This window comes from Galeopterus variegatus, unplaced genomic scaffold (genome assembly GCF_000696425.1).
Source record: "Galeopterus variegatus unplaced genomic scaffold, G_variegatus-3.0.2 Scaffold1033, whole genome shotgun sequence".
Lineage (NCBI taxonomy): Eukaryota > Metazoa > Chordata > Mammalia > Dermoptera > Cynocephalidae > Galeopterus > Galeopterus variegatus.
The window spans coordinates 172,792-244,880 of NW_007727144.1; the positions used below are offsets into that span (position 1 = coordinate 172,792).

At 37.9% G+C, this 72,089-nt stretch overlaps 1 protein-coding gene and 1 pseudogene across 2 annotated transcripts; both read right to left on the reverse strand.

Moving 5' to 3' along the window:
* Positions 1-5,491: 5,491 nt before the first annotated feature.
* On the reverse strand, positions 5,492-57,098 carry LOC103591810 (olfactory receptor 10A4-like). Its single transcript, XM_008574339.1, has 2 exons — positions 57,079-57,098; positions 5,492-6,431 (listed from the first exon to the last, which is right to left on the reverse strand). Exons 1-2 carry the CDS (start codon positions 57,096-57,098, stop codon positions 5,492-5,494), a joined length of 960 nt encoding a protein of 319 aa, XP_008572561.1.
* A 925-nt stretch (positions 57,099-58,023) lies between these two features.
* On the reverse strand, positions 58,024-58,488 carry LOC103591811 (annotated as a pseudogene). Its single transcript, XR_550617.1, has one exon. The product of XR_550617.1 is annotated as a 40S ribosomal protein S19 pseudogene (transcript).
* Between the last annotated feature and the right edge of the window lie 13,601 nt (positions 58,489-72,089).

Here is a 72,089-nt window from a genome sequence, read left to right on the forward strand (position 1 = left end):
GAAACATTTATTCAATCACCAAAAATGTATTAACTGAATCCCCAGTGCAAAACACTGGGGAGACAGAAGTGATATAGGCAAGATATTTTAGGAGAGGAGAGAGAGCACGTGAGTTAACATGTGCAGCAAGTGTGACAAGGATACTAATGGAGAGGTATCCTCCATACGGTGGTAGCGCCCAGGATGGATGAAGTACTCTCCTCCACTTGTGAGGTTCAGGAAAGCTTCTCATCAGAGAAACAAGTTTTGAAATGAATGTAGAAATATACTAAACTGTCCATAATATAGATATTAAAAATCCAGTGTTGTCCAAGAGGCGTTTTCCCATACAGCTGAATTTTCGGAACTTACTTTGTGCTTCCTAAAATGACATGGATTCTATGGCTGCAATGTCTGGAACCTCAGCTTTGAAAATTTTATAACTGGAGGGAACTTGACAGCTAGGAAGTGGAATCACTTAGAGACATCCGCACTCACATATCTGGCAGTTGATACTGGTTATTGTTGTCACCCTCTGTTAGAGCCTGGTCATGCTTTATTGGTCAAAGTCACCTTAACCCTTCCATACTCAAAGGTAAAGGACATAAGTCCCACTTTTCAATGGGAATAATATCAAAGAACTTGCAGATATGATATAGACCCAATAAGACCTTGTATGGATATCACTTCTATCTCCCCAGCAACTGTCAACTGAAACACCTCCATATGGCATCTCCATGTGACTTGGTTTTCACAGCATGGTGACTTCAGAGTAATCATACTTCTTACATGGTATCATCCGTGCTACAAAAGCAAGTTTACAGCAAACGAGGCAAAAGCTGCATCACTTTTCATGACCCAGCCTCAGAAGCCACTCCCTCCTTCTCAATGCTACTATTGTGCCCAGGATACCCTCTGTTGGTGCCTTTGTCACACTGTATTGGTCCATTCAGTCACTAGCCCTTTCAGGTTCAAAGAAAGAGGACATTGATCCCCACCTATTGATGAGAGGAATACCAAAAAATTTGTGGATATGTTTTAAACTCTCCTTAGCCAACCATCTATGAAATCACAACCGTTGAATACCCACCTATTGACTAACCAGGGGGTAAGAATTCCAAAGGCATTTGTTCATTCATTTATTCATCAAAAATGTATTGAGTGCTTACATTGGACTGGCACAGAAGTTCTGGAATACAGACATGAAAACCATAAATATGCAAATGATTACATAATTACTTTGCTAGGTAAATTTAGATGAGATGGCCAGGAAATGTCTATCTGACGTCAAATTTAAGTAGAGAGCAGAAGGATAGGAAGGAGCCAATTACATCAAGTTTTGGGGAAGAGTATCCTAAGCAGAGGGAATAGCATGTGCAAACATTCTAAGCCACAAACAGTTTTACAGATTTAAGAAACTGAAAGAAGGTCCAATGTGGCCAGAGCACATAGAGAGAATAATGGTACATGGTGAAGTTGGAGTGGTAGTAGGGGCCAAACTCTTCACAGTTTAGTAGGTACAGCCCCCCTTAGCCTGCCATCTAGTCCTATGAGGGTACTTCATAAAGTTTGTGGAAAAATATATATAAATATTTCTGTGAACCTTTTGGAGTACTCTCATATTAAGCATCCTCTTCGTTTACCTTCACATTACTTGTTGTCAGAAGGATCTTAGTAAGAAAAACATTGGAATTAAATAAAGAGGGAAGGAAATATGTTTTTTGCTGAAAGAGTAAGGTGGATCCAGCCTGGTCGTATTGTTTGGGCTACTGTTAAAAGCCAGGTGTTGGAAAGCAGGGTCCAAAGTTTCCACAAACTACTGGGTCAACTAACATATGGAATACCTGGTGCCCAAATTGTATTTTGTTTGTCAAAGATGATAGTAAACTGAGACCCTGGTGAAACTGAGAAGCCTCAGAGCTTGGCCTCCATCTTTCTAGTCTCTGCTTTCAGCTGTCAGACCACTTACCAGTTAGATACCTCCCTGGTTTATACTTGCTTACTATATCGAAGCAGGAAAGGGCCCAATAACATCCAGTGATGACAATGAAGATGATGATGATGTAACTACGAAAGTAATGATTAACATATATCGAATACCTCTTATGTGCCAAGAATTTTACATGCATTGTCTCTTTTAATCCTCACAACACCTTGTAAGGTAAGGTAGTAGTAGTATTTCCATTTTACACATGAGAGATTTGAAGATCAGGGAAGCTCAGTTACTTACTTGTCACAGAGCCATGACTCACAAACTCGTCTGTCTAAGGGTTAGCCCACTCTTTTATGTACTATTGAATACCGTAATTCTACCAGATAGTGACAAATACAATTAAGCACCTGGAAATTTTGCATATGCAGTAACCCTAAAGATGAATATTTACCTGATTTCCTATTTTTAATCCAGATATCTGGCTTCATATATGCCAAATTGAACTGTATCCTGTGCAAAAGTATCACAAGTAATTAAGGCGTTTCTCAAACAATTTCTTATTTGCATTCTGATTTAAGAATCAAGTTTTGAAATTTACACAAACCACCATTTTGAGCTTTGGTTATCCTTGAAGAGCATGGTATGTCATCAGCCTGCTTAAATACTTTGAATTAAGTTATATGCAGAGAACAGCTTGCCTTTTAACAGATTTCCTTACCTGGTCTCAGTGGGGCCTTGTCTCACGTATTGAAAAAAAGAAACCAAATTAGCTCTAATTTATGCTCTCCATGGACGTGTTGCCTTCTCATTGGCAGATGGCAGCTGGTGTTGTGGAAGAAGCAATGACTCTTAAATATTCCAGGTAAAGTTATCTTTCCCCTTTCTTTACCACATTTGTTTTTTCCCAGTGCGTCATGCAACACACGTATCTCCAAGACCCATAACTCTAGAGTTATGAATATGAGTATTAGAAATTGATGATCTCCTCAACAGAGGCCAGTCCTATCCCCAGAAGTTCAAGCCACTCGATCTTTTCTTGGCTTTGTTTAGTTGAACAGACATTTACTGGGTGCAGACTCTATGTCTGAGACTGTAGGTGGTCCACTGGTTACACTAGAGAGCTTTCAAGGTCAATTCACATGAACCTTATCCTTTTTGTGCCCAGAGGAGTGCTATGTACATAGAAGGTGTTTATACTTAATTTTATATTTAACATATTCATATGTTAAATGTATATTTAACAAATATGTTAAAGATGAATGAATGAATGAATGATTTAGGCTGCCTTTTCAAGAGCTCAAAGCAATGCTGATCCCTGACCCTAAGAGGAAATGCTCAAGATTCTCCACCCATCACCACAAATTCTACTGTCAAATTTGCCCCAATACAAATCTCATACTTCTAGAACGGAACTATCCTTCAGGCATTATGTAGTTCGGCCTCTACTTTAGGCAGGTGAACAACTACCCTGTAGGATCAATAGCAGCATGAATTCATTATTAAGTGGAGAGGCAGATACATATACAAACAGTTATTGTATGATGTAATCATTGCTAAAATAGAAATATGTGCAAAGTGCTTTAGTAGCACAGGAAAAAAGAGGGCCTAACTTTAGAGGGGTGGTGAAGGATCAGGGAGTGTTTTACAGAGTTTGTGACATTTGGGATTTAATATTTGAAGGATGAAAGGAGGAGTGAGGCAGAGGTAAAAGTGGAAACAGCATGTGCAAAGTGATGGAGTCACAAAGAATACGAGACCTTTATTCTCTTCCTAATTAGGGATCCTTGTGGCAGAGGCTGAGTAAACACCACAGGGATGTGCACATATTTCTGTTATAGGAAGATCACTCTGGTGATAGTGTAAGAAAGAGCCTAGGAAACCATTCTCACTTCATGCGAGCTCCTTGCTAGCCTTTATGGTTGTATTAGAACAGTGTAATGAGAAGAGCATCAGACATAAAGCTTGTACTTTTCCCCCTAATGTTTTCCATTCTAGAAATGTGAACACACCAAGTTGATGGAAATTGTTATGCTTGGTGGATGTTGAGCTACCCTATCAGGGATGATAGTAACAAGTGTTAAGTCAAACATCTATGCTATACACATTATTTTGGTATTTAGGGCACTATAGGGGAAGTACAGAAGTACTAAGTGACAAGATTTCCACTCTCAGAGAGCTTATAACTTGCCTGTGATAGAAAAGAAGCCTGCCAAGTGTCTAGAAGGGCTTTCATGCTGGTATATAAAAGTGGGCTGTCTAACATTTCCATTGCTTGCATAATTTACAATGATTTGTTTAATTCTGATGACTTTTCATAAGTAATTTGTTTACATGATTCTCATCTCAAAAGGTACACCTCCCCTCCGTTTAGTTTCTTTACCAAGAGGAAACCAATACACCCAATTCATATGGATCTTTCCAGAACAGTCTATGCATGTATAGTTAAGTATAAATATATTTCCTTTACCTTTTCTGCACAAATGGTGCCATACTATACACATCGCACTACATCTTATTCTTTTGCACGCACAGTATATCACGGAAATCTTTCCATATCAGCATATGCAGAAATGATTCTTTTTTGTTGTTTATTTTTGTTTGCTTATGGATGTATTGTAGTCCATTGGGTGGATGTGCTTTAATTTATTAAACCAGTTAGGTTGCTTTTAATCTTTTGTTGTTTTTTTTTTTTTTTTCCTTTTTGTCTTTTTTACTGACCGGTAACGGGATCGCAACCCTCGGTGTCGCGCCCGTACCAGGGACTGGCAACGGGCTCACAACCCTCGGTGTTGCGCCCGCACCGCGCTCAGCCAGTGAGCGGGAACCGGTCTCCACATGGGATCTGAACCCTCGGTGGGAGCGCCGCCGCGCTCCCAAGCGGCGCACTCTCCAGTGTGCCACCGGGCCTGCCCTAATCTTTTGTTTTTACAAATTAATCCAGAATAAAAAACTAAAACTAAATTTTAATCCCAAGACATTTTTATCTCATGCATTTTTATCAAGACTTTAGGTGTTCTGTACTGGCCAAGCACCAAAACGACGACAACAGCCACAGAACTTCAGATGGGGAAAGGAGAGAGACTAGGATTTAAGTTTGAAATTGCACTACATTACTTTTTCCCTTCTTCTCACCTCCTACCTTACCCATGCTCCCCTAAGGAAAGTCATCTGCAGTAATGTCTTCTGTAGTCTAAGAAAATTGTTTGGGCACCCTCAGACTTTGGGGTTCTCTCAGTTGGTGGAAAGACCATGGGTTTGGTGCTAGGCAAGTCTTGGGTTCAAATTCAAATTCTGGTTTAATTACTGTTTAGCTTGATGGTCTTGAGCAAGTGCATTAATCTTTGAGTCCCGGTTGTGATATCTGTAAAACGTGGACAATAACAGTAGCTACCTCACATTGTTGCTGTGAGGATGTAGCACAACAGTCTGTGCAAAGGACTTATCATAGTGCCTGGCATGGAAAACTCATCAATTTCACAGTAACTCTTACTATAGAAAGATTTCCACTTTGTTGAGGTTTTCAGAAAGTGCAAAAGCAACTAGAAAATTCAAACTTTCTTTTGACCAGGTCTACATCCCTCATTGCACCAATTTTCTCAGAGCTACCTTCACATCCTTGTTCCTTAGGGTATAAATGACAGGGTTGAGGGCAGGGGTAAGCACTGTATACAGAAGGGAAAGCAACTTTAATAAGTCTTCATACTGAGGCTCTGACGGGAAGCCATAGACAATGCCCAGTGTCACATAATAGAGACTGACCACTGTCAGGTGAGAGGAACAGGTAGAGAAGGCCCGCTGCTTCCCTGTGGCAGAAGGAATCCTCAGAATGGTGGAAATGATGTGAGTATAAGAAGCCAGGGTCAGCAGGAAAGGGCCAAGGGCAAATAAAGAAGTGCATATAAAAGAGGTCATCTCAGCTATTTGAGTATCAGTGCAGGCCAGTTTCATGATGGGCTTCAAATCACAGAAGAAGTGGTCAATCTCATTGGAGGAACAGAATGTTAAACGAAAAGTGAGAACCATGAGAAGGATGGGTGCCAGAAATCCACCCACCCAGGAGGCAGCAGCTAGTTGTAAGCAGCCCCAGTGGTCCATGATGGTGAAGTAGTGCAATGGCTTACAGATGGCTATATAGCGGTCATAAGACATTACAGCCAGGAAAAAGCATTCTGTAGCCACCAAGGAGGCAAAAAAATAAAACTGGCAAGCACAGGTTAGGAAAGAAATAGGCACATGAGCTGATAACAGTGTTCTCAGCATCATGGGCTCAATGGTAGTGGTGTAGCCAATTTCTAGGAAGGAGAAGTGCCCAAGAAAGAAATACATGGGTGTGTGAAGGGAGCGATCAATTGATACCACAGTTAGGATCACAATGTTGCCCGTAAGAGTCACTATATAGACAGCCAGAAATATCCCAAAAAGAAGAAATTGAAGGCCATGGAGATCCCCAAAACCCAAAAGGATAATTTCTGAAATTTGAGTCTTATTTTCTTCTTCAGTGATAGCCCATGATTTGGATCTAAAAATAAATAAACAAAAACTTGAAGAATACCATTGATCAAATGCTATTTTTAGAAAAAAAATCAAACTTCTTGGAGATTTCATACATACTAAGCATAATTGGCTTCTTTCTGGAAGTTCAGGATTCTTAAAGCTTAATTAATACATTTGACCACAGTCCTCCAGGGGCCATTTGGAAAGTTAATCCATGACTTCAATTATCCCATCATGTTTAGAATATATAGGCTCTTGAAATTATGACTATGACACATAAATATGCATTATTTTTCTAATTTTTTTTTTGAGGGGGAATAGGGGGAAAATGTTCAATTCTTAGAGATCTTACTCTGGTTGTTTCTACTGGTGCTGGTGGTGTTATTATCAACAATAAATATTCCTAGTCGCCTATGTGTAAATTGCATAAGATCTATAATCAAATCTGTTTCCTGTTTAATACTAATTAAATTACATGTATTGTATTTCATCATGACGAAGGATGTCTAATTCTTAAAATTTATTTGATAGTAAGTTCTCTAAACTTAAGTAGAGGAGGCATAGCAGAGCAAGGGTGAAATAGTGGTGGTGAGGAGATGGTACGGAATAGTGAAAAGAGACAAGCCTGAATTAAAATCCCAGCTCTGCCATTTACTGGTTGTATGCCTCACAGCAAGTCACATTGCTTCTCTGACAGTTTCTTCATCTACAGAATAGCACATTAATTCTGTATAACAAGTTTTATACAATTACCAGTTCACACTAGGCACTTAATACATTCATTCATCTGTTCAACAAATATTGAGTGCCTACTATGTACCAAACTCTTTGATAAGTGCTTAGAATAAAATAGTGAAAAAGGCAATTTTTTTAAAGAAAGTCAGGAATACTCCCTGTGTCTCATGGAGTTAACTTTCTAGTGGGAGGAGAAAGACAGAAAAACAAGGAAAGAGACACATAAAAGAATTTTGAGTTGTTTACTATGAATGTAACAAACAACGACTCCAAATAGGAAATATGCTGTGTGTGCGTGCACCTGGGAGTGGGGCGTATTGGTTGAGGAGGTAAAAAAAAAAAGCCTAAAAAATCGAGACCTAAAAAAATGGGAAGCAGACAGTAATGCAAAAGTTGGGAGTGGAGGTGGGGAAGGACATTCTAGGCAGAAGGAACAGGCCTTGACCAAGGAAAGATTGAGTGTTAGAAAAACTAAATTAAACTAAACAAGAGCAGTATATGGTGGACAGATAGAGACAGAGGAAGGGAGGGGAGAGAGAGAAAGAGAGAAAAAGAGAGACAGAAATAGGAAAGGGCCAGAGAATTCAGATTCTTGCAGGCCATGCTACAGAATTTAAGTTTTACTGTAGGAATCCCCTGGAGGGTGATAAGCAGCAATGTGATCAAATTTACAGCTTAAAATCACTTTTTTCTGCTGTATAATAAGTGAATTAGAGGGAGAATTTAATGGACAGTGTGAGACAGTTAAGGACTATTTCAGTGGACTAGGTGGGCGATGATAGTAAACCGAATGAGGTGGTTGCAGAAAAGATGGAGAGAAGACAGATTCAAGACACAGTTTGAAGGCAGAAATGACAGGACTTACTGACACATTAGATATAAGGAGTGATGAAAAGTGAACTATTAGAGATGACGCATGGGTTTCTGGTATGAGTAACTGGTGACATTTACTTAGATGATGAAGATTATGGGGAGAGAAAATTTCAGGGAGACATAAGTTCAATTTGTATTAAGTTTAAGATGTCTGTAAGAATTCTGGGTAGATAAGAGAAGCAGACAGCTGGATTTGAGAGGATGCAGCCCAGAAAATAGGGCTGGACTAGGATATAAATTTAAGAGTTATTGGAATATAGATAACATTTAAAGCCATAGAAATGGATCAGATGAACTACAGAGAGATTATAGATATATAAACATGCCCTACACTGCACATTAGGACCCTCTTTCTCTTAGGTCTGACAGAGGAGGAGAAGCCAGAAAAGGAGATTGAAAAGGAGGAGTCAGTGAGGTAGGAGGAAATAGAATAACAGAATTCCTGTTTCAAAAGAGTTAATTGTGTTAAAAGCTGTTGTGAGATTAAGATGAAGACATAGAATAGTCTCTTATACTTGGATACGTGGATAATAGATTCAGTGGAGTGATGGAGACTGAAGGAGAGCAGAGAAATTGGGTGGCAACTACAGAGAGATGAGCATTAACCCTACCTCTTTTTTTCTTTTTAATTAATTAATTTAGTATTATTGTTATTATTTTACATTCTAAGATGTTGCAGAGCAGTAGGGGGGAGGGGTGGAAGGGAAAGGGGAGGGACACATGGTGGGAGGAGGAGGAAGGAGGGAGGGTGGGGCATGGTCGAGGACCTTGGTACCCCTCTCATTCAGGCAGGGGAGCCCAGGGGCCTTCTGCTGGCAGCTTGGTGGTATTAGTTGGGCATGGACATGGAGGAGCATGGCTTACAACCTCGGTGCCCCTCAACCTACCTTTTGTATGCTGATGAGAAGGATCCAGCACAGAGGGGATATTGACAATGTATATGGAAATGAGAAGCTAATTTGGAGAGTGAAATCTTTTAGAAAGTGAAAGGGGATGGGATACAGAGCACACGTGGAGGGGTTAACCTTGGATAAGGGCAGGAGCACTTCCTCTTTTTAACAGGAGGAAGACCAGAGAAAATAGACACTGTTGTAGTTAAGTTGCTACATTCAATCTTAGGAAGATGACTGGGTTTGCTTCTATGGCGTCTGTTTTCTCAATGAAGTATGAGAAGAGATCAGCATGTAAGAGTCTGGGTAGGGGACGGCATGTGGATGGTTTGAGGGCAGAGGAAAAGTGCAAAATAGTCACATCTGGAAGTGAGAAGGCTATATTACTAAACAAATGCTATGTTTCCCAGGCAGTGTTAAGTGGCAATTTGATTGTTGAGATAATGAATTTAAGAAGGTGAAATCAGACTGTTTTCTTGCATGATCTTCTTTGGCAACATTTAGCTTCCAGGATGGAATAAGCAGATAGCTGGTTTAAGTCAAGTTTGAGGTTTGCCAAGTTAAAACAGTGGAAGATAAGATGGGTAAGAGAGTTGGGAATATTTGCAAAAAAAATAAAAAATAAAATAAATAAAAGTCACAATGAATGACTGCATGATACATGTTAGGTCTCTTCCACTGATTATCAAGTCATGGGATGTTGAGATGGAGAAAACTTTTAAAGTATCATTTGACCAACCCTTTAATTTTGTAACTGAAAAGATCCAGACGGGTAAAGTGTCTTTCTTAGGACACTCAGATCCAGTCAGTAAGAGTGGGAGCTAACACCCAGGACTTATATTACAGTTTTTGCCTCTGTTATTAAACACGTACTTATATTTTTTGCTCTGTTTTCATTTCCCTTCAGTTCCCCAAATAAGAATGTTAATGTATAATATGTAAGTATGCGAAGGAAGGCTTAACTTCCATTTAGTAATTTGCATGTCTAGAGCATAATGCTTTTCAAAGAACTTTGAGATCCATTATTATTTCTAATCCTCCCAAATATCTTGCAAGGTATTTGAGAGTAGGTCTTTGATTTGTCTCGTTGGATTTATAGATGAGAAAACATAATGAAGATTACTACACCAACACATTGTACTTGCATTTCAATTATAACTCTTTCTCCTGGAGATAAAAAGTTAATCTTGTGCATGTTGATGTAAATGTAAATGTGAATTTACAAGATGCTAATTATATTATGAGCCGGAAGTTTTTGTCAGGTAACTGGATAATAGGAGCCATATGGAGATTGCCATCATCTGAGCTGAACAACAAATTGAGGTAGATTTCCATGATGGAGATGTAACAAAAAACTGCTTCAGTAAAAAGGGGTTTGAAGGGCAGAAGGAAGTAAACTGTTTTAGGGCTATGGTGGGTGTTCAGCAAAATAATACCTTCTTAGAAGAAAAAAAGAAAGAAGGCATTCCAGGCAGAGAAAATAGTGTGCAAAAATGTCCAGTAACCTGAGGACCATGTTGGAAGTGATTTTGGTAAGTGTTTGAGCAAAATGAATAGGGGGCTGAGAACAGAAAAGACAGGAACACACACACATTTTTGGAGAAAGAAAGACCAGCAAAGGATTTTTTAAAAATGGGTCATAGAACCGGGAGAAACAAAGAAAGTGATGTCACAGAGTCCAAAAAAGAAGTGGAGCCGTCAGAATTATTAGTGAAGAAGATGCCACAAATTTTGAAGTGTTGGGTGGACGGGGAAGAAGGAAAACCAACAAATGTAGCTCATAATTTTGAGAAGATTGTGGGTGAAGTAAAAGAGGGAGAGAGAGCCAAAATGCGAGGGGTAGAAGAGAAGACAGAGGAGAAGTTATTTTTATTCTTTTTTCTTTTTGGTAAAGGAGAAACTTGACCAAGATTCTAAGCAAAGAGTCTAAGTCCAGAGAGAAGGCAAGATGAAATACATGTAAGGGGGATGAGGGATGGAGCAAGGAAGGTCTCCGAGCAGGTTGGAGGGAATGGGATAGGAAAATATACAAGTGGGAGCATTATCTTCAGGTGGGAAAGAAAGGTCATCCTTAAGAAAAGGGAAAGGGGGTAAAGATGGATGTGGATAGTGATTATGAAGATAATTACCTCATCTTTTTCCGTCCACTGAGTTTGGAGACTTAAGCCATGCCTAGATGGCTATGATGAGCCCATGGTAGAGATGTTCACAGAAGCAGAATCTGTCTTCTTGTTCCGTCTATATATGTGGATCCCCAAATACTTAGTGGAGACCAAAGTGGGTTGCTAAGACAGGTAAGCTGGTTTGCTTGTACCACTAGTGTGTTGTTTGACCAGGAGTAGATCCAGTAACAGCATGAACAGACACCATCCAGCAGGACCTTAAGAATCATAGCTTTCCAACCTTTCCTTTTAACTTCATAGTTATACTTTCCTCTCCAACATTCTGGGAGGCCACAAGGCTTCCATAAAAGAAGAACTAAGAGTATATTACCTAAAGGCACTTTTAATTTTCAGGTGGTTGTGACCAAAACACTTTTAGCTGCTGCAGTGACCTCCTTTGGGTTTAAAAAGAGCATAATGCTTGCCAATGTATCTATCTTTTAAACACTCCAACAACCTCCTGCAAGCAGGCACTGTAGATACAGTTCAAACAAGAAAACCAATTATCTTTAAGTTTGGCTCCCAGGGGAGCTTTGCTTTTTAATTGAGAGATCGATGACAGATTCTCATGACATCCTGAACTTCCATTCAGTGACTGCTGACTAATGGTGTGAAATTGGATATTGGAGTATCTGACATGTCACATGGGTCAGAGACAGGATCCATCTAGGCCAGTGTCCGGAGACTGCTGAAAGAAAGCACCAAGCAATAGTTTTGGGAGGTTACAACATGAGAAGTACTGAGACTAGTGACAGAAACCCTAGGTTCTAGACTTGGATCTCACACTGCCTGTGCAATCTGCTGTCATTTATCTTCATTTAGTCCCAGTTTTTCCTACTTTGAATGGGGCAATAATCCCTGCCCTGCTGACCTCACAAGATTGTTGTGGGACTCAGACGAGATGCTGTGTGGAAAACCCCTTTATTAACTACAATGCTTCATACTCAATGAGGAGCATGTGAATGATGTTGATCATAGAAGTTGAGGATAGATTTGTCTTAAAGTTCAAAGAGGCCTGGGCTTCTAAAACTGGAAATAGAATTCTTGCTTTTTTATATCATTAAATATAGCCTGAAAACATCTAAGTCCCCTTCCCTCAAAGCCTTCAGTCAACCTTAAGTGAATTCCACATTCTAATTAAAAACACAACTGTTATAGTTTGGTTTTTATAATCAAATTAAAAGTCTTCTTACACAAGCTTTCAGAGGCAGTTTTTCAAACCTTGTCATTTTTCCATCCTTGGTGGACAGATTGCATTTGACCTCCTGGGTAAGTTTGCTCGGTGCTGCTTTCCAGGCTATACAGAAGCCTGGAAAAGAGAAGTGGAACATCTCTGTACAGCACTAAGTGAGGGATCTCCCCTGTTTCTTTGTTGGCTGTGTGAGCATTGTATAAAATAGAGTACTTACAGAGATATGACCATTGTCTCTGCTATCTCAGGACATAATCATTGTCACCATTCAGTTATAAAGCTCAAAAACAAAATCGGGTTCCCCTTCTGTTTCGGGCAATACTCTCAAGCTGGGGATACAAAGGTGAGGAAAGGCTGGAAAATTCCATGACTTAGGAGCTCAAATGTCTAGTGGAAGTGACAGACATGTAAACAAAGCAATCAAATTGTCATATGATAAATGCAACAATAGGACTCTGCAGAACACAGAGATGCATCACAAAGAAGGGAATTGGGGGGTAAGTTTGTAGGGAAGCAGTAACAGTGAAGGTCTTTTTGAAGGACCTGCCATGTGATTGTTTTCATTTGTTTGTTTTTCAAAGCAATTTTCCATTTGTTATTTTATTAATCTTTACAATGCCTTGAGTTGTGAAGGATGAGTACAGGTCTGTCAAGCCAACAAGGAGATGGAAATAATTTCAGAGGGAATAGCATGTGCCATTAAGGAGAGGCAGGAAAAGAGGCTGGAGAAATAGATAGGTACCATATTATCCTAAGGAGCGTGGACTTTATCCTGAGGTCAATGAGGAGCCATTAAAAGATTTTAAATGGGGAAGTGACATAGTCATGTTTGTCTTTTAGAAAGCTATATACTTTTGGTGGCTATGCAAATAAGTTATAAGTAATGGAAGAGACCGGAGACAGGATGTCCCGTGAGTAGGCCCTCGCTTCTATCTAGGAGAGAATGGTGGCCATTGAAAAGGGAGAGGAGGCAATGGCTTCAGATGATAATAATATCATCATCATTGACACTAAGATCATTTTCTCCTTGTATCATCATTCAACTGTATCAATAGTCATTTCTGGAAGAAAGTAATTTTTCTGAGTATCCCCTAATATATAGATGCATCATAACCCTGAAGTTCATATCTGACTTGGTTATTTGATGTCAACTCACGTTTCCCACAAAAACAATAGCAGTCTCAAATCCTCAGCCATCCAGAGAAACCCATATAAAGTACAAAGTCCTTGAAAAGTATTGTTTGTAGTGAAATATGGCTGTTCTATAATAACATTTGTTATATGAATAGTGAATGAACAAATTAAGGAATAAACATATAAATATAATTTACTAACACAGGCAAGGCTCTCTACTAGGTACAGTGGGAGATGCAAGGATGTCTCAGATATAGCTATTGGCCTTGATGAAAATAAAAAACGTCTTTCAGCCAGATAGCTCACCGAAGTGACACCTCCTTCCTAATTGCCAGCTTGCCAGTTACTAAGCCTCAGCAGGAAGTTTGATTAAAAGAAAATCCAATAAATTTCACATAATCTTCCATACGCAAAGAATACTAACCTAAAGATCACACAAGGTGTCAGGTCTTGATTTTTAAATTCATGCGTTTTTCAAAAACTAAGTTTAATGAACAATACATAATTTGCACATGGTGAATTATTAAAACAGTGTAAACTAAGCCTCCCTCCAACCCCAGTCCTCCAGTCTCTCTCTCAAGAAGCAACTATAAACAATTTGTTGTGGGTGCTTTAAGAAATTTCATATGCTTATACCAGCATTTATATACATTTGTATTTTTCCACATTTACACAAAAGTGATCATAAAATACATAATAATTTTATGGAGATTTTTTATTTAATATGTCCTGGAGATCTTTCTGTTTCTGCACACATGCATCAATCTCAGTCATATTAACATTTGCATAGTGTTCTAGCATATGGATGAGTCATTATTTATTTTTTCTTCAGAGCTTGTTTTCTAAGAAATAAGACATTATAGGTACAGTAAAAATTCCATTTGTCCCCAATCCCATTTCTCTTGAGCCTCAGGGGAAACCAATACCCTAAAGTTGGTATGTGTCCTCCATGTTCATGTTTTTATTCTTCTACTACATATGAACATATACATAAATGACTGTTTTAAATTTCACACTAATGACATCATAACTTTTTGCAATTTATTTTTTTTCCAGTTCACATTTGCGTTTTCAGACCCATCCCTGTTGATACAAATAGTTCCCATGCACTCATTGTTGGTTTACTTTGCTCCTCATTATATTGAATACTGATAGTTGATTATTTTTTCTTTGTAGCTTACTTGCTAAAAATAAGGGTCCTACAATTGTAATTATTTTTCTGAGATCCTTGCATTGAGGTTGCACTGGATGGATTAATAGAAGGGTGGGAGATTCTTATAAATTGAAAGAAAAAAAATTGAAAATCTGAAAATTTGGAGGGCTAGGAAATAATAGAAATTTAAGTTAACATTTTAGCTGTTACGAGTGTTGCAATGAATATCCTTGAACATGTTTCCAGTATTTTTTAAGGTATCTAGGAGATGAATTGCTGGCTTGGAGCATACATATATTTTCAGTTTTACTAAGTATTGCCAAATTGTTCTCTAAAGTAAAATAAACTCACGTTCCCACAAGCAACATATAACAGTTTCTGTTTCCTCACATTCTTGCCGGCATGTGGTGTTAGCAGATGTTTTTATTTGGAGCGAGCTGATGGCTGTGGAATAGTATCAGTACGCTAATTTAATTTGCATTTTCCTGATTAGTAGTGAGAATAAGCATGTTTTCATCTATTAATTGGCCATTTGGTTTTTTTCTCTTCAGTGCATTGCCTATTAATATTTTCTCCATTATTAATTTGGATTGTTTGGGGTTTTTTTAATAAATATTCTGTAGTCTGTAATATTTGTCTGTTATAGATTTGTTGCAAATGTCTTCTCCAAGTCTGTCACTTGCCTATTAACTTTGTTTATTATAATATCTTGTAATATAGAAAGACAGAGGCTTTGTTCCCCTTGATGTGGTCAAATCAATTGATCATTTATAATTTGAGCTTTTTTTGTGTCTTGTTAAAGAAATCCTTTCCTACCCCAACATCATAAAGATATTATTATAAAATTATTTTAAAATTTAAAAGTTGTTTTTAACATTCAGTTATTAAACCTACCTGGACTTTATTTCTGTATATAATGTAATGTAGGAATTGAATTTTATTTGTTTTGATAGAAATAAGCAATTGTCTCCACACCATTTATTGAACGCTCCATCCTTTCCTCCGATGATTTGCAATGTCAGTTCTGTCAATATACCAAGGTTTCTTATATTCTCAGATTTGTGTCTGGGTCTCTCTTTTTCTCCCACTGATCTGTTTGCCTCTCTCTCTGCAGAAATATCATACTCTTTTAATTACTATAGTTTTCTAAGTCTTGGTATACATAGGATCTTTCACTTTCTTGGTTAAATTTATTCCTAGGTATTTTATGTTTATTTTTTGGTAGCTATTGTAAATGGTTTTGATTTCTTAATTTCTTTTTCTGCTAGTTCGTTGTTGGAGTATAAGAAAACACTACTGATTTTTGTATATTGATTTTGTATCCTGCAACTTTACTGAATTTGTTTATCAGCTCTAAGAGTTTTTTGGTAGAGTCTTTAGGTTTTTCTATATATAGGATCATGACATCTGCAAAGAGAGATAATTTGACTTTGTCTTTTCCAGTTGAAAGTTATATTTCTAATTGTTTTTGCTACTGTATAAGAAAATTACTCATTCTAAAAAAATATTTTCTTTTTTTTTTTTTGTCTTTTTGTCTTTTTTCCGTGTCCGGCAACGGATCGCAACCCTCAGTGTTGCCCCCGTACCGGACCGGGGACCGGCAACGGGATCGCAAGCCTCGGCGTTGCTCCCGCGCCTCGCTCAGCCAGTGAGCGGGAGCCGGTCTGTATGTGGGATCCGAACCCTCCGACGGGAGCGCCGCCGCGCTTCCCAAGCGGCGCACTATCCAGTGCGCCACCGGGCCGGCCCCTAAAAAAATATTTTCTATGCATCAGTATTAACTACTTTAACAGTTAAAATAGTTTGTCTAAAATTTTTCTTTAGCTTTCTATGAGGCCAATCAAATAGTCCATGAATAATGACACTTTTTTTCTTTACAATGCTTAAATCTATTTTTATTCCTTGTTCATGGCTCTAATGAGAAAGTTTCTACATTAATTACAATGCTTATTGTAGGTTTTCAGGCAGTATCCTCAGATTAAATGGTACCCTCTACTCTTGATTTGCTTAGAGGTTTTATTTTGTTTTTTTGATTTTGTTTTCATGGAGTGATGCTGAATTTTATTTATTTGTTTTTCTTTATCTCTTGAGATGAGTACATATTGTTTTCTCTTTAATCAGCTTATGTAGTGACTTGTAACGGATTTTCTAAAATTAGACTATCCTTTAATTTGTGGAATCAAGCCCGTTTGGTCATAATGCATTATTTTTTATACATTTATTGAGCTCAATTTACAATATTTTGATTAGGACTTTTGAGACCTTTTTTCAAAAGTGAGATTGGTGTATAATTATTCATCTCCCTAATAAGCTTGTCTGGTTCTAATATCAATGTTTTACTAGCCTTACAAAATGTATTGGCCAGCTTTTCCTCTTTTTCTATTCTTTGGAATATTTTATATAATATAGAGATTATCTGTTATTCGTATGTTTGATAAAACTTGCCTGCAAAACCATATACGACTGGTGCCTTTGGTTGCAGAAAGGCTTGCTACCAAGTGAATTTCTTCTGTGTTTAATGGCCTATTCGTGTTTTCAGTTTCCTCTTGAATAAACTTTGGTGATTTTATTTTTCTACTGAATTGTCCATTTCATTAAAGCTTTTATATTTATTAGCATAATGTATTTCATGGCATATTTATTAACTGAAAAATTTGAAATATTTATTTAGTAATGTCATTTTCATTGCTAATAATGGTTATTCAGGTTTTGATGCTTTTTTAGTTATTCAGTCTTATCTGAGTATTGCATATTTTGTTAAATCTTTTTAAAATGAGGTTTTGGCCATATTAAGCATTTTTTATTTATTTTTTATTATTGTTTCCTATTTCATTAGTTTCTGTTTTGATATTTATTTTCTTTCTTTTACTTTCTTCTGGTTTGCTTCATGGTTGTTCTAGACTTGAATGCATAGCACGTTAATATTCGGGGTTTCTTTTTTCATATTGCATGCATCACATTTTCTTATAAGTATCAATAGGTTACACCCACAATCCAGGATATGTCATTAAGTAATAATTAATAATAACTTCCTTTTTTTTCTTTATTCTATTTAGAAGGAGGTTTTTTGTTGTTGTTTTGTGTGAGTGTGTGTGTGTGCACTCTTGTTTGGTCATTATTACTATAATACATAATAGTAATGTTACTAAGTCCAAGCCCTGCCTTCTCAAGATGCTCTCAATATGGCATAGTTTTAGAGGGTGAGGAATATCAGCCAGAATGTAGTCCAAGCTTTCTTCAAGTCACCTAAGGGAGAATGGTTTTGGGGTGGGGGAGGGCAGTGATAGAACATGATAGGGGACAGACCCTAGAATCCTTTCTCCAGTTCAACGGGGCTCCAGTGCAATGGAGCCTTCTGAAATTGTAGAAGGGACACATGGCTACTGGTAAAACTTGAAAGATTCCAGGCACTATCACGGATCATTTTTTAAAGTATTTTTCTAGAAAAGTCTTGAGTTTCCCTATGAGATATGGTATTTTCTGAGGCATCTGAGTGAGATGAAAGGTATGGTTGGGGAAGTTCTATCTGGGCTAGTTTTAGGAGAAAGTCCTAGAAGAGCCCAGAAGGTGTGATTATCCTCCACCTCTACCTGTACATTTTCTGAATGAATGGGATGGTGGAACTTCTTAGGATGCTTTCTTTCCCTCCCTTCTCTCTTTCCTCTTTTCCTTCATTCCTACCTCCCTTTCTTTCCTTCTCTCTCTTTCTTTTCCTTCCTTCCTTCCTTTCTCTTTCTCTCTTTCTTTTCGGTTTTGGTTGCTATAGTTTCTTTGTGCCCCAGATACGTTAAGTGAGAGCTCAATCTAAACAAAATGTGTTGCTGCTGTCTTGTTCCACAGTGTTCATCTCCCAGTGCCTTGATGCCATAGTGTATAGCAGAAATCTAGGATTTAGTGAAAGCCAAATGGTCACTCCAATGCAGACTGATAAAATAGGTAAGAATGTAGGCCCTGGATTCATACTGACTTCAGTTCAAAATTCTGACTCTACCCCATACTGAAGTAACAGCTTCTCTGATCCTCTTTTTCCTTGTGTAATATCAATCAAAATAAAACAAGGTTGTTGTGGTGATTATATGAGATAATCTAAGGATGTACCATAGTGTCTGGCTTTTTTTTTTTTTTTGTCTTTTGTCTTTTTTTCCGTGTCCGGCAACGGATTGCAACCCTCAGTGTTGCCCCCGTACCGGACCGGGGACCGGCAACGGGATCGCAACCCTCGGCGCTGCTCCCGCGCCTCGCTCAGCCAGTGAGCGGGAACCGGTCTGTATGTGGGATCTGAACCCTCGGGCGGGAGCGCCGCCGCACTTCCCAAACGGCGCACTATCCAGTGCACCACCGGGCCGGCCCCGTGTCTGGCTTTTAAAAGGCCCACAATAAATGCTAGCTCTCTGTTACTTTCTCAAATCCATATCTAGTTAACTCCACCTTACTTTGAGTTACACACATACCTTAAATTTTTTCATCAACTATGCACAAAAGATATGTACTTGTTCACTCAATGGGCACTTATTCAGTACAGCTCACTGTTACTGGAAAAAACAAATATAGATGTGACTCATGTCCTTAAGGAACTTCAATCTAGTTGGGAATACAACTCATATATGTGCACACACATAGACACTGGATCAATAGAAAGCAATGGATTTGCAAATACTGAGTTATAATGTTGCCTGACAGGAGCATAGGAAAAGGTCATACTGGAACTAGATATTGGAGAGGGGACAGAATATTGAAGAAGGAAAGGGGGAGGATTAGTAAAACACCTCTGGACTTTTCAGAGAGTTCAGAAGTGATCACAAACATCCATGGCAGAGCCCAAGGATATAGTACTTGCAAAGTTGTCATTATTGCCATAAACAACATATTTTGAATTCCCAACTTGATTACAGGCACTGAGGTGGTTACATAACTCTCAGACACCCAGAACTTTCCATCCAAGGCATACAATCTAGTACAGGAGGCAAGATATGAGTGTAAGAAAGGTAGAGCAGAATAGAATAAGGCAATACAAGAATACAGGATGATTGCATGCTGCCATCATTATCCTAAAGTTCCAAGGAAGGAGTGAACAGTTTTGGTTGACTCAGGAGAAAAGCCATGATTAGAAATATGGAGAGAATTTTTCACTGATGAACAGTGAAGATATTGTGAATGGCCAACAGGCACTTGAAAAAGTGCTCAATATCACTAATCATCAGGGAAATGCAAATCAAAAATGGAAAAAACAATCCTAACATACATATGGAATAATAAAAGACCCCAAATAGCCAAAGCAATCCTGAGCAAAATAAAATAAAATAAAGCCAAAGGAATAAAACTACCTGACTTCAAATTATACTACAAAGCTATAATAACCAAAACAGCATGGTATGGCATAAAAATAGAAACTCGGACCAGTGGAGCAGAAGAGAGAACCCAGAAATCACCCCTCAGGCTTACAGCCATCTGATATTTGACAAAGGGAATGAAAACATAAATTTGGGAAAAGACTACCTATTCAATAAGTGGTGCTGGGAAAATTGGATATTCATATGCAGAAGAATGAAACTAGACATGCACCTCTCACTGTATACTAAAATCAACTCAAAATGGATTAAAGACTTAAGTATAAGACTGGAAACTGTAAAATTATTACAGAAAATATAGGTGAAACACTTCAGGAACTAGGTCTTGGGCACAGACTTTAGGAACATGAGCCCAAAAGCACAAGCAACAAAAGAAAAAATAAACAAATGGGACTATATCAAACTAAAAAGCTTCTGCACAGCAAAGGAAACAATCAACAGAGTGAAATGACAACCTACAGAGTGGGAGAAAATTTTTGCCTATTATGCATCCAACAAGAGATTAATATCTATAATATACAAGGAACTCAAGCAATTATACAGTAAAAAAACAAGTAACCCAATTTAAAAATGGGCAAAGGAACTGAATAGACATTTTTCAAAGGAAGACATACAAGTGGCCAACAGGTACATGAAAAAATGCTCACCATCACTAATCATCAGGGAAATGCAAATTAAAACCACATTGGGATATCACCTCACCCCAGTTAGACTGGCTATAATCAAAAAGACAGAGAACAACAAATGCTGACAAGGATGTGGAGAGAAGGAAGCACTCCTACACTGTTGGTAGGACCATGAATTAGAACAACCACCATGGAAAACAGTATGGAGGTTTCTCAAACAACTACAGATAGATCTTCCACATGATCCAGCAATCCCACTTCTGGGTATATACCCAAAGGAATGGGAATCATCATGTTGAAGGTATACCTGCATTCCCATGTTCATCGTACCTCAGTTCATAATAGCCAAGACATGGAACCAACCTAAATGTACATCAATGGATGATTTGATAAGGAAAATGTGGTATATATACACCATGGAATACTACTGTGCCATAAAAAAGAATGAAATTCTCCCATTTGCAACAGCATGGATGAGCTTAGAGAATGTTATGTTGAGTGAAATAAGCAAAGCACAGAGGGATAATACTGCATGTAATCACTCATAAGTGGGAGCTAAGAGAGAAGCAAGGATGGAAAGAGAGACCAGAATGGTGCATTGGACTTGGAGAGGGAGAGAACATTCCTAGGGATATAAATTGGAGTGGGGAAAGGGGGATGGGGAGGGAGGTTGGGGATAATTGGAGGGATAATTGGGTAGGGAACATGGGATATAATCACAATTTGTGGTAATAGACATGCTGCCAGTATGGATCTGGCTATCACATCTTAGGCACAAGTGGTGACAACTTGCTTTGTACCCCATGAATATTCATAACCAATATAAATAAATAAATAAACCACACTGAGATGTCATCTTACCCCAGTTAGACTGGCTATAATCAAAAAGACGGAGAATAACAAATGCTGATGAGGATGCAGAGAAAGGGGAACTCTTCTACACTGTTGGTGGGACTATAAATTAGCACAGCCACTATGGCAAACAGTATGGAGGTTTCTCAAACAGCTACAGATAGAACTGCCATACAAGCCAGCAATCCCACTAGTGGGTATATATCCAAAGGAATGGAAATCATCATGTCAAAGGGATACATGCAGTGCCATGTTTATTGCAGCTCTATTTACAATATGCAAAAGTTGGAACTAATCTTCATGTCCATCAATGGATGACTGGATAAGGAAAATGTGGCATATGTACTCAATGGAATAATACTCAGCCATAAAGAAGAATGAAATACTACCATTTGCAGCAACATGGATGAGCTTGGAGAAAATTACGTTAAGTGGAATAAGTCAGGAAGAGGGAAAAATACCGTATGCCCTCATTCATAAGTGAGAGCTAAAAGAGAAAGAAGGAAGGAAAGAAAGACCACAGTGTTGTGTTGGACTCGCTGAGGGAGAGAGCAGACCTAATGTTGGTGGGGGAGGGGGGAAGGGTAAGGGAGAGGGGGATTGGGGAGAAGTTGGGTGAGGGACACTGGGAATCATTGCAATTTGAGGTGGTGGGCATCCTGACAATATTGATCTGATCTCCACATTTTGGGCACAGGTACATGAATATGTATAATCAATAAAAATTTTAAAAATAATTAAGTGCACAGGGGAGGATATGAAGTGGAGGGAAGGGAAGAGGGGTTGTGAAAGACAAGGCTGGAATCATTAGTAGGATTTTGATTGTAGAGGTCTTTATAAGTTAAGATAAGGAATTTGGAGTTTATTCTGAGGACAATGAGGAGCCACTGAAGGATTTAAAGTAGGATGATGATGTGGTCAGACTCCTGTTTAGAATAATCATAAGGTACCAGTGTGGAGGATGGTTGAGATAGGCCTGAAGGCAATGAGACTAGTCGGGAGGCTATTGCAATAGTTAGGCAAGTGATAAAATAAAGAAAAGCCTGCTCTAGGACAGAGGGATTCCCAGTAAGGAAGTCTTCAGGAAGCAAGATGCTTCAGAAGTGGGGGTAGATGTGCCTTAGCCATCTGGGTATGGTTGTCGTTGGACTAGAAGCAACTTCACTTGGCCACTCTTGCTTAGGCCTTGCCCAAACCTACCTTGGCATGAGTTTTGAGTCAGGAAATAATTTCCTGATGGCTTCTGTGACTAAGGTTTACAATTTGCTGGTCATATGGCCAATATGAAGAGTGTGGATTGTAAATGGAGAAAAAAGTAAAGTCTTGGGTCTTGGCCTCCATAAAATGTGACTCTTGCCACAACTCTAAGCAGCCATACATTCAAAGCCATCTTGGGTCAAATTAGGGAAATCAGGGACCTATTTAGATTGTTTCCACATATAGTGGTAGGTAACTGCTTAGATGACAGTGAGGCCTATAAAGAAGATTACTGTAGATATCAACCCTACCCAACCATCTTCCCATTTCCTCAATATATTTTACTTCTAAATATGCTTTCCACCCTGCTCTACAAAAAGCAGGCCTTTATGCATTTAGATCCTTCTATCTTAGCCTTTGTTCCCCAGTTTCCCTCATTCCCTTCACTACTCATCTCTATGCCTACCACAATTCACTCTTTATAGTCTTTATTCAAACTATGTACCTCTTCCTGGGTACTCTTTTATGAACCCAGTCCATCCTGCTCCCCTTCTCTTGAGTCCAAACTCGCAGCTTACATTCCTTTGTGCTTATTGGCAGGCATCCCAGTAATCCAGAAGGTGGTACAGCAGAGTAGAAAGAACATGAGCTCTTCGGACAAACAGACCTGGATTCAAATCCCATATTCAACATTCACCAGCTATGTGACCTTGAGTGAGTTACTTAAGCTCTCTTAACCACAGCATTCTCCTCTGTAAAATGGGAGCAACAATAGTTACTACCTCACAGAATTCATGAAAGGATAAAATGAAATAACTGATTTAGCATTTAGCACATAGAAAGCACTTAATAAATATCAATTTAAATAAATCATAGTTCAGCTGTCTTCTGGGTAGGATCTTCTGTCTTTCCTAAATGGGCTGGAAGTTGCCAAAAGGTAGTAACCATAGCTTTCTTCTTCAAGATCCCTCTCCACCCCAGCATTTGATGTAGGGTCTGTATACAGTAGATGTTCAATTAATTCAGTGGCCTTATTAAGCATGATTCAAAGCCACAGGTAGGGAGTCAGCCACAGGAAGGGGAGTGGGTCTTAGGAGACTGAAGCTATTCTAAATATGAAAGACCAAATTTATCAGAAAGGGAAAAATATTGGAAACTCTGGGCTCTGAGGGTAACGAGAGAGGGTGGCATCTTGCCATATACTGAATGAGTGTAATATTGTATAAAAGGAGTTTCAGAGTCAGATAGTCCTGAAGTGAAATCCAAGTTCCACTGCAGACAAGTTGTGTGACTTTGGGCAAATCATTAAACTTCTCAGGACCTCAATATCCTCATCTGTAAAGTGAAGACGATAATCCTTCACTTCTAGAGTTGTGAAAAGGATTCAAAGCACTACTTGTTTAAAATTCCTAGAATAATGCCTGAGACATGGTTGGCAAGCAAAAATATGTCACTTACGGACTTCCAGTCAAGAAGGTGGAATAGACGGTCCCCAGAGTCACTCTCTCCCACAAATCAACCAATTTACAACTATAAAAAACAATGATAGCCAAGCTGGGGCCACTAGAGCTCAGGGGAAGAGGAGAAACCTACAGAATGCATGAAGGTGGGAGAAGCCACGATGAGAGAAAGAAAAAAACACTCTGACCATTTTGAATCTCAGCTCCTTCCAGGCTGGAGCTGCTCAGCACATGGAGCAGGAGCTGGCAAAAGCCACTGCTGTGCCCTTTGGATGAAGTTGCTTGGAAGCAACAGGAGAGAAGAGAGCCTTGGTGGCCCCCAGGCCAGCGAGACCACTAATAGGGTTCCCGTGGACCCACATAGGAGTGGGGAGCCACAGACAACAGAAAAAAAGGAGCTACTCAGAGGCTGGCTAGTCAGCACAAGGGACTGGAGCACAGCTCATCCCATGGGAAGTGTTTGGAGCACGGATGATGGGAGAGACGGGCCCACTGGGAGAACACTGGGGCATAGCAAGGACAGCTGCTCTTCCTGCACCCCAATCAGCATAGGACCACTCAGAAGAGACTGGTCAGGAATATAGAAAAGACTCAGGCCCAGACCAGAGTTTCTACACAACCCAGGTGCACTGGATTTCACTAGACCCAGAAGTACCTATAAACCCTGAGCTGCACAAAAGCCTTCTCTAGGGAATCAACAGCAAAGCAGCAATTTAGCTCAACCATACACCTCAAGTACTGGTCCCCACAGGAAGTTCCCCCATTTTAGAAGTAAGCAAAGGACAGCAAATTAGTTACAGTGCAGAGTTTAAGTGCTGGGAACAGCAAATAATCCAACACAGAACTGCGAGAATAAACGAAGCATCCACAACCAGAGACAAAGTTTGATATTAACTAGCAAAGGTCTCATTTCACCAAAGAACACCTATAACACCTAGAAGGACTGGAAGTCCCCTGAGCTACCAAGTCAGAAAGGGGGGAGGGCCTCGGACTTCGGCCACACCCCCCCGACATTTGCAACCAGCCCAGCTACAACCACTGAGCTGCTGCAGGAAGCTCTCTGGGCTCTCTCAAGCAGGGGCGGTGGTGGGTCGAGGGCCTCAGCCACGCCCCCTGACACTCATAACCAACTGATGACAACCAAGTGATGACAACCAAGCTGCAGCAAGAACGTCACCAGGTTCCCAAGCTGGGGTGGTGGGGGGCGAGGGCTTTTGCCACACCTCCCTGAAATCTGCACCCATGCCGGCAATGACCAAGGCACCTTTGGAAGTCCCCAGTCTCCCCTGTGGGAATGAGGGGGATGCCACAGGCCTCAATCCCACCCTTCCTCCTTCCTCCTTCTTCCATCACATTTCCTTCTCCTTTCCATCTCCCCCTCCCTCCCAAATGCTCTGCAACATCATAGAATGTAAAAAAAATAACAAAATTAAAATAATTTTAAAAAGCAAAACAAATCCAAAAACCCAAAACTGTGTCACTTCCCTCTCCTTCCCTTCCATTACGTTCCTTTACCGCTTTGCACATCATGGAAATCTGGGAATGGGGATGGAGAGTGATAGTGAAGGCTTCGTGAGGACACTCCCAAAGGTTTCCTTCATATCTTTCTTCCTCAGACTATACATCATGGACTTGAGCTTAGGCACGATCACTGTTTAGAACACTGAGACTAGCATGTCTCTGCCTAGTGAGTACTTAGAAGGCACAAGTAAATGAACACTGTAGTTCCACAGTACAGGTTGTTGACCACAGTCAGCTGGGAAGCACAGGTGGAGAATGCCTTTTGTTTGCCCTGGGCCGAGTGGATTCTCATGAAAATAAGGAAGACACATACCTAGGAGATCAGGATGATTGTCAGGGACATGGACACAATAAAGCTACTACAGGCAAAGATAAGAAGCTGGAGGACCCATGTGTCAGAGCAGGAGAGTTTTAAAAGGGGAGGAGATCACAGAAGTAATGAGTGGGACTTAATGGAAGATCAGATGAAAGATTGTGCTACAGAGAAGCACCATGTCCACCCAGCCCATTGCATAGCTGGCAGCCACTAGCTGAAAGCAAAGCCTGGGGACATGATAATATGATAGAACAGAATACTGCAGATGGCTATTTAGTGGTCATAGGCTATGGAGGCCAAGAAGAACTCAGTGGCAACAAAGATTTCCTTTTAAAGCCCCTTAACTTGGCCATACGACTAGAGAAGGATATGGTTTGGCAATCAGAGAAGAACCCCATCAACATTCTTGGGACTCTTACTGAAGAATAGCAGAAGTCAACAAAGGGCAAGTTGCTGGGGAAGAAAAACATGAGTTTTGAAGTCAGGGACTGACCATGTGAGAGCAAGGACTGCATAGATGAGGGCAAAGAGGGCAAAAAAGATGAGATGAAGCTGAGGATCATTGGCAAGGCCCATGAGAAAGAATCCCCTCAACTAGCTGGTGTTGCCTCCTCCCATGGGGTCACTGCACGTCTCCAGGAAGGACATACATGACAATTGTGAGACATGTAGAGCTCAAGTCCTTAAATGGAGACTTGCTACAGCTAGCTCTGGCTCCCTAGGACATGACATGCATGTGCTGACTATGGCAAATGCCTTATCCTGGCTTACTCTTCTCTTGTTACCCTTCAGCCTATTGGTTGCAAGGTTGAAAAGCATGAGGATGGAATTTGGAATCAGAAGAATGGGTCTGTTTGTTTGTTTTCTTTCTTTTGTTTTTTTGTGACTGGTAAGGGGATCGCAACCCTTGGCTTGGTGTCGCCTGCACCGCGCTCAGCCAGTGAGTGCACCGGCCATCCCTATATAGGATCTGAGCCCTCGGCGGGAGCATCACTGTGCTCCCAGTGCCGCACTCTCCCGAGTGAGCCACAGGGTCGGCCCAAGAAGAATGGGTCTGAATCTCACCTTTGCCATTTACTTTCTCTGTGACTTTGGGCTAGTGTCTTAACCTCTCTGAGTCTTCTCTGTAAACAAGGACAAAACATCTATCTTGTAAGACTGGTTCAAGGACTGGAGGTGATAATGGAGGATGTGAAATGTGTAGCACAGCAGGAAAAGAAGAGCAAGTACTCAATGAATTCTAATTTTCTTCTTCTTTCCACACCTTTCTTCTTCCCAACATTAAACCTGTCCTCAGCTAATGCCTAGCCTGAGCATAAAGTCAAGGATGTAAATCTTATGCATGGGAAGGATGCTAGAAACTTGCTAGTCCATTCATTATCAGTTGTGCGTTTTGGTGAGGGGTGGCAGAGAATAGGTGGAAGGGTAATATTAAACAGTATAATATAGAAGAAAGAGGGCAAACTCCAAAGTCAATCTTATTCAATCTTATGTGGGTTAGAATCCAACCCTGACTTACTAGCTGTGTGATCTTGGGCAAACTACTTAACCTGTCTAAGTTTCAGTTTCCTTACCTGTAAGATGAATGTGTCAGGTATTTACTTGACACTCATTAAGAGAAAGGGTAGACATGGCCTTAAGCAGAATCCCTTGACTTCATTAATTTACTGTGAAGATGAAATGAGACAATTTAAGTAAAGCACTCAGCAGTGTCTGGCACATGCTAAGCACATGGTAAATGTTAGCTATTATTATGATTAGGAATCTGCTGGTAGGTTTGTTCAAACCACGTACAAGCCCTTTTCAGATTCTGCCACTTGCCGCATGCTAAGAATACTTTTCTTATTGAGTTCCTGGTACTAATCATTTTGTTGTAAATCTCCAGTGCACTGAGGCAGTATAATGCATGAGAACTACTACTCTTGTCTAACACTGTTTTAAAAATGAAGAAACCCATAGACTGGGGCCTCAAAAGGAGAATAAAATTGTCCACAGTTTCCCAGGGATTTGGCAGAGTGCCAGAACTGGAACCCAGGTGTCCTGTCTTCCGTATTCTTCCTACTAGGGGATCAGTCCTCTGACCCCCCTCTTTTAGAAACATGGAATCCCTGTCCTCATCAGAATACGGGGTGGAGGGTGGGGGACACTGTTTCACCCATAGTTCACTGGGAAATGGCAAATGTTGTGAATTCTGCTTAAGTCCATGTCTACCCTTTCTCTTAATCAGGGAGACTGCCAATATCAACTGTACTTTATTTTAATATTCTTTTTTTCTGTTACCCGGTACAATAGTGAAGGACAAACTATAGCATCACACAGAGAATTTACATTATTGGATTTAGAGTCAGAACACCTGGGTTTGAGTTTTGATACATACTACTTGAGCTCTATAGCCTTTTGTAAATCTTTTCTGACTCATAGGACCTTCATCTGTAAAATAAGAATAATGACACTTTCGCTTCTAATCTCACAGGTTTGCTGCAAAGATTCAATGTCAGTCTCTAGAAAAATGCTTTGGAAACTATAAACATAGTCAAGGCAGATACTTAGAGATACACTGGGATGGCCAGATGAACTTTAAACAAATTATGATAATAGTTAAATAGCTGCTCCTGAACCTCTTTCTCTCTGGGTGCTCCCCTTGTACCTGCTAGTCTACCTTGGACTTCACAAAACTGACCTCCACCTTCTTGCTGACTCCAACTCAGACCCTGGAAGGGAAAACTATATTAGCCTCCAGAAACTGGGAAAGTAAATGCCTAGTACCCTCCTGTCTCTCTTAGGCTGTAGCTGCCTGCTTTTGGTTGGTGAGTCATTAAAGCCACCTTTATGTCCATCTTTGGGAACTGAAATTTCCGTGGTGTACAGTAATGATTGTTAAAAATGTAAATATTATCCTGAATATAGTCACAGCTATCATTAATAAAGTACCTAGTAGGCGATACACATTATGTTGCGTGATTTATATAAATCATTTAATTTAATCTTCTTGACAACCCTAAGAAGTAACTGCTATTATCATTTCCTCTTACACACCAAGCAACTGAAGCTTGGAGAATTCCAATGATTGCTCAAGGTCTCATAGCTGCGTGCATGGCAGACTCTACATTCAACACAGGTCTGCAATATTCTAATGCTACTGTTTTATTGACGACATCTTTTCTAAATATGGTGCCATACAATGAAGGATTATTAAAGTTTTTCAAGGAATTCACAAGTCTATCTTTTCTTTTTTATCATGTTAATCATGTTTAAAAAGCTAGGGGCCTTATCCTTGAGCCTGTATACATTCATTCATTCATTCAGCAAATATGCATTAGGCACTTTGTATATGCCAGGCAATGTGATAGGCATTAGGGGTAAAGCAGTAGACAAGACTGACAAAGTCCCTACTCTCATGGACTTTACAACCTAAAGGAAGAAATGAACAATAAATAAATAAATATTTTTAAAATAGTAATACAATTATACAGGACTAGAAAGCTTAGGGTTTGAAGGGGCAATGTCAGGTAGAGTGGCAGGGAAAGCCTCCCTGAGGAGGTGATATTAAAAATTGAAATCTGAATGGTGACGAGCCAACTTACACAACAATCTAGAGTACATACAGATGCTCAGTGACATTCAGGAATAGAACCCAGTTCTCCTGAATTCTACACAGGGCCACTGTCTCCAGTTGGAAGTATGGCTCAAATAGAGGTAGATTATGGATGACCGGATATGTGGGACATTCAAACTTTTGCCTACAAGCATTCCTGTCCTTTATCATCCACCTTCCTTCTTTGAATATCTCTAGAAGTCATGAGTATTCTCTAGCTACTTTCCTGTTGCTGTATTCATTGCAAAATGCTTCAGGACAGTGTTGGTGGTTGGATTCTTTCCAGAAGCTTCCTTGGCAGGCACAAAAAAAAAAAAAAAAAAAAAAAAAAAAAAAAAAAAAAAAAAAAAAAAAAAAAAAAAAAAAAAAAAAAAAAAAAAAAAAAAAAAAAAAAAAAAAATCATGTGCCACAACAGTAAAGCCTCTGGAACTAAGCTCCAAGTTATAATTCTCTCTATTTCCCCCTGCAGGCTTGGCCATTTCTCTGTATTTGGCAGAATCATTAGTAAAGCAAAGCTTCTGCCTTCTTGACTGTCTCCTGAGATGCCCAGAAAAGTAAGCCCAGGGCTGAGCAGCTGTGACGTCCAAAATGGCTGGAGCAGTAAGCAGAGCCATCCCCAGTGGTGTGTTTCCACTGACTCATACTGAGAGTTTGGGGACCTGTTATCATCACTGAAATGTTTTAGGGACAATTGGAAGAATAAAATTAACTATGAGATATATTGTTATAAACTTTTTATCTAAAATGCATTTTTAGTCATATTAAAAAGTCTTAGCCAAAATTAAAATACCAGTTGTTTTCCCAAACATAGGAATTCTAAAAATTATGTGCAAAATGGCCAATAGGAAGATGATAGTAAGAATACATTTCATTTTATAATCTGTCATGTCACCTTATTTACACAACCCTTTACTCTCATTATAAACTATAAACTACTTTTAAACATTAAATAATTAATTTTTGCGTGTGTGGTCAATAAAGTTTCTGAGTGCCACTCTGTGTTCTAATAAAATACTCTTATACCAGGGGTGTATGTGGTGGCCAGTTGCCTTGTATCATGCTTTTCCATTTTTTATTAAATCAGATTTAAGTTGTGGAAGACTTATTTCTATGCATTTGTTTTATTTTTTCCATTCAATAAATGTTTACTAACCATCTATTATGTACCTGTCATTGTGCTAGGAACTGGGGATACAAAATCAATAGTCAACTAATAGTATCCCCTACACATATTCCATTCCCACTCCCCAGTGCACAGGCACACACACGCAGTCTCATTTGAAAGGCAAAAGCAGCCTCAGTCTCCTTTGGTGCTGGCTCATTAATAGCTTTTGTAGAAAACATCAAGTTATTATGCATTTTAAGGGCTAACGCTTGATTTTAAAGCTAGAAAATTGTTTAAAAAGTAGATTTTATAGACATCTCCCTTGCGGACAGTTTCATTTAATTCTATTGCTTGGCTATGCAGAATTTTGTAACCATTTTAAGTAGAGAAATTATTCTTCTTTTCAAGTTAAATTGTACTACACTAGGTGATATTTGAACTAGTTTATGAGCTTCTGCTGAGGCATGATGGGCTGACTACACGTATTGAAGAACACTGTCCCCAAATTTAATTATCTTAGGGCATCACCACCACACAGGATAAAATGAGCTATTTTGTTCACTGCTTCTGCAGCCTTTGCTGAAATAGAGGTTATGGGATAACAACTTAAAGGGTAACTCATTAATGCTCAGGGATGAATGAGGTAATGTGTTAGCAGACCAAATTAGTGCCCAAATGTTTTCATCTAGAGGCCCATATCTCTTTCTCATGTTGTGGTATATTAATGGTGATGTCTTTATCCATTATCTCTGCCTGTAGACATTTGAATAACGTAGATGCAACACTTTCTGGGCACCCAGCTCCATTCGCTATCAATTTCTCAAACTCCAAATGTCCCTGAATGGCTAGAAGCAACATTTTGTGCCATAAAGTGCCTAGTTTATAAGGATTCAAACCACAGCATCAGGGCACTCCCTGCTTTTTTCTTATAGGTGTTTACTGATAAGCACTGCACCATTCCTAGCTATTCGATGGGGGCAATGGAGGAAATTAGTCCACCAAATTGTGAAGGCTGTGAATTTACGCCTGGCTGAAAGCATTCCAGTCCTCGCAATGTCGAAGCAGGTGACCTTTCTGACGTTAATTTGTTTCTCCATCTGTGCCATATATTTCAGGAGGATGTGAGGAACAGGCTTGATGATATCCAAATGGTTTCTCCTTTTTTTATATTGCTGTGCTGATGGCTTGATGGAGAAGTCACCTATACTGGGGACAGATCCTGGGGATGTCCTTTCACCAGTCTGCAGTGAATGAGGCCAGGAGATTCATCTTCATGGAGACTGCAACGTGGAGAGTTTTATTCTCCTCCTTGAAATGAGTGTCCTCCCTTAGTTATGATGTCATCCTGGCCATTTGCTGTCCCAAATTAAATTTTCTCCTACTTTTCCCTGGCTCCTGAATGTGTATTGTGTAGCTCAGAGGTTACAATTTCATGTTACATATTTTTAAAAGATTTATTGAGCCAGTCAGTACAAGGAACTGTGCTAAATTCAATCACAAGATTTTATGTTATTCTTATAACAACCCTATGAGGTAGGTATTATTTTTATTTCTATTTCACAGATGAAGAAAGTGAAAATCAGATAAAGTAAATAATTTTCCCACGATCACACGGGTGGTATGTGACTAAGCCAGCATTGTTACCGAAGTCCTGACTCTACAATCTGTGCTCTTTCTTGCTATCGCACACTGAAATCATCTTTTAGGAAAACTTATTTGCTAATCTGCCTAGCCCTTTTCTTTAAAACTAATGGTTCTCAACACTGGCTGTGCATTAAAATCAACTGGGAGCTTAAGAAAATACTGTACCCAGGTCCCATTCTCAGATCCTGGTGTAACTGGTCTGGGGTGGAGCATGGACATCCATATTTTTTTAAAAGTTTCCCATGTGACTTTAATGTACTACCAGAGTTGAAGACTGGAAATTTTGAGTTTTGTGCTAATGAGTTATTTTTACTGTTTCCTGTTCACAAGGAGCATGCTTTAACCCTAGTTGCCCAATTCCTCAGAGGGTCTGCGGAACAATTTGGAGCTTTGACTCAATTCAGGGAATGGTCTTTTTACAATGGTTAGAGACTGTTGCCTTTGGATCCTCACAAGTGCCTGCTTTTCTAAAAAATCTTGGCCATCACTGAAGTGGTGAATGGAGACCATGGACAAATCCATGGAATCTTATGAAATAAAAGGCATTTCAGGAGTGACTGTAGGCACTATCTTCATCCCTTCCCCACAAGGAGATCTAGAGAGACACATCCTCAATCACAATTTTCAAAGCTATGAGGTACCTTCATTGAGGGGTACTCTTTCTGTTTCTTTTATACAACAAACTTTTATTGTTCCAGGTACTATTAGTATATATATATATACACACACTAATTAGTATATATGGCACACATATATGTGCCAGGCACTATTAGTGGTTCTCAACTGAGGTGATGCTTACCCTACAAAGGGTGTTCGGAATTGCATGGAAGTTTTTTTGATTGCCAAAATGACTGGGAAGAACTGTAAGTCATAGGTGGTCAGGGATGCTAAATGTTCTATAATGCTCAAGACTATCTTGAACAATTTTTATGACAAGAATTGGTTCACTCCAAATGCCAATAACATCTTTATTGAGAAATGATAATATACTGTAAAATCCAAGTCTGGGATTCATCATCTTGCCCCTTCAAAGATGGTGGCTATGATCACCATCATTCTGCTCCTGCTGAGGCTTTTTGAAGGACTTTTCAGTCAGTCAATCAGTTTGTCAGTCAGCAACTATCATGTCCTTACTTTACGTTGAAGCCTTAACAGGCACTATATCAAAAAAAAAAAAAAAGTACATTCTTTAACTTCAAAGAGCTTACAATCTAATTGGAGACATAAATATATATACTTGTGAATAATATTTAATGTCTTTCCCAAACCACATGCCAACTAGTACACATATCAAGCCAAAAGTAGGGTGGCATAATGAAAAGAGCCTAATCTTCAGAGTCTGGCACAACTCAGTTCAAATATTGGCCTCAAAATTTTATTTTTGTCTAATTTTGGGCCTGGTACTCAACATCTCTGAGTGTCACTTTTCTAATCCATAAAATGGGACATTTACCTTGTAGGGTTTAAATACGTATTACAAATAATTCATGTAATCATCTCATACAGCACTGGTAACATAGAAAGTGCTCAGTAAACAGCAATTGTTGTGGTCAAGAATATAATATAATATAAACTACTTGACTGAACAGATCATCAGCTAACGGGAACTAATTGACATGTATAGAACACTCCATCCAACAATAGCAGAATACATTTACCAAGATAGACTATATCTTGGGTCAGACACCAAACCATAAAACTTTTGAACAAAAGAATTAAAATTGTATTGAAATTGTCTGACCATAATTGACTTAAACTAAAAAGCAATAACAGAAAGATAGCAAGAAAATTTGCAATCACTTGGAAATTAAACATACTAATGAATAATTCATGAATTAAAAAGGAGGTCTCAAAGGAAATCAGAAAATATTTGAAATAAAATGAAAAAGAAAACATAGCATATCAAGAAACAAAAGATAAGAATTGGCAAAGATGTGGAGAAACTGGAACATGTATATGCTGTTGGTGGGAATGTTCAGCCACTATAGAAAACAGTATGGACATTCCTCACAGAATTAAAAATAGAATTCCCATATGATCCAACAATCCCACTTCTGGGGATATATCTAAAGGAAATGAAATCAGTATGTCAAAGAGATATCTGCAGTCCCATGTTCATTGAAGCACTGTTCACAATAGCCAAGCTATGGAAACAACCCAAGTGTTCATCAACAGATGAATGGATAATGAAAATGTGGTATAGTCATACAAGGGAATATTATTCAACCTTAAATCAGAAGGAAATCCTGCCATTTGCTACAACATGGATAAACCTGGAGGACATTATGCTTAGTGAAATAAGCCAGTCACAGAAGGACAAATGTTACATGACTCCACTTACATGAGGTATATAAAATAGCCAAACTTACAGAAACAGAGAAATACAATAGTGGTTGCCAGAGAAAAATGCAAGTAGTTGCTTAATAGGTATAAAGTTTCAGTTTTACTAGATGAGTAAGTTCTAGAGATCTGTGGTACAATGTAGTGCCTATAGTTAACCATTGTGCACATATTGTGCAGTATTGTGCATGTCAAAATTTGTTAAGAGGGTAAATCTCATGTTAAGTGTTCCTACCACAAAAACAAAAACAAAGGCACACAGTGAAACATAAGAAGGTGGTAGATATATCTAATACCTTGATTGTGGTGATGGTATCATGGATATTTGCATACATACAAACTCTAAAATTATACACATTAAGTATGTGCAGCTCTTCATATATCAGTTATATCTCAATAAAGCTGTTAAAGTTTTAAAACTTAAATTAAATTAAAACTGTAAGAGATAGAAAGAAAGAGAGAAAAAGAAAGAAAGAAAAAAAGAACATGTAGATTGGAAAGGAAGAAACTGTCCCCATTTGCAGATGACATGATTATCTATGTAGAAAATTCCAGAGAATGTAAAAAGACCTCCTGGAACTAACAGAGGAGTTTAGCAGGGTCACAGAATACAAGGTCAACACATAAAATTTAACCGTATTTCTAAATACAAGCAATGAACAATTGAGAATCAAAATTATGGAAATATATATGTATGCCTTTTTAAAAGCCTCCAAAAAATGAAATAGTTAGGTATCAATATAACAACACTTGTACAGGATCTGTATGCTGAAAACTATACAATGTCAATGAAAGATATCAAAGAAGTCTTAAATAAATGGTGAGACATACTGTGAGTATGAACTGGGGGACTCAACATAGTAAAGATGTTGATTTTCCTCAAAGTGATCTATAGATTTAATGCAATAGCCATAAAAATCCCAGCAGGTTTTTTGTTGTTATTGTTGCTATCAATAATAGAAGTTTTTAAAACTTGAAATTCTAAAATTTATATGAAAAGACAAATAGATAAAACAGTTTTGAAAAAACAAACTTAGAAGACTCATACTATTCAGTTTGAAGACCAGCTATAAAGGTACAGTGATGAATTCAGTGTGCATTGGCAAAGAAATAAACACTTGGATCAATGGAACAGAATAGAGTTTAGAAGCAGACCCATACCAATATGGGCATTTGATCTTTGAAAGGTTGTAAAAGCAGTTCAGTGGAGAAAGAGTAGGCTTTTCAACAAATAGAACAAATAGTCATCCATATGCAAAAAAAAGAAAAAAAAACCAATAATGAACCCTGACCTCAACCCCATCTATACAAAAATTTATTCAAAATCGTGCATAGATATAAATAAAAAAAACTTTAAAACTTTTGGAAGACATAGGAGAAGACCTAAATAACCCGAGTTTATGCAAAAATTGCTTGAAAAGGAAACCAAAAGCACAATACCCAAAAGAAAAAAAATAGTAAAGTAGCTCTTTATTAAAATTATAAAACTTTTCTCTGTCAAGAGCACTATCATGAGAATGAGAAGACAAGTTAAAGACTAGGAGAAAATATTCGCAATTTATATACCTAACAAAGAAATTTTATCCAGAATATATAAATAACTATAAGAACTCAATGGTAAAATAAAATAAAATAAAATAAATCCAATTAGAAAATGGGCAAAAGTCATGAACAGACATTTCATGGAAGAGGATATACGGATGTCAAATACATGCAGGAAGAGTTGTTCAACATCATTAGCCGTTAGGTAGATGCAAACTAAAACCAAGATAAGATAACACTACACATCTATTAGAATGTCTTAAACAATACTGGATTACAAGAGCTCCTGAGGATGTGGAGCAGCTGGAACTCTTGTTCTTTGCTGTTGGGAATGCAAGATGATATAGCTACTCTAGAAAACAAATTGTGAGTTTCTTGTCATGTTAATCATGCACTTACCATATAACCAAGCAATTGTGCTCTTAGTCCTTTGTTACTAGCAGTTTTAATTATAATCATGAAAAACTGGAAACAATCTAAATGTCCTTCAGTGGCTGAGTGATTAAACAAACTGTGGTACAACAATACAATGGAATACTACTCAGCAAAAAAAGTTTCTGCCCTGGAGGCTCTTAAAGGTTCAGACAAATGCATATGAAGGTAAAAGGTATACAGACAACAAAATAAAGGCATTTGACTAAATCACTAACTCAGGAGAAGCCAAGGTGCTTCCCATTGCCATGTTGTGGACGAGGCCTTCTAGTGGTAGAATGGAAGGGCTTGGGAAATAAACAAACATGAGTCAGGGAGGCAGTCATTGGACATTTATGGAGTGCCTCCTGAGCTATGAGGTACGCTATCATATTAGCAATGGGGACTGGTAAGCTTAAAATTTATTGTACAAGAAAGAAATGTGAAATGATTGCAGTAGAAAATCAGGTACCAGTCATGCAGGGCTTATAGATTAAGTGCATTCATAACAAGTTGAGCGTAAAGTGAATACATAAAATCATATTTTCTCGCTGACTTCCATTATGACTAGGGAGATGTAGGATTTTTATTTTAGCCCAGCTAAAATAAATATTACATTTCAGGCTGCAAATTGTTGATTCTAAAAGCGTCCTGACTTTGTTGCTATATGTGAGGTTTAAGTCTCTCAAAATCTCTGTCAGAAGCAAGTCAAATGGTCGATGAAGCCACTTAAAATTTTAAACTCTTTTAAAGCACCATATGAATGATATACCACCAAGCTAATTCTCATTTGATGGGCATTTTCCCTAATCTCAGATCACAAATATCTAGTGGAAAAGGCACAGCTCTGGGAACAGACATAGGAAGCTTAGAATCCCAGAGGTACTACAGCTCCACCACCATACCATTTGTGTGACCTTGGGATTTAACCTCTCTGAGCCTTAGTTTTCTGTATAATAGACTTTGTTCAATGGGATCATGATATATAAGGAACCAGCTATGGCACTGAAGAAGATAATCCAAGTTTGTATCTACATGAATCATGTAGAGATTTCTGAGACTCAGCAGAGGCAACAAAGCAGGCCCTGATTTGCATACTGACATTTTAATAACAAAGACTTGAACACACCTCTTACCATCAAGCAAATCTTTCATTGCTGGTATTGTATTGCAAGTAATGCCTCTGCTATGAAATGTATTACTTCACTGAACTTTATAAAGTGCATAAGTAGTCGGCATTAAGGGAATATGTGAAAAATGGTGTTTACTTTTAATAAACTAGTCCCATAATAACTCAAAATGTTTAATGAACATTTCTCCATCTGAATACAAAGAACAATGAATGAAATTCTGGAAAACAAATTTCTACCAAAACTTTGCTCTTCAGATCTTTTGATTTGGCATTGGACGACCAAATGTAGAATCAGAAAACACTCTCTTTGCAAGAAGTAACCACCTCAAGATGGTGGGCTGGCAGCAGATGGTGGCATAGCACAGGCTGAGGAAAGTCATACCGGAGTCAGTAAAATCAGGGAGTTCAAAATTGGAAGTCATGTTTCAGAGAAGCGCAGCTTGAAATAGGAAGGGGAGTTGGAGAAGGGGAGGAGGAACAGAAGCGCTGTGGAGATTGCTGAGATGAAGTTCCTAATAGTTTTCCTCAAACAAATGCAAATTGAGTCTCTTGGACTTGTGACAGGGGCAATAAAGGGTCACCAATGGTGACATAATCATCATAGGCCACTGACGCCAAGAGAGAGAACTCTGTGATACACAAGATGCTGAAGAAGCTCCTGCACACTTCAGGACCCCAGAAAGAGAAGGGCAGCACCATGCTTGGAAAACATCTTTGCTAGGATTCTGAGCATGCAGAAAGTGGATGGCAGAAATCTAGGCAGCAAAGACAGACAAACTGAGAATAAGCCCAGTGAGGATGACTATGCCCAAATTCCCCATCATGATGACAGTACACAAGATGATGAACAGTCTGAAGAGAGGGGGTTAAACTCAATGTAATACTGAGGAGGATCACTCATCCCCTGGAGAAGGAATTTTTTTCACTACACTGGGATTTCTGTTCCATGGTTTTCAAAAGGCGTTTGGGAGAGAACTCCCAAAGCACAGACTCAGGGAACTAGGTGGAAATCTAATTTGAGAGATCTTGAGCCAGGACCTTGCCTTTAGGCTGGTGAGGGTCTCTATCTGTGATTGTCAATCCTAATTTTAATGTCTCTGTTCAATGTCAATAACCTCTTATGGCATAAGAATGTTTTTAACTCCACATTTATTTACATTTATGGATCATTTTAAATTCCTTCTGGGAAGGGCTGACCATCAAATTTGGGGTAAGTGGCAGTAAAATTGAGTAAAAAAGCTGAGAGAAGGCTGCAGAGCCCAAGAGGCTGTAAAGAGACCAGGTATAGTGCATCTTGCACTCCTGCCTTTCTTCTTTGCTGTAATTCTGTCTTGGCATAGATAGCAGGAAAGGAGTCAGATCTGGGGCCCAGTCTTGCTGCAGCTTTTATATAATAGTCTAAACTCAAAAGATAAGGACCCTCTAAACAAGTTTTGTTTCTATTTCCCAGTTTTAAAGTACAGTTCTCACTGTGTCATTTCCTTCTCTGTATACTCCGATGTCTCCCCACTCTTACAGAATCAACTTCCAGTTCCACAGCCTGACATTCAAGGCTCTCCTTCAACCTTTTCCAAATTATTTTCAACCTTGACACCTACTGCTCATATAACAAACTTACAGTGGGTATTCTGACCAGTAGGAATTGCATTGTCTCTGGTTGAAGTGTAATTACTAAGATATGAGTGGTAAGCGACTCCATCTTGACTCTGTTACCTGGCTCTGGGGTAAGTTTTGGGGAGCACAGCTTGTGGGAAGAGAGAAGACCAGGTGATAATTCAATCAGCTGATGATTAGACTGGGACATTGGGCCAATGGTGTTGCCACAATAGGTCTGCATGAGTGTAGGTAAGGCTTTTTAACTCAATTATTAAGGATGATCCAACTTCTCACTCTCTTTGAGCCAATGTCAGCCTCTGCACTTTATGCTGACCAATTTGCTTATGTGTGTTTTCCTTTTCCTTCTTCTCCAGCAGTCAAAGCTTCTTTTCCTTTAAGTTCCAGCTCTAAATGCTGTCCTTCAGAGGGAGCTTCTCTGATAGATACTCTCAGTATCCCTACTCTCCTTCCCTTACTGTTTCTGGAGTTTATTTACCATCAATCATGGGTATGTTGCTGGCATGAGTGACTGAATTCAGGCTGCCATCTAGATCCCAAGCCCATCAAGGCAGTCTCCCACTGCCCTTTTAGTCCTCTCTTCATCTAGTTCCAGTCTGAAAATTTTATTCTGCCTTGGTATGCACAACTCCATCCCCTGTAGGAGGTCCTACTTTCTTCACCATAATTTTTCAGTCTTTTCTTGGCTCCTCTTCTACTCAACCTTTAATTTTTGGGTTCTTTCATTCACCCATTTGCACATTAATTTACAGTTACACTTATTGTGCACCTACTATGTGTTATGACACAATCTGTGCATACTGTTCACAACTTCTTCCCTCCCCTCCCCTCCCCTCCCCTCCCCTCCTCTCCGCTCCTCTTTTCTCTTCTCTTCTTTCTCTCCTCCTCCTCTCTCCTCTCCTCTCCTCTCTATGCTTTTTAAAACAGACTTAGTCACAGTCTTCTCTTTTAGCTTTAATCAGCTCAAAAGAGCTGATGATCCCAAGTCCCTAACATTAACCCAAATGTTTCTTTTCAATTTCAGTCCTGTTTCTAGCTGCTTGCTGGACAACATTCTCTCTTGAATATCACAGAGTCATATCAAGATCAATGTATCCCAAACCAAATATCATCTGCCTACTTCAACTTGGCCTTCTTCCTAAATCTCCATTTCCATTAACTGTCTAATGGTTTACCAATTCAGCATCATTATTGACTTCCTTATGTTTACCCTCTATGTGTAATTAGTCACAAAGTCTTACTGATTCAACCTTCCAAAAAGCTCTCACATCTATTCATCCCCATCCTTGCTTGTCTCTACTGTTACTGCCTTAGTTCTGGTCTTCATGCTCTTTCATATCGGCTATTGCAATCACCACTTTAATTATCTTTCTTCCCAGCTCCTCCCAGTTTATCCTCCACCTGCTCTTAGAGTTATCTTGTTATATGGATTTGACCATGCCATTCCCTTACTTTAGAAATGTTTATAATTCTACACTGTATACAGCACAAAGTCCACCCAATTTGACATAGAATTTTCAGGCCAGCACAATCTGGGCCCAAATCAATTTTCCAGATGTACTTCCCACTATTCTCTCCATGTGTCCTACACTGCAGCTCTGCTTAAACTACAGTTCTCCAGCACTTCAAAATATAACAATGTGAAAACATCTACTTTAACCCTGATTGCATTGTTTTAAGGTATTTACTAGCATGCTGAGGGCAAGGACTATGTTTTATTCAGCTTTGTAGCCCCAGTGTTTGCCATAAGTAAATTTCAATAAATATAACATAAACTCATGAATGAATGATAACCTGGGTTTGAATTTCATTTCTGTCATTCCTTAGCAATGTCACTTTTGGCCAGTTCTGAGCCTTAGTTTCTTCGTCTGTACACTGGGCATAGTAATAACTGCTACCCAGCCCTGAATATTTTGAAGAGAGTTCTCATGTCCCTTTTATGTCATGTCTTCGCTAGCTTCTCATGGCCCTACCCTGGCTTTGGCAGACAGTGGCAGAAGCAGTAAGGAGAGGGATGTGGGGCCAAACCCTGAGCAGCAGCTGCAGTGGGCCTGCCTCACAGCTGCTGGCCAGGCTCTTGGGAACTTTGCACTGTTAACCCTTTGGGTCTAGTTTTTGAGAACCCTACGGATTATTCTGCCTCTAACTCTCAGCTTCTTGGTCTTTGAGTAACTGACACAGATTATTGACCTACCCACCTGCTTCATCCTTTCTGGGCATCCCTTCTCATGCACACCACTGATTAGACACAGCACTCTCACTCATGACTCAGATGAGATACTTAAAGTTTCCCCAAGTTGTTGGCTATTTTACAGACATGTTTCCCTCTTTCAGTGAACACAGTGCTCCAGGTATGGCTTGACCTGTACAGAGAACTGTTAGATTCAGACCTCTATTATTTTAGAGACTCTGATTCTACTCCTGATAGTTCAAATTGTATGGCTTTATTTAGCAGCAATGTCACACCTTTGCCTCACATCAGTCTATGAGCAAGTAAAAAACTCCAGGGCATTTTCACACCGACTGCTGGCATGACAAACCATCCTCTACATGCGCAATTGATGTTCTGAATCTCCACTTATTACTACAGTATGTTGATATTCTTCAGAATCATGATTCCATTATACACCTTTTCAGTTCCCATCCAGCTCCTCCTCTCTTCTCATACCCAACTTTTGGTCATCTCTCCATTTGATCATTTGTCTTTGTCCTCATCCACATAATCTGTATATTTTTTCTGAATTTTTTATTGTGGGAAAATACATATAACTTAATATTTACCATTTTAACCATTTCAAAGCATACAATTCAGTGGCCTTATCAACATGGAAAATACATATAACTTAATATTTACCATTTTAACCATTTCAAAGCATACAATTCAGTGGCCTTATCAACATGGAAAATACATATAACTTAATATTTACCATTTTAACCATTTCAAAGCATACAATTCAGTGGCCTTATCAACATGGAAAATACATATAACTTAATATTTACCATTTTAACCATTTCAAAGCATACAATTCAGTGGCCTTATCAACATGGAAAATACATATAACTTAATATTTACCATTTTAACCATTTCAAAGCATACAATTCAGTGGCCTTATCAACATGGAAAATACATATAACTTAATATTTACCATTTTAACCATTTCAAAGCATACAATTCAGTGGCCTTATCAACATTTCATGTTGAAAATTTTCAAATCTGTGGAGATGTACAATAAATACCTATCTATCCTTCACCTGGAGTCATTTTTTACTAACATTTTTTTTCTCTCTCTCCCTCTCTTTTCCTCTCTCTTCTCTCTATATAGATAGATATATATCTCTATCTATCTATATCAAATATATATATATAAATATATATAATATATATACTGGGGATTCTACTTGCTGGAGGTTCTGACCTTTAGAAGTATGCTATGGCTCTTGGATTCAGCAAGGATTCCAGGAAGGAGACACATGAAAGCACACTTAACAGTATCCAGGTGAGTGGAGCAAGGGAAACAGAAAAAAAAGTTAGTGGTTAGTGCTTAGTGATTATCAATCTAGCCGAAAAAGTCCTTATTGAGTGCTTACTACAGTTATATGCACAACACTGAAAAATTATAAACATGGTCCTAGTTGTTATGCGGCTAATAATGTACTTGGGCAAGGTGATAATTTATCTTTTTTAACATGCCACCACATTTCTAGGTTCTATCTCACCTGGACTATTACGTTAGCCTTCTGCCCCAGTGCATCAACCATAGTATCAACAAAATGATCTTTTAGAAACTCTATGTTCATTTTCTCAACCCTGGATGCACCTTAAAAACACACACCAGAGGACAATTAAAAAATGCTAAAATCTTTGCTTCAACACAGATCAGTAATGTGAGAGTCTCATGGGTAAGCCATAAACATCATAGTTTTGAGGATACCCAGGTGATTCTGATGCATGGCGAGGGCTGACAACCACTGCTGTGGACTGATTATACCTCTCTCCTCTTTGAAATTCGTACCCTTTTGTGGTGACCTCTATCCAAGCCCCTTAGCATTGCTACAGTGACTTCCATAATCTGGCCTAGACTTTATCTCTCAATACTCCTCCCATCACTCTTCATAATCCTGTAATATATTCTCTAAATACCTGGTGTTGCTTCATGACTTTGTATCTTTTCATACCTCATATCTTCTTGAGGGAATATCCTTGCTTTCCTTATCCGTCTGTCAAAAATATTGTTCATCCTTTAAAATTTATATGACACCTCCTCCAGGAAGTTTTCCATGACACTGCTGTCTCTGTAGCTTGTAAACATTTTAACTACTACACTTATTATACGAAATGAATTGTAAACATTTGTTTACACATCTCTCCCCTACTCCCCTGTGAAGTCCTTGAGAGCTGGGAATGTGCCTTATTTATCTCTGTATCTCCAAAACTTAGCCACCAAAACAGACACATGGTAGGTGCCCAATACATATTTGTGGACTGAGTTGACGAATGAATAAATTTTTAAAAATGTTTTGACATCTCTAAGACAAAAAAATTAGCAAGAAACAATGAGGCAGATTCAAAAGAAGGCGTTTGTCAGTTGAACACTGAGTGAGAGAGGATCTCCGTCCCTGGGAAGAAAGGAATTTGTCTAGAGAAAGCAAGGCTGTGCTAGGAAGGATAACTAATTCCATATAGACAGGCAGCCAAGAACAAGCTGTGGCCAAAGTGTTGATGGATGACAGCTGGAAGTATGGCTTGCGAACCAACTAAAAATGACACATCAATCTGAGCTGCAAAATAAATCATAGGGACTCCAAAGGCTTTTGTTCACTTTAAAATCTCACTCTACATGAACATTTAAGAAGAATGCTCCAAATTGTTATAGCATTTTTCAACTTTATACTTTACACATTCACATACATAATCCAATTTAAACTTCCCAACAACCCCTTAAGGACAACATTATCAACCCTGTTTTTAGGATGAAAAAACTGAGGCTCTAAAAATTTTAGTGATTGACCCAAGGTCACACAGGTGATAAAGGGTAGAATGAGAACACAAATAGATCTTGGGATAAGAAATGGAGAAAAATAAGATAAGAAGGCCAAAAATTAAAAAGCAAGGAAAAGTAAAGAAAAAAATCTACAATATGCACATTAAATTTCATTCTAGAGTCTATTAACTTCAAGTTTGTTCTTTTCTCAGTGATAATAAGGGGTTGGGTCAGAGAAGGGGTTGCTCCTAGGCTAAGAGTAATTGACCACCTACGATGTACCAAGTATGATGCAAGTAACTTTACATTTAAAACTAACAGTACCTCTATATAGCAGAATTATTATCCACAGTTTTACAATGAACAAATTGAGACACAGAAAGTTTACATAATTTGCCCGAAGGTCTGTTAGAGTTAGAAAAAATTTTGAAGCCTATTTTGTTTGACTCTAACACTAGCACTATTGAGGTAACATCATGCAGGTAATTCCTGTGTTGTTTTAGTTACACACAAGAAAAATGTTTTATGAAAGTATTATTTAGAATGTTTAATCTCTTTTTATGAAAGTAAAATGCAAAGTCAGGGAAAGGACAGAACAGTGTTCTGAACAGGGATGAAGTAATCATGAAAGTCAACCTGGATGAGAAGTGAGACTTGACCTGAGTCTTAAGGGATGAGTGAAATGTGAGGCACCAGCTAGGCAAGGAGAGCATTCCAGAAAGTAATAACAACATGGAAAAAGTTACCCAGGAGAGTGGCATCTGCTGGAGAGTCAGAAAAGACCCCAAGAATTGTGGCTGTAATAGATTGCTACTGTGGAAGAAGGCTGGATTGCCCTAAACTTCATTGTTGGAGGGATACATTCTTCCGCCTGAGATTTTTGGGGTTAAGGGAAGTTATTTCTTGGATGCTAAAATCAGCTGAGTGCCTTTCTGGTACAAGGAAATTGAATTGCTGATTGCTGGGCTGTGTTATGAAAGGGAGCAAGCCAGTAGTTATCATCAGCTCCCCTAAGGCCTCACTGTCACAACAGTGATAACTGGCAAATAGACCTTGAGATAAGAACAAGAGAAGAAATGAGAGATGAGATTAGCAAGCTTTTAAAAGAGACCCAAAATAAGTATCTTTTATAGATTAGGGTTTTTATTGAAAAAGTAATACATGCGCTTCATACAAAAAGTTTCAGAGTACAAAAGGGTATAACAATAAAAGCCAGTCTTCTTCTGCACACAAAAACATATGTGTATATATATGCATCTTTCTTTATTGAAAAAGGGAGTACACTCCATTGTGAGCCTTACTTTTTTCCTAATCTCAACAAATTAAACTTGGAAGTAATTTTATTTTAGCACATGCAGAACATATTTATTTCTTTGATTGACTGCACATTTGCTTAGTCCCACTTTTTATTAATACAAACAACACTGCAATGTACACCCTTGTACATGTATATCTTTGCATACTTGTGCAAGTATTTTCATAATATGTTTCTAGAATAGGAATTGTTGAGTCAATGATAAATGCATTTTTCATATTCATAGATATTGCAAAATTCTCCCCTCCAAAGAGGTTGTGCCAATTCATAATTCCATCTACAAGGTATGAAATGCCCATCTCTCTATCTTCACCAACCCTAGGCATCATTTAACTTTTGATCTTCTTCAATATGATAAAGGGAAATTATGCTTCACTATTGTTTTAATTTGTATTGCTTTACTTATTACTGATGTTAAACATTTTTTTCTGTGTGTTTATTAACCATGCGTAGCTGTTTTTCAGTGAACTGTCCATTTATGGCCTTTCCTCATTTTTATATTTATGCTTTTGCTCTTTTTCCTATTGATTGTAAGAGACCTTTACATATTGAATAACTTTATCCACTGTGGACTCCTTGATATTTCTGGAACTTACTTTGGGGTAAGAAGTTGGATAATTTCTATTCTATGGCATTAATTTACCTACTCACATACCAGAACTAAACTGTCTTAATCATATTGATTTACAAAACCTTTTACTATACGATAGGGGAAGTTTCTCCTAACACTGACCCCCCACCTCCCACCCTTAATTTTTCTCTTTTAAAATTGTCCTGGCTAGTCTCACAGTAAATTTTATATGTATACATATATAAAACTGTTGACACATTGTTAAAGTGATTGATACCTTTTTTCTCAAAAGTGAGATTATGTTTCGAAATCTCCATTTTGAGAGGCACTCGCACACAAACACACACACATGCCAGAAAAACATACGCATAATGCATTTAAAAAATATAATAGTTTAGAAATAAAACTATGGGGATACTTACAATGAATCAAGAGTAGAATTGCCAGATTTAGCAAATAAAAATACAGGATATTCAGTTTAATTTGAATTTCAGATAAATGGTGAATTTTTTAGTATAAGTATGTCCCAATTATCGCATGCACATATTTATGTGAAGGCTATTTGCTGTTTATTTAAAATTTAAGTTTACTGGCCATCCTTTGTTTTCTAGGCAACCCTAACCAAGAGAAAACTGAGGAGGAGCTTAAAAGTACAAAAGAAAGTTGTGTGGAATGATAAACTAACACATTCTGGTTGGTGGGAAGCCCTTAATACAAGCACTTAGATACCAGCTCGAGTAGAGAAATTACATTTCTGGGGTGTGAATTAAATGAGCTTGTTTTGTCTTCCCAGCTTTGGCTTGAAAAATGAAACCTCTTAAATAAAATGCAACAGGCTCAATGGATTTGAAGGCTTTTTGGCTTTCTAACTTTGGTTTAAAAGAAAAATCAGTTTAATAGAAATTGAAAATTAAGATTCTGTTATATTTGTGCCATACCTTGAAGACTTTTGATATATAGGCTTTCTTTTAAGATTAGTGTTTCAATTTAAAATTATTGGGAAAGTTCCCAAATTGGTTTTATTATTTAGAGTTGGTGGGAAAATGTCATTCTTATTAATCACTTTAAATAATAAGTTTAAGTGGAATTCTTTATGATTTATTAAGTCTTTTATTTTTAAGTAGCCAAGTGATTTGGATCTGAAATTAGGATGTTCTCTAATTCATGAATATTTGCTTACCTAGTTCTTTTCTAAAAATTAGCTTTATTTTTGGAATAAGCTCCTATACTTGCTCCTATGGTATATTAAGAAAATTATTGGGTCTGAAGTTAGAAGACCTGGATTAAAGTCCCAAATCTGCCTCTTGGCAGCCCTGTGCTATAAATGTGTGGTAAATGGCTTAACATCTTCAACCCCTAGTTTCCTCGTCTATGAAAGGGGCACAATAACCTGTACTTCATAGGGTTGTTTTAAGAATTAAATGAAATACACAGGTAAAGTACATGACACTTAATAGATATTTACTTAATGTCATTCTATTTGTAGATACTTCGATATTGAAAATTATATATATTTGCAAAATTGTTTCCATTGATGCTTTTCTAGAGGGTGGCATTTTGTTTGGCATTTGAATTCTCTTGAAAGGCTGATGAGTTCTCTATTCCCACAAATATGGGGAAAAACTAGATAAATATAATGTTGATCTAGTGTTAGTGTGCTCAGTATGAAACAAAAGAACCCAAAATATACAACATGTATCAATGGGATTCATTATGGAAATTTACTGAATTTTAATAATGATGTTTGCCTTTCTATCGGAAAGAATAAGACTCTAATAAGGTCCTCTTAACTACCTATGGGAGAAAAAACACCAGCTAGAGTTGGGGGTGGTGTTTGAGTATCATGACTATTCTATGGTTCACCCTTTGAAATAACCCTATTCTTGGCCACATCAACTTACAGATGGAGGGCATTTGGTTTCTGCTACTTTTTTTTTTCTCATTGGAAATTTGTCAAGGATTTGTTATATGCTATGGAATGGTTAGATGTGGGAAAAGAGCCCAAACACCATGGCAAGCCCTGGGCTCCTTGGATGAGTGTTGATGATCTGTAGGCATAGGGAGGCTGCTGGTGAGATGTGTTATATCCAAGAGACATCCAGGGAAGGGCAATGAGAGACAAGGCTTTCCAGAGACAGGAGTTTAAATATCCCATAGATCATCCCCTTTTTGCTTTCTCATAAATGAGCTCTACTCGCAATTACAGGGTAATTGGGAAGAAGCTAGAAGACCATAGAAGACCTGGGTCCAAATCATTAACTCTGTGTGTGTTCTGGAGCAAGACATTTCAACTTGCTGGACCTCAGTTTCCTCGTCTGTAGAATGGACATGGGGTTAGGTGATACCTTGACTATCTTCAGGTGTGGTGTGAAAAGAAAACGAGAGAACAGACTTGAGTGTTCTCTTAAAAAGCAAGTAGTGCTATGCAAATACAAGTGCAGAGATGATTATTTATTATCATTTACAATGATAGTAATGATAATACGATAATCAAGAGCAGTCAGACATTCTTCTTTGTTTAGATAGAGGGTGAGGATGGCTTCAGGTAGCCTCCAAACCTGAGATTTCCTAGGGAACAAGGGAACAGCAATCTGTTCCTTCAACACCTCTTCTTCACCTGCTTTTTTCCAGGCAGTCCGTTGGCCCAGACCCAGTCAAGGACTCTCCTTCTCTCTGCTGCTGTCTCTGATAAGGTATAGTTGTCCACAAACCAATAGCTAGATGTATAGTAAACTTCTGTTGAGCGGGGACATGATGGAAGTTTAAAACTATGGATCATATGGAGAAGATGAGTATTAACTTTTTCACTTAATTTGAAAATAAAACTCTATTCACAATTAAAAGTGTTATCTTAGGAGACAGGACCAATGAAAGAAAAGTTATGTCATCAGTCAAATGAAAAGCTTGGACCATCAGATTATTCTAAAGTTCTCTTCCAGCTCAGACATTTTAACTGACAGTCATTGTGACAAAATCTCAGCAACTCTTCCAATCTAATCTGCCCCTACTCCCAGCCTGTCATTGTAAGCTAACTTCCTCTGCCTACCCTTCCCAGCCTATCTCAGTTGCCCTCGGCACTTCCCTCCAAATGCAAATTCCATCCCCTTCCTCTTCACCCAGCTAAAGCATACTAAACCTTTGAGACTGAGTGACCAATGATGAAAGGAGTAACTATTGGCCAGAAAATGTGCTAAGTGCTTTCTGTAACTTCTAATCCTCACATAAGCCTTTCGAGGTGGACTTTAGTCTTCCCCATTTACTGAAAGTAGACTGAAACTTATAAATTTTAAGTAACTTGCAGGAGACCACACAGTTAGTGGAAAACTTAGGGTTTGAGTAAAAATCTGTTAGTCTCCACATTGGGCTGTCAAGTTTATAACCCATCTCACCCATCCCCCAAGACCTTCACCCTCCTCAGTCACCCTCCAGGTTTTCAAACCAAGTCATGCATTTAATATATTTTGTAGTAGACTTATTTGAATTTATATCTTCTGTTTCTAATTCTTTTTCGGGGTTCCCCTAGAGAGAGGACCACAACGAATTCAACTTTCTATACCTAGTGGCCAGTACTGTGACTTGCACACAGTAGGAGCTTAATAAATATTTGTTGATGAGTGGACATCAGATTAATTTTCTGTCCAAAACCCGTGTTTGAATATTAAATATGTTTTTATCAGTGGAAGAAAACTGTAGCTAAGGTAATTTGTGAGCTGAAGCCATTGTTACCTCTGTTGCTAAGGGAAGTCAGTTACCCTGGGATACTAATTAACTGCAGCTATTGTGGAAATTAAGCCAGCAGCCAGCAGCCCCCAGCGGGTTCAGAGAGCTGATGGGAGGAGGGAATCTAGAAGGTGTCAAGGAAGAAGGTATATTTTCTGACTTGAGGCAAAGTGACTAAGGGAGGGGGTAGCTTGTACACTTTCAGTGCCGTCACACCTCTGTGAAGCTTATTTCTCTTCCTTAGTGGGCAAAGAGGTCGTTCCCTATAATTAGCTCAAACAGTCCAGGCAACATGAATAGACTGCCTGTGGCTGAGACCTACACTTTGGTCTTTGCTAGCCTTTGAGGGATAAGCATCTGTGGGGCTTTGACGTCAAAGCAGTTCCAAGGCTGAATGAAAAGTACCTGTAGGAAGAGACTTGTGATTCTTAAGATTTAAAAGGGAAAGGAAGAGATCAATAAGGAAAGGTAACAGACTCTACCTGGGGCGCATATTGCATTTAAAAGAATTATCTGCTCTGGTGTCTAAATTGGAGTTCAACAGTTTTAATAAAGGGATTTATTTATGATTCTAGAAAAAGTCTGAACAATGTATTTATCTGCAACAAATCCAGAGCTCAGATTTTTGGATTTAACAGACTAGTTCCACCTAGTGATAGTGTACCTAAATTGCAGTTTGTTTTTCTGAGAAAATGAAAATGTGGCCTTTGTAAGCGGCCACTGCAGCACTGAAGTCATGAAATTATTCAACGGCTGAGCATGGCTTCTTGAGAAGCCCTGGGCTAGAGACAGTGACGCGTGTCTGGGAAAGAGGGAGAGAGTGCTTTGCATATTGGCTAAGTGACACAATAACAAAACTTCTTCTGATTAACGGCAGGAGGTGAGAGCACCAGGCCTACAGGAAGCGTATAAAATAATATCTAGAGACCACAGCAGGTGGGATTAACTCTCTCCCTACTGAGTCATGCTGTTGAGAGATCTGTGTAAGAACTCAAAATCTCCCTAATGCATGAGAGAGAGCTGCGAGAAGGTGAGAAAGAAAATCCCTATGAGAATTTTGACTACGAGGACAAGAGGACATAATAATATCCAGCAGCAGCATGGTACCCTCCTCTATTAATTAAGTGATTCTTTAAGGTGATTGTCCAAGCTCATCAGAGTGACACCGAGATCTTCTTAGCTCCAGTCTCACATATCCAAATGCCTTCTCAGTTAAGCACCTTCCACTCTGAGCATCCAAAGCTGCAAACCCAGCAGATAGGCCAAAGTACAGGTCTGGCACCCTACCCACCCACCCCCGCCCCCAATCGGGGCTTCCCTGCCTAGGAATTAGAGCAACCACACCTCTCAAAGCCAGATATATGGCAGCAAGTACTGTCCCCAAATGGTAAATCAGGCTTTCTGTGATTCAGACTGAGGCAAGTTTGACAGTGCATCCTGTGGGCTGGTTTCACCAAGCTCACTAGCTTGCAGGTGTAAGCTATCGGATGATGTGCCTATTTGGGGGGAATTAGACCCTGAAAACAATCTCCAGAATTCATGAACATTTTTCTCTATCATGGATGGATGTAGCTCCACACCACTCTCCCTTGGCCCATGGTAGCCTGCTCATGTCCAGACTCCACCTCCAGCTCATCTCTGGGACAGCAGATGAGCACCTGTGGCCCCCCTGCTGTGTCCCAGATCTTCTGTCAATCAACCAAGTATCCAGTGAAGCACGTAGATTTCAGACTGGATCTTCTAGGTGTTTCCTACATTACAAAGGGTAGAGAGTGGAGGAGTGAGGCTCAGGAGTCTGTATCTTAAGGCAATTCCTCTAGTTTGTTCTGATTCATCAGATCAGCAGACAAGATCCTGCACTGAATTTCGTTCTGGCACTTCCAATCTCACCTCCTCTTCAAAGCTTTTCAGTGTCATCAACCTTCATCAATCTTCTACTCCTTTTGAACCCATGTTAATATAATACCAGGGATTGTGGGCTTTAAAAAGGCTCCCAGAAACCAATCAGTACAAACACTTACCTGGAGCAGGACTCCTCTTCACAGGACCCCAACTCATGATCATCTGATGCTTGCCTGGCCACCCCTCTTTACTCTTGGTACAACATAGAACCCCCCACACCAGGTGGCTATTTCAACCCTCATCACCTCCCTCAGCAAACCCAGTAGCCAGAAAGATCTTTCCCATCCTGCTGATCCCAAGTCTTTCCGTTTTACAGCCTGAACCCACTGGAGGGAATTGGTTACATTTAAACAAAAATTGTTTAAACATTTGTCGAGATTTTTGTTTAAAAAGTACTTTTGCTTTGCTGTCTCTTTCAGAAAACAGTTTGTAGGAATTCTTTTGCTAAGGCAGTTTGTAGTTGTTCCCTTGGGTATGTGTCTTCTATTAAGGCAATGATCTCAGAATCCTTGCTACGAAAGCCCAAACAAAATGCTAAATCCCTTCAAGCGTCCCTGAACAGGCAGATATATTGGTGGTCAGCTGCAGAGGGCAGCTTGGAAACTGAAAGCAATCTGCTTTAGCCGCTGCGCTTTAACAGCATGTTCTTACATTGCTCTTCTCTGTTGCTAGTTGTTTTAAGGGACCTTCTATTGAAAGGGACATTTGTGTATGTAAACCCCAAGAAACACCTACCTAGCACAGACCCCTGAAATTGTAGATTCATTTCAAAGGGGGAAACAGAAAGGGGAGAAATTTGTGGATTGAAAGAATTCTCCCTTCTACCTAGCAAAAAACCAGACAGGACTTTGTCTTAAGCTGGTATTGAATAATGATTCATTCAATCAGAATTGAATTGAAAACTTCTGAGAGCCAGAAAAGGTTCCTGGAGGGGTGGGAGGTGACTGCCATATTTTGTAACTCCAGGGACACCACTTACAATCGGAGGGGTGTGGAGAAGGCTCTAAAGGATGGTCTCCTGGTAGCAAATGAAACAGGTGGCATGGTAGGAGAGGGAGTGGCTCTGGATAATAAAATTAGGTAGTATTGAGCGTGTGGGTACCTGTATGAACCTCCAACTCTGCAGAATCCAGGCAAATGAATTCAGCAGAGGACAGAAAAAGCTAGCCCAGCTAGCCCAGTCCCAGGTACTGATGCATCGCTAGGAAAAGTGGAGGTGTTGATAGGGGGTCAACACAGAAACTTGGGAACCCAGGCCATAAGACTAACATAACAGGGGAGATTAGAGAGAAAAGTAAGTCTGTAATAGAAGAACTGAGGTAGAGCTTGCAGATGGGGGATTTAGTTATCCCAGCTGGAGGAGCTCGAAAAGGTTCAGGTGTTGAGTTGGGAGCTTATAGGGCTGATGCTGAGTGCATTCTTCAGAATCCTGTTGTGCTCTATACAAACAAACTTGAAAACCTAGAATTTTAAATTTTATTTTCTACAACAATAAAAATTGCCAAAACTGACTCCCAGAACACATAGATAAACAACATAACCAAACCAATTACCATATAAGAAATTGAGAAAATAGAGCAATACTCCCCCAAAAGCAAGAGGCCCAAATTGTTTCTTGGGTAAAAATTCTACCAGATTTTTAAAAAAATACTTTTTAAATTTTAGGACACTTTTAAATTTACAAAAAAAAAAAAATTGTGAAGGTAGTAAAGAGAGTTCCCGAATACTTCATGCCAGATTTCCCCTATTATTCACATCTTACGTTAGTGTGGTACATTTGTTAAATTAAAGAAACAATATTTACACATTATTATTATTATTATTGCCAGACATTGCATAATTTTATTCACAAATACTTCAGTGGTACCTTTAAGAAACAGAGATTTTGAAAAATGACCACAATATCATTATTTTGCCTTAAACGTTAAGAATAATTTTTTATGATCACTTAATAACGAGTCGGTATTCACATTTCTCCAAGTGACCCACAAACATCTTTATTTATTTATTTATTTGTTTGTTTGTCTTATTTTTTAATTTTATCAATATACAATGTAGTTGATTTTCATGTCCCTTTACCAATTCCTCCCTCCCCATTCCCTCTCCCCCCTCCAACCCATCAACATCATATCTGTTCACTTGTCTTAACAAGTTCACGGAATTACACATTATTATTAACTAAACTTTATATTTTATCCAAATTTTCTTAGTTTTTACTTAATGTCCCTTTTCTTTTTTTAACTTAAATTTTACTAATTGTATATCAATACATGTATTGATATTCAACTCTGTACCACACAAATATGCATAATCAATACGTTTCAATAAAAAAGACAAATAAATAAACATAATTAAATGGAAAAATTTTTTTAAAGTTTTCATTGTACATTTCATGGGAGTACAGTTGTTTCAATATATGCATATATTGTGTAATTATCCAATTATAAATTTTTAAAAAATCGACAGCATTTATGTTTTTATTATGTACAGCATGATGTTTTGAAGTATATATACATTGTGGAATATTTAAGTCTAGCTAATTAACAAATGCATTTCCTCACATAGTTATCATTTTTATGATGAGAGCACAAACATCCACTCTCTTTACATTTTTCAAGAATGCAATATATCATAATTACCTATAGTCGCTTTGCTGTACAATAGATCTCTTGAAATTTATTTATCCCTCTTTAACTGTAATTATGTGTACTTTGACCAACATTTCTTCATCCCCCCTCCCTAATGTTTTTTCTTTTTTTTTCTTCCTGTTCCATGATATTCCAGCCAGTATCCCACACTGCATTTAGTTGTCATGTCTCCTTAGGCTCCTCTTGGCTGTGACAGTTTGTCAGACTTTCACTGTTTTTGATGGCCTTGACAGTTTTGAGGAGTATGAGCGTAGGTCAGGTAGTTTGTATAATATCCCTGAATTGGAACTTCTCATGATAAGACTACGATTATAGGCTTTTGGGAGGAAAACCACAGAGGTAAAGTGCCGTTTGCATCACATCGTATCAAGTGTACGTGCTATCATCATGACTTATCACTGTAGATGTTAACCCTGATTACCTGGCTGAGCTAGTGTTGGTCAGGTTTCTCTAGTGTCAAGTTACGCTCCCCCACACCCCCAGCCTTTCCATACTGTACTCTTTGAAAGGAAATCACTATGTGAAGCCAATGCTTAATGAGTGAGGAATTTCTTGAGGGTAAAGTATCTATAAAATTAGTTGGAATTCTTCTGCACAGAATTGTCTCCCATATTTTTATTTCTTTGATAATTTACTCATATCAATATGAATTCATGGAGATTTATTTTAAATTCTGGGTTAGATTTCAATACTACTTAATTTTGTTGCTAAAATTATTCCAGCTTTGGGATTATATCAAACTAAAAAGCTTCTGCACAGCAAAGGAAACAATCAACAGGGTGAAGAGACAACCTACAGAATGGGAGAATATATTTGCAAGCCATATATCTGATAAGGGGTTAATATCCGAAATATATAAGGAACTCAAACAACTCAAGAGCAGAAAAACAAATAGCCAGATTAAAAAATGAGCAAGGAACCCAAATAGACATTTTTCAAAAGAAAGAAGATATACAGATGGCCAACTGGCACACGAAAAAATGCTCAAAATCCAGGAAAACGCAAATTAAAACCACAGCAAGATAAGTGCTGGCAAGGATGTGGAAAAAAGGAAACTTTTGCACACTGTTGGTGGGAATGTAAACTGGTGCAGCTTTTACGAAAAACAGCATGGAGGTTCCTCAAAGAACTGAAAATAGAACCACTATATGTTCCAGCAATCCCAATTCTGGGTCTATATCCAAAGGAAATGAAATCAGTATGTTAAAGAGATATCTGCACCCTCATGTTCATTGCAGCATTATTTACAATAGTCAAGATACAGAACTAACCTAAGTGTTCATCAGTGGATGAATGGATAAAGAAAATATGGTATATATACACAATGGAATACTATTCAGCCTTTAAAAAGAAAGAAACCCTGTCATTTGAAACAGCATGAACAAACCTGGAGAACAGTGTGTTAAGTGAAATAAGCCAGGTACAGAAAGACAAATACTGCACGATCTCACCTATATGTGGAAACTAAAAAATAAACTCACAGAAGCAGAGAGTACAATGGTCGTTACCAGGGACTGGGGGGGAAGGGAGTGGGTTTGGGAGACGTTGGTAAAAGGATATAAAATTTCAGTTGGATAGGAGTAAGTTCAACGAATCTATTGTACAAAATGGTGACTATAGTTAGCAACACTGTATTCTATTCTTGAAAGTCGTGGGGACAGTACGTTTTGAGTGTTCTCACCACAAAAAATGATAAAGTACATGAGGTCATGTATATGTTAATTAGTTTGATTTAGCCATTCCACAGTGTATGCGTATTTCAAAACATCATGCTGCACACAATATTTACATTTTATTTGTCAATTTAAAAAATTAATTAATTTAAAAAACTTTTCCAATGACAGATTAATTCTGTTAATACAGTGAAAGGTAAAAAGCAATGAAACTGTAACACTGTGGAGTTAAAAATCTATAGACACCCAAAGATGGGTGAAATATCCCTTCTAATACAAGGCACTTGGGAATATTTCATTAACGAACTAACTTTTGGTATTGGTTATTGATCTGACACACACACACACAAATATCCACCTTTGTCTATTGGGAGCTCCTGTGTTCCCTTGATATACCCTATTATTGTAAGAATTTTTAAAGCACTTTCCTATTTTCTGGGACTATAATAAGCTTCAGGCACATTTTATATAATTTAATTCCTGCCTCAGTCCTAGGATCAACAGTTTCTCCAAGGAGTCTGATTGCTTTTATTGGAGAGTGCTAATAGAAACCAATGTCCGGGTGCTAGGTGTGCTTCTTGCTACTGCAGTGTCACTGCTTCTAAGCCCTCTCACCCGAAAGAGCAAGTAAATACATGTGTATACTAACTTGGGTATATACACATATCTAAATATTTCTACCTGTAACCATCTGTATCTGTATTAAACTAAACATGAAAAAGGAAAAAAAAAAAAACAACTAAACATGAGTTTAAACTGATGTCTCCAACTAGTACATGAATCATTCTAGCCTCCTTCCCTTGCTTATCTGTAAACTCCCACTCAATTGGTAAGAAACCTGGCTTCTGCTATCCGTCATCCATTTACTTAATTGTTCATGTATACACGTATCGTAGTATCAGAATTGTTAACCCATACTCTCATGCGACAAAACTTTACTAACTAAAGTAGTAAAGTTCATGTACATTTCCTTTTGCCTTTAGTCTTACAGACTCCTCTCATAACCAGTGTCACTTACGTTAGCTCTTTTGCCCTCATTCCCGTCAGTGAAGTTGTTTCTTATGTTAATAATACAGTTAGATTCTCTTGTCATTGTCTGTGTTCTTTTCTGGGATCTCCCGATTTCCTAATTTTTTTTTTCATTTGTATATGTTAAGATCCATTTTTTGTGCTGTAAAGCTTTATGGGGTTCGACAAATGCAGTGTCATGTGTCCACCACTATAGTATCATACAGAATAGTTTCACCACCCGAACAGATTCCCTGCGCTTCACCTATTCACCTACTCGACTCTCTCCACTCCACCTCCTGCTATATTTGATGTGATTATTGATGTTGCATTAATATGTACCTTGACCTCCCTCCCTCCCTCCCTCCCTCGTGTCTCTCTCTCTCTTTCTCTCTCTCTCTCTCCCCCCTCTCCCCTTTCTTAGCACCCACTTATGAGTGAGGGCGTGTGATTTTTTTTTCTGTGTCTGGCTTATTTCACAAAACATAATTTTCTCCGAGCTCATCCAAAGAAAAGACCACAATAACATGCTGATCTTTCAGAAGGAGAGAACAAATCTATGGTTACTAGAGGTGGGAGGGGGGAAGGGAGAGGGGGTGGAGAGAAATTGTGTAAGGGGCATAAAGAATAATTAAGATTTGTAATAATGAACATGCTAATAATATTGATTTGATCAACACATGTTGTACACAGGTGATGGTAGTCAACACTGTACCTCCAAAATTATGTGTAATCAATCATGCTTCAATTAAAAATAAAATTAAAAAATACATATCTACCTTGATTTTAGCTGTTTTCAATTTGTTGCATTTGTTCATTTTTCTTTTCTGCCCCTTTTTATGCCTTTCTTGGTTTTAACTGAGTATTTTATGTAATTCCTTTTTATTTTCTTCTGTAGTGAATGCTTATAATTTGATGTTGCCTTGATGTTCATTTTATTTTATTATTTTTTTTTATGAGGCAATTTGTTAACCCAGCATCATTTGTTCTAATGCTTCCTTTTGGCAGCTGTCACTTGTCCGGCGATTCTGTCTAGATCTCGATGTCCCTAATGTGTCTATTTGCGGCCCCTATCTTGGTCCCTTTCCACCATTTTCAGCCTCTCCAGGGCTTGGAGGACCCGGCATGCCACACTCTTGGAGCCTCGGCTGAAGTGGCTGGGCATGACACCATTTCGCTGATGTCCCCCATAGATCTTGGTCATGGAGCCAACCCTAGCACCGCCTTGGAGGTACAGGTGCCGAGCTGTGGAAGCAGCTCGTGTGTAAAACCAGTTCTCATTGTAAGGAGCAAGCTCTTTATGCTTGGCCAGCTTGACAGTGTCCACCCATTCAGGGACTTTCAGCTTCCTGGACTTTTTGTGGAAGGCTGCCAGAGCTCTGATGAACTTCTGCTGGTTCACTTCTTTTAATGGCGACATTCATTTTAAATGCAGGTTTAGCTTTCTGGTGCCAGAGGCAGGGCTCAGACACCCTTTACACAGTTTCTAGTTACAACACACCCAAATGGCTCAAGCCAGTGGCCAGAAATAAGAACTTAGAGGCATGTCTCTCACCTAGCAGACTGGGTTCCCTGCTTTCCCTCTTTTTAAAGGACGATTCAAAGAAAGAAAGCTACAACAATCATAATACGTTGAACTTTCAAGAGTAAAGAACAGAACTGAAGTTACCAGAGGTGGGAAAGGGGGAGAGGAAAAGGGTAAGGGAGGATTTGGTAAAGGGCCACAAAAAATGATTACATTGTGTAATACTGAATATACTAATTATTCTGATTTGAGCAACACATATTGCACACAGGGATTGATATTCAACTCTGTACCCCACAGATATGTACAACCAACAATGTTACAATAAATAAATAAACCATTCAGGCATTTGCCCATGAACTTAAAGTCGCCCACACCCCATTCCTCAATATACACTTCTATTTGCCACACTCTCCTCCCTCTCCAAGCCTGCATGCCCTGTTCCCTGCCCTCTGTGAGTGTTGCCTCCAAGCATGCCCCACCCCAGGGTCTGTAAGTACTAAAACTCTTAATCTTTCATCTCGTGATTTTGTCATTGATGTCTGCAATCTGACCCCAGACCATGAAGTCATTCACACTCCTGATGTCAAGGCCACACAGAAGGGACCCATGCAAGTGGATCCCCTGCTGGTGCTCTTTAGTCCAGGCCTCTGGTGGCTGCTGGGGACAGTAGCTACCAGGTAAGTTGATAGAAAAACTTGAAGAGTTTTATTCAAAATACCTCCCTTAGCATATCAATTACACATCTTTTAATTTTTTCTGAATTCTTTGAAGGGAGAAAAACAACTACATGGACTTTAAAAAAAAATTTTTTTTGTAAAGTGTATATAACATAAAATTTGCCATTTAAACCATTTTAAGTGTACAATTCAGTGACAGAAATTACATTCACAATGTTGTACAATTTTACCATTATGTTTTCCAAAATTTTCATCATCCCCAACAGATATTCTGTATTCATTAAACAATAATTCTCATTTTCCTTACCCCAGCCCCTGATAGCCTCTAATCTACTTCCTGTCTCTATAAATTTGCCTATTCTAGATATTTCATATAAACAGAATCATAGAATATAATAGTGGCCTATTATACATTTAGCAGAATGTTTTCAAGTTCCCTCCATGTTGCAGCATGTATGAGAAATTCATTAACCTTACATCACAATAATATTCCATTTTATGTATTGTCACATTGTGTTTATCCATTCATCAGCTGATGAACACTTGGGTTGTTTTCACCTTTTGGCTATTGTGAATAGTGCTACTATGAGCATTGGCATGCAAGTATCTGTTTGAGTCCATGTTTTCAATTCTTTTGGGTGCATACAAATGAGTGAAATTGCTGGGTCAATTGATAATTCTATGTTTAACTTTTTGAGGAAGAGCCAAACTGTTTTCCATAACAGCTGCACCATTTTATGTTTTCATGAGCCATGTGCAACAGTTCAAAGGTTTGCATTTCTCCACATCCTCACCAATGCTTGTTACTTTCTGTGTGTGTTTTTTTAAAGCTGTCCTAGTAGGTGTCACATGGCATCTCATTCTGGTTTTGATGTCCATTTCCCTAAAGACTAAAGATGTTGAGCACATTTTCATGTGCCTGTTGGCCATTTGTATGTCTTCTTTGGAGAATATCTACTCAAGTCCTTTGCCCATTTTTGAATTGGGTTGTTTGTCTTTTTGTTGCTGAGTTTTAGGAGTTCTTTATGTACTCTGGATATTAAACCTTCATTGGATATATAATATGCACATATTTTCTCCCATTCTGTGTGTTGTCTTCTTAGTTCCTTAATATTGTTTTCTGCTGCACAAAAGTTAATTTTAATAAAGTCAATTTATATATATTTTTTATTTCGTTGCCTTACTTTTGGTGTCATATTTAAGAAATAATTGGCAAATCCAAGGTCATGCAGATTTTCTCCTGTTTGCCTCTAAAAGTTTTATAGTTTTAGCTCTTAAATTTAGGTCTTTGATTCATTTTGAGCTAATGTTTGTATGAGGTATACGGTAAGGGTCCAGCTTCATTCTTTTTGCATGTTGGATATTTCAGTTTTTCCAGCACTATTTGCTGGAAGCAATTATTCCTTCCCTGTTGAATGGTCTTGGAATCCTTATCAAACATCAAAAGTGAGGAGTTATTTCTGAGCTTGCAATTCTCTTCCATTGTCTATGTGTCCATCCTATGCCAATACTCTTGATTACTGTAGCTTTGTACTAAGTTTTGAAATAAAAAAGTCTAAGTGTTTCAACTTTGTTCTTTTTAAATATTGTTTTGGCTACTTTGTCACTCTTGAAATTCCATATTAATTTTAGAAACAGCTTCTCCATTTCTGCAAAGAAAAAGGCCCTTAGGATTTTCTTAGGGATGGCATTGAAACTGTATATGGTTTTAGGTAGTATTGCCAACTTAACAGTATGAAGAAGTCTTCCAATCCTTGAACACAGGATGTCTTTTATTTAGGTCTTCTTTAATTTCTTTCAGCAATGTTTCATAGTTTTCAGTTTGTAGTGTTTTGTAGTTTTGTAGTTTTGTAGTGTTTCTTTGGTTAAATTTATTCCTAAGTATTTTATGCTTTTTGATTCTATTGTAAATAAAATTGTTTCTTAATTTCCTTCTTGGATCATTCATTACTCATATATAGAAAAATGTTAAAACCACCATATGCTAAAATCACCCAACACATTGTTGCTGTTATTACTTTAAACAGTAATATTTTAGATCTATTAGGAAGTGACGACTTTCAAGCTCTTTACATGTTGGAGCTGAAACTGGAAGTTTCTAATTCTATCACATTGTAAAGAAACAAAGTACTTTAATGTTATGTTACTTAATCTGTTCCAGAGCACAGAGAAAGAAGAAAAGCTTCCAAACAGATATCAAAAACTCATAAAAGAAAACTATAGTCAATTTTCAATTACTAACACCAATTAAAGAAATACGCCAAGATAGTGAGTTTTATACCAGAAATTCAAGGAGGATTTAATATTAGGAACTCTATTAATACAATTAAACATGTAAGTTTATCAAAGAAAAAATCTTATACTCATTTCCATAAATAACAATATACATTTTATAAAATTCAATGGCCATCCCTGAGTAATAAAAGCAGACCATTACCAAAACAGGACAAAATGGACAGAGAAAGAAAGTGAGGGGGAAAAAAAACTAGCAACCTGCTTAATAGTGAGGTACTAAAAGTACTTCTGTTAAAGTCAGAAATAGGGCATGAATGCCCACTATCATCTCTATTACTTAAGATTATTTGAAGGTACTTTCTAGTGCAAATAGAAAAGGGCAAGGAAAAGAAGACATCAGCATTGGAAAGGAACTGTCAAAATTTTCACTTTTTATAGATGATATGATTGTATACTGTAAAACAACAGAACAAATACATGTAAATTATTAAAAATGGTAAGAAAATCCTCTTCCTCTTCTTTTACCTTCTCCTGAAAGAGGTGGTGTGATAAATTTATACGGGGGCAAGACTGAGGAAGCAGTGACTGAGGAAATGGCAATGGGGCCATGAACTAGGGAAGTCACCAGCATCGTCAGGAGGTTGATTATATACAATGGTATTGAACATATCAGTAAATACATTGAGAGTAATGGGAGCAAGGTTTCTCACTGTCAGAAAAGTGATTCACAAATGTGGAAAGTGGGAAGGCTAGAAAGCCCCCCAGGGTGTTGGATTTGAATTGAAGGTATCAGTGTGTACTCATGCTTTACACACAGACGCACAAACACCAGAGAGAAAAAGAGAGGGAGGGAGGGAGAGAGAGAGAAACAGATATAGATGTGTGTGTAGTGTGAATGTGTTGTGTACACACAGACATATACAAGCATATTTCCTATGTCTGCCTGCTAGAGGGTACTGAGTGCACAGATCTTGGTTTCTAAATATTACACTAAAAGATGTGCTAAGACCTGTTTAAAAGGTCTAAAAGTACCCAGGGATCCTTGTAAAATGACTGATCCCAGGACAGGAGCAGGGAAAATACAAGATGATCCTGGAATATCTTACTGTGTGTGAAAGTAAGGAGGCAACCAAAGAATGATGGAGGTGGGTAGAAAGGACACTGGAGCAAGTTTCAAAGAGCTCCTACTCCCCAAATATAGCATAATTTGATTATCAAAATAAATTATGATAGTAAAGGGTGACAACCATCTGAATAATATAGGAATCCATCCATGAGTCCATAATGAAATTTTTAAAAATGAATGAGTACAATAAAAATACGGAGAAGTGAAACCTCTTCCTTAGAATAGAATGCAAACTAATAAATGTAGAAGGAATGATGAAAAGAGAAAAATCACCATTTGAGAATTACCATAGTAGTGGTTGATTTTAGGCAGGAATCATCAACGGATACTAAGGCAAGTGAGTGGGTGTTCAGTTGAAGAACAGGACAGTGGAATAGTTTCAGAACATCTCCTCACAAAACATTTAACAATAATAAGGGGAAAATTGTGACTCTATGTGGGAGGAAACTACCAGATACCATCCTGCCTGGGGAATGAAGATTATCATGACCACTGGTGGAACATATGCCCCTGATGCATTGATCTGCTTAGAGCACAACATCATTTCTGTATTCTTCCTGCCAGAATTACATGAGCTGAGTTTGGACAGGAACAGTAACCAAATAAAACTGGGTTTAGGGACATCATACAAAATAAAAGACATGTACTCTTTAAGCTATCAAGGACACGAAAGTCAGGGAGAGACTGAGAAAATGTCCCAGACTGAAGGAGACTAAAAATACATAAAGACTAAACATGTGAGCCTGGATTGGATCCTAGACCAGAAAATAGAAAGAGACATTGTTGAGACACTCGGCAAAATTTGAATAGAGTCTGTGGGTTGGGTGGTAGTGCTGTATCAATGTTTATTTGCTGATTTGGAAGTTTCTATTTGTGGCTATGAAAGATAATGTCCTTGCTTTTAGAAAGCACACGCTGGTGTATCTTGGGGTGATTAGACATACTATCGGAACCTTGCTCTCACCAAATGCTTAATAAAAAGAATAATTATAGTATGTGTTTGTGTGCGTGTAAAGAAAGAGCACAAATGTGCTAAAACATTAGCAATTGGGAAATAAGGGTAAAAGAGATATAAGAGTTCTTTGTTCTGTTCTTTCAACTTTTTAATAAGGTTAAAATTTTTCAAAATAAACTATGAAGATTACCACAAAATGTAATTTAGACCTGAGAAGATCATTAAAATAAATATACTGTAAGAGAAAAAATAAGAACTATAAATATTGTGAAATTACCTTTTCTGTAGCAGAAAAAGTGATTATCAAGTTTTCTATATTTAGATTTATAATATTATTCTAAATTAATCTAAACTTATAATTTATTTATCTAAGAATATATAGATTTTATTATTTTAACATAGCAGAAATCAGTAAGATGGATGACACAAAAATAGAAATTAGAAAATGCGAGTGTTCCTATATAAACACATTTTTTAAATGTCATGGTAGAAGACATCACATTTACAAATGCAACTGTAACAGCAAATACCAAAACAAACAAACAAACAAACAAAACCCTCTAAGAATAAAGCTAAGTAGAAATGCACAGAGCTCATATGAAAAAGAGTTAAAACCTCATGTTGAGTCACAAAAGAAGATTTAAATAAATGGAAAGACATACTTTGTTCTTTAAATTCATCTATAAAATTAATGTGATTGTATTAAAACACATAGTTTTTTTTTAAATTAATCAAGCTTGTTTTAAAGTTTCTCTGGCAAAAACTGAAGAATAATCAAGACCTTTCTGCAAAACAATAGTAATGAAATGGAACTGGCATACAACATTTTATGTATACTAAAGCAAAGGTAAATTAATTTAAACACTATGGCACTGGTTCATGAGATCAACGAAACAAAATAGAGAGCCCAAAAAAGGACCAAATCATATTGGCATTTGACACTTCAAATCAGTAAGAAAAATAAAAGATGGCTTAATCAATAAATGGTGCTGAGACAAAGGGGTTTCCCAATGGCAAAAGTAAAATTGTCTCCCAATTTCATTCCACACACCAAAATAAATTTCTGGATCAAAGATGTAAGTCAAAAAATGAAAACAAAGTACTAGAAGCAAACATTGGACATCTTGTCTTTAATTTCAGAGTGGGGACCTAAGTTTGACATAAACCCCGAGGCCTTAAAAGACAGATAAATTAATTATTCAAACATTTATGAACTTCTGCTTCTGGAAAAATGAAAAAAATGCATTTTTCTTGCTAAGTACAGATATTTTTAACAACTGAAAATTATACATAGAACAACCATGAGAAGACTGAAACGTAGAAAGAAAAGGCAGACAGGCTAGGGACTTAAGGACCCAAGGCATGGCATGGTGGAGAGCTTTTTGGGCATTCTTTTTGCTTCCTATTCCCAGTGTAGGTAATGGAGAAGCTAGAAATATAAAAACACCAGTGGGAACTAACAAAAAATAAATAATAATGATAAGAAAAGCCTGCTCTCTCTAGCTGAAGGACCTGAAAAGAGGCAGCCTAGCAAAACAGAAAACTTTTAGACAATAAGGTCTCTACTCTGGCTACATACCACAGAAAATCTTTGGCCCCACTCCCTCTTCTTCCAGCAAATGCCAAATGAAGGTCTTAGACTTGCACCTTTCCCAGGCTATAACAAGGTGCCCTGACACCCCTGTCAGGGTGGTGTCAGAGAAGATAAGTGGGGAGTGGGGAGTTTGATCCCCACTTGTCAGTAATGAGATACCCTCTCATCCACAGCATCAGTGTTGGTCACGTGGGGAGCAGTAATGAGGATCTCTTCTGCATCCTACCTGGCATCAATAGAGCCAAATGGCAACCTGAACATCCACCCCAACCTAGCAGATTTCAGGGGAAGTCTATTAAAACACAAGATTTAAATAAATTCAAGAGTAGCATGACATAATAGCCAAAATATCTAGGTTTCAACAAAAAATCATATGAAGAACCAGAAATCTCAACTTGAACAACAACATAAAAGGCAATCAACAGATGCCAACTCTAAGATGACAGATATATGAGAATTATCTTACAGGGACTTAAAAGCATACATCATAAGAATGCTTCAACAGAAAATTACAAACAAATTTGAAACAAATGAGAAAAACTAGAAACTCTCAGCAAAGAAATTGAAGGTAAAAGGAAGAACTAAATGGAAATATTAGAAGTGAACAATAAAACAACTGAATTTTTAAAAAAACTGAATGGATGGGTTCAGCAACAGAATGGACAAGACAGAGGAAAGAATCAGTGAACTTTAAGACAGAATAATAGAAATTACCCAATTTGAATAACAGAGAGAAAATATAGGTAAAAAAAATTCAACAGAGCCCCCAGGGCATGTGGGACTATTAAGAAAACTGAAAAATCTTGCATTCATGTCATCAAAACCCCAGGAGAATGAAGAAAGAGGGTGGGACTAAAAATTTTGAAATTTAAAGTAAAAAATTAAAAGTTTGAATATTTAATGTCTCAGAATTTCCCAAATTTGGCAGAAGACATAAATCAACAGATTCAAAAAGTTGAGCAAACCCAAAACAAAATAAACCCTGTGGCACCCATGCCAAGATGTATCATAATTAAACTTCTGAAAACTGAAGTCAAAGAAAAAAAAATCAAAAGCCACCAGAGAAAAATGACACCTTATCTATAGGGTACAAGCAATTAGAATAAAAAGAAATTCCTCATTAGAAAATATGAAAAGTAAAAGGAAGTGGCATAATATATTTCAAGTGCTAAAAGAAAAGAACTATCAACTCAGAATTCCATAAACAGTGAAAATACCCTTCAGAAAAGAAGTAGAAATCAAGGCATTTCCCAAATGAAGGAAATCTAAAAGAATTTTTTACTGGCAAATCTACCTTAAAGAATCTCTAAGAAGTTCTCTAAATAGAATGGAAATGATAAATGAAGGAATCTTGTTATATCAGGAAGGAAGAACAAAAGAGAGAGACTGTAAGGGAAAATATAATTCAACACTTTTTAATGTGGTTGTAGAGGAATTATTTTAGACAATTATAAACAAAATGGAGGAGAGTAAAAGAATGTAAAGAGAGGTAAGTTTTCTACACCTCACTAGACCAGGTAAAATATTGACATAAAGAGACTTACATAAGTTATGTATATATAATATGATACCTAGTGCAATTAGCAAGAAAGCTATGTAAAGAGATACATTCAAAAACACTACAGATTAATCATGATCAAATTCTAAAAAATGTTTAAATAACACAAAGGAAGTCAAGAAAAAATAAAAAAACAAAAAACAGAGAACAGACAGAAAACTAAGAATAAAATGGCATAATTAAGCCCTATTATAGCAATAATTGCATTACATGTACATGGTATAAATACACCAATTAATAGGCAGAAATTTGCAGAGCAGATTTTTAAAATGACCCAACTATATGCTATATACAGGAAACTCACTTCACAAGTAACAGTATGGGTAGATTGAAAGTAAAAGAATGGAAAAAGTTATGCCATGCAAAGATTAATTAAAAGAATTCAGGAGAAGCTATGCTAATACAGCCTCAGAGCAAAGAAAATTATCAAAATTACCAGTGATGGGGAGGTATATTGTGTAATAATAAAATGCTCAAGTCATAAGAAAAAGAGAGCAATCCTATATGTATATAGACCAAATAGCAGAGGTGCAAAATATGTGAAGCAAAAGCTATAGAATATAAAGGAGAAATAGACAAGTCCACAATTATAGCTGGAGACTTCAACACCTCTGTCAGTAATTGATAGAGCAAGCAGGCAGAAAGTCAGTAAAGATAACCTGAACAGTACAATCAACTTTAACATTTATAGAGCACTACACCTAACAACAGCAGAATACAAATTCTTTTCAAGCATCTATGGGACATTTGCCAAGATAGACCATATCCTGGATCATAAAACAAATATTAACAAATTTAAAACAATTAAAATCATGCAGGCTATGCTGTCTGACCACAAAGGAAACTAAACAACACTCCTCTAAATAACTCATCAGCCAAAAAGAAGCCTCAAGGGAGGTAAAAAAAAATACATTAAAATGAATAAAATGAAAATACAACATATCAAAATTTGTGGGATGCAACTAATGCAGTACTGAGCAGGAAATTTATACCAGTAAATATTTATTTTAGCAAAGAGGAAAAGTCTCAAATCAATGATTTAAGTTCCCACTTCAAGAAGCCAGAAAAAGAAGAGCAAAATAAATCCAAAGCAAGCATAAGAATAGAAAAATAAAAATAAGAGCAGAAATTAACAAAATTGAAAGCAGAAAAACAATGCAGAAAATCAATAAACAAAAACTTGTTCTTTGAAAATAACAATATTAAAATCTTTTAAGATTTCTACACATAAAAAGAAAGCTTACCATAGTTGATGTTTAAAAAATAAAACTTGGAAGAAATATCTGCAACACCTATTACAAGGCTTAATTTCCTTAATGTATGCAGAGTCCCTAGCAGTCAGAAAAATAACAAACAACCTAACAAAAAATGGGTGAAAGAGTACGAACAACAGTTGACAGAAAATGGAAACTGTCTTCAAATACAAAAAGTGTTAAGATTAAGAGGTTTGATAATACATTCCACTGACAAAAATGTAAGGAAAAAGGACCCTCATACCTTGTTGGTGGAGATGTAAACTCTGAAGTAACATTTTATATGGCTCAGCAACTCCAGTTTGATGAATTTAACCTGCAGATATACTTTCACATGTTATACACTAAGATATTTATTGCACATTGTTATGGTGCAAAAGATACAAAACAACCTGAATGTCTGTGAACAGAGGACTGATTCAGCTACTGTGCATTCATACTATGAAATACCATGCAGTCATTAAATGAAGAATAAGACATCTCTACCTTATTTGATGTGGTGCATTGAAAACATGTTCACAAATTCCTGCCACTCCAATCAAGAAGTGGAGTCTATGCCACTACCCGTTGAACTTAGGTGGGACATTGTGACTGCTTTAATGAACAGAATGTAGCAGAAGTGATGTTGCATAACTTGTGAAGCTATGTTAGAAAAGATTATGCAGTTTCTGCCAGTTCCTCTTGAAAGTTGGTCTGGGATCATTTAGCCACCATGCATGGAAGTCTACCTACCATGAAGCCACAATGATGGAGGGAGTAGAGAGGAAAGGAGGGAAGAAGGGAGGGAGGGAGAGAGACAGAGAGGAAAGAGAGAGACCCAAATCATCCTCTGATTACAACCACATGAGGGATTCTTACTGAGAACTACTATCTGAGCCCAGTTAACCCCCAGAATCACGACCAAAGTAAATTATTGTTATTGTTTTAAGTCACTCTTTCAAGGTTGTTTTTATGCCTGAATAGCTTATGCCTGGAATAGCTTATACAGAACAGTCTCTAAAATATAATTTTAAGTAAAAAAAGCAAGGTGCAGAACAGTGTGTACAGTGTACTATTATTTATTTTCTCAAAAGTATGTTTCTGTGTTTTTATAACATGAAAGGATGAATAGGAAACGGGTAAAAATAGTTACCTCTTCAAAGTAAAACTGGAGTACTGGAGATTGTGGATGAGAGGAAGACTTTTCACTGTATACTCACTGCTTGCTACCAGTTAAAAATGTTTTTATTACATGCACGTGGTATTTAAAAATAATTTTAAAATTTACCTTCTCTGCATCATTTACTGAGCAGAGATAGAATTTGTTTAGGGATAGAACTCACTTTTATGAAGCAAATATTCCATTATTTCCTTCTGGTTAGAAATGTCTGTCCTGGGGAATCTTTCTATGGCTCCTAAAATGACACTATTTAAAATAACACCTAGTCACGGCTAGATAGTGATTCTTTTATTAAATAACAACTTAATTGAGATCAAAGTCAGCTTTTTAATTTGTACAATTCAGTGGTTTTTTGTATATCAACAGAGTTGTGCAGCCATCACCACAATCAATTTTAAAACATTTTTATCCCCCCCCCCCCAAATCCCTGTACCCATTACCAGTCACTCCCAATTCTCTTTTCTCCCAGCCTGTGGAAACTACTAATATGCTCTATGTCTCCATAGATTTACTTATTCTAAACAGACTGGCTTCTTTTTTTTAGCATAATGGTTCCGAGGTTCATCCATGTTGCAACATGTATCAATACTTCATTTTTTATTGCCAAGTAATATTCCTTTGTATAGATATGCCACATTTTTTTAATCCATTCATCAGTTGATGAACATCTGAGTCATTTCTACCTTTGGGCTATTATGAATAATGCTGCTAGAAACATTCATATACAAGTTTATGTATAGGCATGTGTTGTCAGTTATCTTGGATATATACCTGGGGTAGAATTGCTGGTTCATATGGTAACTCGTTGAATCTTTTGAAGGACTTCCAGACTGTTTTCCAAAGTGGCTGCACCATTTTACATTCTCACCAGTAGTGTATGAGAGTTTCAATTTCTTCACATTCTTAATAACACTCATTATTATTCATCTGATTATAACCATCATAGTCAGTGTGAAGTGAAATATCTCATATATCTTTACACTAGCATATTCTACATATTTATAAGACCCTTATAAGACATATGATTTGCAATTTTTTTCTCATTCTGTGGGTTGTCTTTCCATTTTCTGTTAATGCAGTAAATGATATAGATTTCTCTCTAAATAAATTTTAATGATTTTTTTTTATAATTGTGCATAATAAAAGTTGGGGGTAAGAGTATAGGCAGTTATGAGTGCAGACTCTGAATTCATATATATCTGAACTCCTAATTTGGTTTACAATCTTAACAGGCTCTTTCCTGCCCAATCAAGAAAGTAATTTTGTTTAGGTGTTCATCCTTCTGGGATGTTTGTCCAACCACAGTCTTAAGGGAAATATTAAATATTAAGCCAATCATAATGACTCAATCCACATTGTCATTGATTGCTAAAGGTGAGAATGTGACAGCTGTTTTTCTTTTAATGGGTTTATTGAGATATTTCATATGCCATAAAATCCACTCATTTAAAAAGTGTAAAATTCATAGATTTTTTTATATATTCACAGAGTGATGGCATTTGGATTATTGTCCTCCTAGAACTCATGGGGAAATCTGTTGTGGCAGTGTTGGGAGCTGTTTAAGTCACGAGGGAGGATCCCTCATGAATGGATTAATGCTCTCCTGGGGGGGTGGGAGTCCCAAGTAAGATCTTGCTCAATTAGTTCCTGCAAGAGCTGGTTGTTTAAAAGACCCTGACATCTCCCTCTCTCTCTTGCTTCCTCTCGCCATGTGATCTGCTTGTACCTGCTTGCTGCCTGCCGCTTTCTGCCATGAGTAGAAGCAGCCTGATCCAGACACCAGATGCAGCTGTCCCAGAACTGTAAGCCAAATAAACCTCTGTTCTTTATAAATTACCCAGCCTCAGGTATTCTGTTATAGCAACACAAAAATGGACTAATACACAGAGTTATGCAATCATCATCATAATCTAATTTTAGAACGTTTTCCACCACCCCCAAAAGAAAACCTGTACCCACAATCAGTCATTCCCAATTCCCTCCCCACCCCAGCTCCTGGCAATCACTAATCTACTTTCTGTCTCTATAGATTTACCTACTCCGGACATTTCATATAAGTGGAATTGTAAAATATGAGGCCTCTTCTATATGGCTTCTTTCATTTAAGCATGATGTTTTTGAGGTTCATAAGTGTTGTAGCATGTATCAGTACTTCATTCCTTTTTATGGCTGCTGAATAATATTCCATTGTATGGATGTACCAGTTTGATATTCCATTATATGGATGTACAATAATATTCGATTGTATGGATGTACCAGTTTACCTCTTCATTCATTGATGGACATTTGGGTTCTTTCCACCTTTTAGCTATTATGAATAATGTTTCTATGAACAACTCATGTACAAGTTTTTGTGGGAACATGTATTTTAATTTTTCTTGGCTATATACCCAGGAGGGGAAATACTGGGTCATATGGTAATTCTATGCTGTGGTAATTTTGTGTTATGATAATTCTATGGTAATTCCACAGCAGATACACCATTTTACATTCCCACCATCAGTTTATGAAGTTTCCAGTTTCTCCACATCCTTTAACTAATTCTTAAAGGAAATTACAGTGACCTAGACATCAAGGAAGGACATGAGAAAGATAAGCAGTGAGGGGATCAGGACAGAGACAAGGGAACAGACAAAGAGGATAGGAAGGCTCATGGCTTCACAGAAACCAAGACTTCAAGAAGTTTAGATATTAAGCCTGTCTGAATTCAGAACCCCTGCTCTTCCTGCTATATTATATTTGGATATAATATGAATATAATATTTATTTATAAGAAATAAAAAAATGGAAATGAGGGAAAAGTGAGGTTAGAGGAAGAGGATAGGAAAGCACATAATGAGACTGAAAATTACCAAAAATTATCCTTTCTCTGTTTAAGCAGAAATAACAAAGTCTCAACTCAGGACACTGGACATTGGAAGTCATTGGATCCTTGA

Bases quoted from the DNA above. Each gene is read 5' to 3' on its own strand.
- LOC103591810 (XM_008574339.1), bottom strand. From the start codon at position 57,098: ATGAGGGCAAAAGAGCTAAC. The intron at 6,432-57,078 runs GTAAGTGACACT...ATTTATTTTTAG, and splicing joins ATGAGGGCAAAAGAGCTAAC to ATCCAAATCATGGGCTATCA.